Genomic DNA, 60,948 nt, shown 5'->3' on the forward strand with positions numbered 1-60,948 from the left:
AAGACACTGTGGTTTTTATTGTATGTTTAATTTTTTTCCTCAGTAGAGCTCCGAGATAACTTTAATGAAAGCGTTTTTCAAATTAAGCACATTTTTTACTATTATTAGTAAATGACAAATCCTTTTTTAACATGAACTGAAGGAAAACAAAGAACAACTGTATCTGTGTTTCTAGGTAAGAACAGTCCATCCAGCCCTGCTGTAAGAGACCTACTGGATAGACACCAGGCCAGTCTGGGACGATCACAGAGTTTCTCTCATCAACAACCGTCACGCTCTCACATCATGAGGTTAGCAGGGAGGATACACACACACACACACAGTCATTATGTGTCCTCTGTACACTGATTTATTGTATCGCATGCATCTTTAAGCTCATACTGGTGTGTCTGTGTTTCAGGACTGGCAGTGCGATGGAAAGGCGAGCCATCACCCCCCCGGTGGGCTCTCCTGTAGGTCGGCCCCTCTACCTGCCCCCCCAGGAGAAAGCTGTGCTGTCATTGGACAAGATCGCTAAGAGGGAGTGCAAAGTCCTGGTGCTGGACCACATCAGCTAGGAGAGGGAGGGAGGGAGATGAGAGGTGAAGAGGGAAGGGAAGATACAAGATGTGGGGTGAGGGAGGATGGGGGGGAGAGAGGATAGGGTAGAGAGAGAATAAGAGCTAGATAAGATGAATGGAGGGAGAAGAATGTTGACAATGATAGATGAGCGAAAGATGCAGATAGAGAGAAATGAGTGTGAAGATGAGGGCCTAAGATCTAAACTGAGGATGAGGCAGAAGCCACAGTATTATCTAAATGTAACTGATTTGATCTCTAACACTCATGCTGCTACTGATGTGTGAACTATAGAAGTAGTTTATTCTATTTCTATGGTCAGAACAACAAACCTGTTGGAGTGTGACGAGAACCCATGTGAAACCATGTCGCCTTCTGTGAGGTCACAGTGGTTGGTTTGATGACATTAGAACAGACTCTTTTGGTCGAATGAAAAACAATATGAGAATATTTGTCATTTAGCCTTTCTTTATGGTCAGTTCTATCTGGGACCCTTGGGATGTCCCTACCCTAACCATAACCCCCACCCTTACCGTAAACATAACCCTTACCGAACTCTAATCTTAACTCTCGCCTTAACTGTTAAATTTAAACTTCAATGGGGTGACGTCAGAATTGTGATGTCCTAAGGATCCCGTTTAGACTTTTCCCTTGATTAATATCTTATTTAGATAGAACTATCCCTTTTAAGGAGAAATACTACTGTACAGTTCTCAAATACTGTATGTTATACTTTGCTAAATGCTGCCAGTTATGCAAGATATACAGAACATTATTGCACTGTACAAACTTCACTGTCCATGATGCCTTTTACAGTGTTCAGCTCTATTTATTATTCTGATCTCTTACTCTCTCCCCCCCTTTCTTGGCTCAGTGTCAGTATAGTAATATCAGCAATGCCATACTTTTAAGCTGCTGCTTGTGAAAGCATGTTTTGATTGTTTTTAAAGACTTTTGTTAATATTGACAGTTTAAAATGCTCAGGCACTTTAATTGAAGTCGCTTTACAGTGAATCAATGCTGCTCCCTGTTGTTGAAACTCTGTGGGATGCATCTCAATAGTCTTAGGGGGTGTGCACTCATCTCTTTTCCTCCATCTAAGTACACTGACATTAAGAAACTGGAAAGGTGGAAGCTAAGTCCTAGTCCGCCTCTCGCGCAGCAAAGATGGAGGAGAAAAGGACAGGATAATAGGAGAGGAGGCCACTATAGACTATTGAGATGCAGCTGGTATTCTTTTCTGCTATTGTTGATTCCTGGTTTACATGAGGAGAGAACTACCTGATCTCTGTATCGCTGCATCTCATCAAGAACATTAAATCCCATCAGCAGCACTACACTGTGTCATTTTAAACTGAGGTGAGTATGTAGTGCCTTCAAACTCAACTCTGGACCTCGAAGCCAGTTCCACTGCCTTTTTTCATCGTTCCCCTCTAATCAGAGACTGATTTTGACCTGCAACACCAGGTGTGTGCAATTAATTATCAGGTAGAACCAAAACAACAGGCTCCGGACCCATAAGGTAAGAGTTGAATACCCCTGGTGTAGTGTATAGGCCAGGGGTGTCAAACTCACACCTAGTGTCTACTGGTTTTTCTTTTTTCCTTTCAATTAAGCCCTAGACAACCAGCAGAGGGGAGTTCCTTACTAATTAGTGACCTTAATTCATCAATCAAGTATAAGTGAAAACCCGCGGCCCTCCGTGGAATGAGTTTGACACGTGGTATAGGCTATACAATAGTGCAGGGGTACTGAACTCTTACTCTACGAGGTCCAGAGCCTGCTGGTTTTCTGTTCTACCTAATTGCACACACCTGGTGTCCCAGTTGTAAATCAGTCCCTGATTTAAAGGGTAACAATTAAAAAACTGGCTTCGAGGTCAATAGTGTAATGAGAACTAGAGTGCAGTCTTAATGACTATGTAAAAAGACAACACCATCAAAGCAGTTACGTTTCAGTGTTTAAAAATATTTTTGTAATCATGATTATTATAAACTGAACAAACATTGTGGTTGATAAAGTAAAATCATTATGCTAGTGTGTGCATGTGGCTGGAAGTGTGTGTCTGTCGGTCTGGAAGTGTGTGTGTCTGTCTACGTGAGTGTGTAATCACAGCAGCTCAGATGGCCACACTGTTCTCGATGCGGTCGGGGGACATGTAGTCGTAGGGCAGCTCCAGCTTCTTGTTCCTGTCTGTGATCTCATCAGAAATGGCCCTGAGCTCGGCCTGCACCTTCTCCACCAGCCTGCGGGGAGCGCCACTGCTGAACACAGGCTCACGATACTGACACAGAGGCACCTAGGAGATGGAAGAAGAGATGGAGGTAAAAGACAAGATTTTAGTGGATAAGAGACTAGATGTGTGGATTGTACATAGTCGGCATCAGGCTGGAACATTAGTCATCAGAAACTGTGTGTGTCTTACGTAGTCTGCTGTGGGCTGGGACAGTAGGAACAGAGTGATGAGGAGGTTGCAGGTGGAGTTGATGTCTGGGAAGATGGAGAGAATCTCATCTTCGGTCAACATGACTTTGGACTGGGGAGGGGGGAGTGTCATGGAGGCTGGGCAGTTAGGCATCCACAGGTCAATATCTACCTGGAGGGAACAAGCTCACTACCTTCATAGCTCACTACTTTTCACCAGAGCCCATATGTGTCTCAACTAAGTGAAGATTTGGCCATAAGTACTGTATTGATTGATACAGTTTATTGGTTAATCATGTTGATGGATTGATTACCTAAGTGAAGTTGACGGCTGAGCAGCTGTATATCACCATGGTAACAAACTGACAAGAGTTCTGGTTTGGTTTGGAATTACTGTGGGCAACCTGAAGGAACTGAGAGGGCTAAAAAGGTATTCAGTCATATACTGAACAAAATTATAAACACAACAGGTAAAGTGTTGGTCCCATGTTCCATGAGCTGAAATAAAAGATCTGAGAAATTTTCCAAAATCCACAGAATGCTAATTTCTCTTAAATTGTGTGCACAAATTGGTTTACATCCCTGTTAGTGAGCATTTCTCGTTTGCCAAGATAATATCCATCCACCTGACAGGTGTGGCACATCAAGAAGATGATTAAACAGCATGGTCATTACAAAGGTGCACCTTGTGCTGGGAACAATAAAAGGCCACTCTAAAATGTGTAGTTTTGCCATACAACACAATTCCACAGGATCTCCACATTTGGCTTCTTTATCTGCAGGGTCGTCTGAGACCAGTCACCCGAACAGCTGATGAAACTGTGGGTTTGGACAACCAAATAGTTTCCGACAGTTTGTGCAAAAATTGTCTCAGGGAAGCTCATCTGTGTGCTTGTTGTCCTCAGGAGGGTCATGACCTGACTGCAGTTCGGTGTGGTAACCAACTTCAGTGGGCAAATGCTCACCTTCAATGGAGAATTGTGCTCTTCACGGATGAGTCCTGGTTTCAACTGTACTGTGCAGATAGCATGTATGGCGTCATGCGGGCGAGTGGTTTGGTAATATCAATGTTGTGAACAGCGTGCCCCACAGTTGCGGTGGGGTTATGGTACGGGCAGGCATAAACTACGGACAACAAACACAATTGCATTTTATTGATGGCAATTTGAATGCCCAGAGATACCATGAGGAGATCCTGAGGCCCTTTGTAGTGTCAGTCATCATCTGCCATCACCTCATGTTTCAGCATGATAATGCAAAAATATGTACACAATTCCTGGGAGATGAAAATGTCCCAGTTATTCCATGGCCTGCATACTCAGACATATCACCCATTGAGCATGTTTGAGAAGCTCTGTATAGACGTGTACAGCAGCGTGTTCCAGTTCCCGCCAATATTAAGCAACTTCACACAGACATTGAAGTGAAGTGGAGTGGAGTGAAACACCCTCTCATCACTCATAATTATGTAGGGAGATTTGAACAACACCCCAGAGTGTATAGCGGTGAAGTTTCCTGTTAAGCTATGAATATCAGCTACGTCCAACTTTATCTGCCTATTTGGAATGAGAATCAATGTGTTTACACAGCGGGAAATGCAGAAGTCTTTTTCTTTTTCGCTATGATCAGCTCATCAAAAATGTATGGATACAAACTTGAAGCCTCTGATCACGACAATTTAGCCCACGGTTGAAACTCCTGAACAGCAGTTGTGAGTAGCCTGATTGTCCTGTTTTTAGGATAAGGTGTTTGTTAACATGTCAGCCCGTTTTTGAATTTGATTGGGCGCCATTTAGGTTAGGCTATTTGATCTGAGAAACTTGCACGATGTAAAATGTGTAATTTTATCTCCAGCCTGTGGGCTACAGAAAAGGCTACATTGTCTTTCTACCATAGGCTAGATCTGCTACATGATTAGTTAGATAATTTTGGAGCGCCGTAGCAATGAGTTTTTCCAACAGCACCCTGGAGAGGCGCGCTGGGAATTGGCAATATTTTGCGCCCCTGCCTTTGACAAAGTGGGCACTGCTTCTCACAGGGTGGCTTCAGCACTCACATAAAAAGCCCATATGCCACTGGTTGAGAGAAATTGTTAGTGTTTTAGGGCAGAATTAGTCTGTGAGGTTTTATGTGTTGTTGGAGGTGAGTCTTGGTCAGCCGCCCGCATCAATCTGCCTAATGGGTGGGGCCAGACGTGGATACAATATAGCTTAAAAAATTATATCCCAATATTTAACTATACATTTTATTCCCCATCACTACAATATAACGTTGCGGATAAAGTTTGGAAGGACAAATAGAGATTTTGTTGTAAAAAATATATTCTCCTTTAACAAAACAATTTTACGACATATCAATATCAAAATCATTTCCATATGAACACATTTTTTATAATTCATTCTAATTAAAATTAACTTCCCCCCCAACTTCCCTCATTGAGTCAGAACAAAGTTTTGGCCAACTCAAAATGTCAAAATTTCATGCGACAAGGCTTGGAACTAGTTACTATTTTTTTTTTTTTTACAGTGTATATTGGAGATATAAAACTGTGCCAATTATCATTCACAGTGCTGCCACTACTACATTGCAAATCATGAATCCAAATACAGCACAGTGGATGACAAACTCCATAACAACAACAAAGGAAAGAGGAGAATTGAAACCAGGTCTACCACGGCCAGACAGAGATACTGACCACTATACGAACACGGATTGGCCCCTCGCAATGAAATAACTAAAAATGATTGTGACACCATTCAGTCAGAGGCAGAACCAATGGGAATTACAATTTATAATAGAAAGTCTGACACCACTTATCTCCCCACCTGAATTCGGAAGAGTTCTTCTAAGAGTTCTTATTCCATACATTTTATATATGTATTTTTTTAAACTTCAATGTAAGTACACTAAAGACGGTAAATACACTGCTCCAAAAAATAAAGGGAACACTAAAATAACACATCCTAGATCTGAATGAATGAAGTATTCTTATTAAATACTTTTTTCTTTACATAGTTGATTGTGCTGACAACAAAATCACACACAAATTATCAATGGAAATCAAATTTATCAACCCATGGAGGTCTGGATCAAAATTAAAGTGGAAAACCACACTACAGGCTGATCCAACTTTTATGTAATGTCCTTAAAACAAGTCAAAATGAGGCTCGGTAGTGTGTGTGGCCTCCACGTGCCTGTATGACCTCCCTACAACGCCTGGGCATGCTCCTGATGAGGTGGCGGATGGTCTCCTGAGGGATCTCCTCCCAGACCTGGACTAAAGCATCCGCCAACTCCTGGACAGTCTGTGGTGCAATGTGGCGTTGGTGGATGGAGTGAGACATGATGTCCCAGATGTGCTCAATTGGATTCAGGTCCATAGCATCTATGCCTTCCTCTTGCAGGAACTGCTGACACACTCCAGCCACATGAGGTCTAGCATTGTCTTGCATTAGGAGGAACCCAGGGCCAACTGCACCAGCATATGGTCTCACAAGGTGTCTGAGGATCTCATCTCGGTACCTAATGGCAGTCAGGCTACCTCTGGCAAGCACATGGAGGGCTGTGTGGCCCCCCAAAGAAATGCCACCCCACACCATGACTGACCCACCGCCAAACCGGTCATGCTGGAGGATGTTGCAGGCAGCAGAACGTTCCCCACGGCGTCTCCAGACTCTGTCACATCTGTCACGTGCTCAGTGTGAACCTGCTTTCATCTGTGAAGAGCACAGGGTGCCAGTGGCGAATTTGCCAATCTTGGTGTTCTCTGGCAAATGCCAAACGTCCTGCACGGTGTTGGGCTGTAAGCACAACCCCCACCTGTGGACGTCGGGCCCTCATTACCACCCTCATAGAGTCTGTTTCTGACTTGTTGTTGTTGTTGTTGTTGTTGTTGTTGTTGTTGTTGTTGTTGTTGTAAAAAAAAAAAACAATAAATCTAATCCTGTAGTTGCAGGGAATTTATTCCAGCACTAGATGGCGATGCTCAATATCATAATTTTAATTAAAGGAATGAAATTACATTTTTTTTTAAAGAAGACATTTCATTGTGACGAAGTACTAAGAAGAAAAGGTAATTGGTTGAAAGTGATAAGGGTCTGGCAAACTGCATAAGGGGACAACTTGTGGGTAATATGAAAAAACATAACCTCCCCGTCGGGGAATTGAACCCCGGTCTCCCGCGTGACAGGCGGGGATACTGACCACTATACTAACGAGGAGTTACCTGTCTGCCATTAGATCAGTTGACTTTTTAAATTTGCATAACGAAAAAGGCGTTTAGTATGTAAATTATTTATAGTTGTCATTTTCCAAATAAAACCACTATATATGGGGAAAGTAATGACACAGGAATGTGATATAAAAATGCTGGTCCGTGAGGCGACAAAACACGTAAATGTACAACGATGGCGCATAAGACAGTGTGTGATGATAATGTTCACCAGTTTCCGTAGTGTAGTGGTTATCACGTTCGCCTCACACGCGAAAGGTCCCCGGTTCGAAACCGGGCGGAAACAATTTTGTTGACCAGTCGAATTATATCTATTACATTTTCAACAAAATCATTAGTGAAGTGACCAGCTAGAAATGGCAGCTTTCACCGATGCGACCAATTAAAAATGTAACTCGCAATGTCAAAGGGTCACAAAATGCGACTAGATGCTCACGTGAGGGTAGTGATATCTCTCAATATTGGCCACCATAAATGTTATATTTCTGTGATATATATATATATATATATATATATATATATATATATATATATATATATATATATATATATATATATAAAACTATAATTGACAAGTATGAGTGGTTTAGGTTCATTTCCCCATCCTTTGTGGGCCCAGTCAAGCAGCAGAAGGGCGCATTTTCCGATGTACTTTTAGCTGATGTTTACCCTGCAAGCTACTGGCAGAAAATTGTACAGCTGACTAAACATAGTAATAAGTAGACCTAATGTACTTTTTTTTCTCTAACCCAACGTAGGCCTACCTAACAAAGTTAGAAAACATTATCCTTTTTTCAACATTGTTTGTAATAGTGTTTAATCGCAGTGACAGACATGATAGGATACATTGATTGATGAACCATGTCAAATTGTCTAGCTAATAACAGATCACATCACATATATGTACTGAGCGATGGTCCCGTCAGCCAATACAGAAACACGGAGAACATGTACCAACTCAGCACTCTGCGGGCGGGATATTTCCAGATTCAAACAAATCACCTGGAACTTTTCTAAAAAGTCCAGAAGGGGGCACCAAATGGCGTGGGTGGGGCTGTGAAACGTTGTGCAGACTCCCAAGGAACTCTTCGAACTACTCAAGAAGAGTGGATCAAGTATTAAATTATTTTGGATTACTGATGTCACTAATTGCGGTGAAGCTGTGCCAAACAACTTCGCTGGAGTTAAAGGAACCATGAAACGTGTTTTATAAATACGTTTGATTGCTTTATTGATTGATTGAGGTAACCTCCACAGTGACAGGGAAAATAAAACACAGTGAAGTGTCTTGCTTGAAGTGACCAAGCAACCCCTGTTTCAGTGCTGTAGAAGTGAACTTCAATGAAGAACAACATAAGGAGAAAACCATCACTGATGAACAGCAAGATGAAGCTGCAGCCGTGGCCAAGTCAACCCTGAAAGTCTAGGCAGTTTTGTCATTGTCAGCTATGAAGACCGCCCCTTTGTAGGCCAGGTGCTGAAGGTGATTGGGAGGAAGTGCAAATCACTTGCATGGAGTGAGGAATGTTTTTGTCTGGCCCCCTGTGCCAGACATTACCTTCTACTATGAAGGAGATGTGAATTCAATGATCAGTGAGCCCGAGCCCTTCAGCTCAAGAGCATCTCGGCTGTCTGACACAGACTGGGCTACTTTCATGTCACACTAGTGAAACAACATCAAACACACTGTTTTAAGAATCCAAGGTTTATTATTTTCAACTTCAATGAGTTTGTGTTACAACTTTTTCTACAAAGTTACAATTTCTTTGTCTTTAATATTTGAATCTCATGAATTGTTTACACAATTAAACTTTTTAAATTCTCATTTTTAATCTTGCACTGTTCTGCACAAACTTAATCACATCTGTTTATGTTTTAATATTAGAAATATAAAAACTTTATTGTCCACGCAATGTGGAGATGAATGTTTTTAGAAGATATTGCACAAACATTTGACTTTTTCTTAAAATTGTAATGTAGAATAACACTTTTTTATGCATTTTATATTTTAATGTTCGAATATTAAATGTCTGTATTTCAGTATCTTTAATATTCATTTATTACAATGATTCTTAACACTATTTTTAACATTGTTTGAAGAATTCATCATAATGCACAATTTTAATCCTGTTTTTAGAAGTTCATTGTCATGTTCATGATGAAATGTTTCTGTGTGATACTCATTTGAGTCACTTTTGTGGTATTTCACGAAGCATTAAAGGCATTGTTGTTGTTGAATAAGAAACCATGTTAACCTGCAATGTGTGTGTGTTTGATTAAGAGGGAAATAGAGAGAGATCTGTCTAAAACATTACACCATAACAAAATACTCATGCGGTGTGACCGGCAATGATAATTTGGTACAACCAGTGTTATTAATGTTTAAAAAAACAATTCGAATATGTTATTGTTTTAAAAATGCAGAAAGAAGCTCAGTCTATAAGAGAAAACCATAACATTTTTCACACTTTTTCTCATTTATTTAACAAAAATTGTAGTTGACAGTCATTCAAAATGAGGGGTGGTCCAGTGAAAAGTGAAAAAACAAAGATGCAGTATAATTTGTATATATATTTTTATTTCATGGTGGCACTGAATTACTTTTTAGGAGGTCAATTTAACAATAGCATAAAAAATGTGTTTTGCGACAAGCTCTGAAAGTGCATAGGTAACACTCAAGGGTACATTAAAGTGTCTCAAATTAAACAGTTTTCCCTTTTCACATTTTTTTCACTTTTGAAAATCTTATACGTCATTAACCCAAATACATTATTGATGTTTATTGATCATGAAAAGCATGCAGTTACTTGCTGTATAACTCTGATAAATCTAAATGCAGTATATAAAGTCAGAAAATCTGCTGTCTTGGCCACTGCCTGTCACCTAGGGAGTACCCCAAGGCTCTATCCTAGGCCCCACCCTCTTTTCAATTTACATTAACAACATAGCTCAGGCAGTAGGAAGCTCTCTCATCCATTTATATGCAGGTGATACAGTCTTATACTCAGCTGGCCTCTCCCCAGATGTTGTGTTAAATGCTTTACAACAGAGCTTTCTTAGTGTCCAACAAACTTTCTCTACCCTTAACCTTGTTCTGAACACCTCCAAAACAAAGGTCATGTGGTTTGGTAAGAAGAATTCCCCTCTTCCCACAGGTGTTATTACTACCTCTACCTCTGAGGGTTTAGAGCTTGAGGTAGTCACCGCATACAAGTACTTGGGAGAAGAGCACTGTCCTTCTCCCAGAACATATCAAAGCTACAGGCTAAAGTTAAATCTAGACTTGGTTTCCTCTATTGTAATCACTCCTCTTTCACCCCAGCTGCCAAACTAACCCTGATTCAGATGACCATCCTACCCATGCTAGATTACGGAGACATAATTTATAGATCGGCAGGTAAGGGTGATCTCTAGCGGCTAGATGTTTTTTACCATTCGGCCATCAAATTTGCCACCAATGCTCCACTGTACTCTATAATCTTCTGTAAACTGGTCATCTCTGTATACCCATTGCGAGACCCACTGGTTGATGCTTATTTATAAAACCCTCTTAGGCCTCACTCCCCCCTATCTGAGATATCTACTGCAGCCCTCATTCTCCACATACAACACCCGTTCTGCCAGTCACATTCTATTAAAGGTCCCCAAAGCACACACATCCCTGGGTTGCTCCTCTTTTCAGTTCGCTGCAGCTAGACTGGAATGATCTGCAACAAACACTCAAACTGGACAGTTTTATCTCAATCTCTTCATTCAAAGACTCAGGCATGGACACTCTTACTGACAGTTGTGGCTGCTTTGTATGATGTATTGTTGTCTTTACCTTCTTGATCTTTGTGCTGTTGACTTTGCCCAATAGTGTTTGTACCATGTTTTTGTGCTGCTACCATGTTGTGTTGCTAACATGTTGTTATTATGTTGTGTTGTCATGTGTTGCTGCCTTGTCAAGTTGTTGTCTTAGGTCTCTCTTTATGTAGTGTTGTATGTCTCTCTTGTTGTGATGTGTGTTTTGTCCCTTATATATATTGTATTTATTTTTTTAATCCCAGGGCCCTTCCCGCAGGAGGCCTTTTGCCTTTTGGTAGGCAGTCATTGTAAATAATAATTTGTTCTTAACTGACTTGCATAGTTAAATAAATACAAAAAATAAAATAATAAAAACGTGGAAACAGCATGTGGACCGCAATGTGACGTTTTAATTGATAACCACCTAATGGTATGAAAAAGTGTTTCCGCCCGGTCTCGAACCGGGGACCTTTCACGTGTTAGGCGAACGTGATAACCACTACACTACGGAAACTGGTTTAAGTAGTGACAAATAATGATTGTGACCACAACCCCACTACCCTTAATAGCCAGGTGAGATACTAAACCCTATAGAAATAGAACATATTGTAAGTATGACCAAATCATTTTTTATAAATAAAATGGTTAAATGTACAATGATGACACATAAGACAGTGTGTGGCCATTAACCAGTTTCCGTAGTGTAGTGGTTATCACGTTCGCCTCACACGCGAAAAGTCCCCGGTTCGAAACCGGGCGGAAACAACTTTGTTGACCAGTCGAATTATAACTATTACATTTTCAACAAAATCATTAGTGAAGTGACCAGCTAGAAATGGCAGCTTTCACCGATGCGACCAATTAAAAATCTAACTCGCAATGTCAAAGGGTCACAAAATGCGACTAGATGCTCACGTGAGGGTAGTGATATCTCTCAATATTGGCCACCATAAATGTTATATATCTGTGATATATATATATATATATATATATATATATATATATATATATATATATATATATATAACTATAATTGACAAGTATGAGTGGTTTAGGTTCATTTCCCCATCCTTTGTGGGCCCAGTCAAGCAGCAGAAGGGCGCATTTTCCGATGTACTTTTAGCTGATGTTTACCCTGCAAGCTACTGGCAGAAAATTGTACAGCTGACTAAACATAGTAATAAGTAGACCTAATGTACTTTTTTTTCTCTAACCCAACGTAGGCCTACCTAACAAAGTTAGAAAACATTATCCTTTTTTCAACATTGTTTGTAATAGTGTTTAATCGCAGTGACAGACATGATAGGATACATTGATTGATGAACCATGTCAAATTGTCTAGCTAATAACAGATCACATCACATATATGTACTGAGCGATGGTCCCGTCAGCCAATACAGAAACAAGGAGAACATGTACCAAACTCAGCACTCTGCGGGCGGGATATTTCCAGATTCAAACAAATCACCTGGAACTTTTCTGAATAGTCCAGAAGGGGGCACCAAATGGCGTGGGTGGGGCTGTGAAACGTTGTGCAGACAAACACATTCAACGGGGGGAGGATGTGCAGACTCCCAAGGAACTCTTCGAACTACTCAAGAAGAGTGGATCAAGTATTAAATTATTTTGGATTACTGATGTCACTAATTTCGGTGAAGCTGTGCCAAACAACTTTGCTGGAGTTAAAGGAACCATGAAACGTGTTTTATAAATACGTTTGATTGCTTTATTGATTGATTGAGGTCACCTCCACAGTGACAGGGAAAATAAAACACAGTGAAGTGTCTTGCTTGAAGTGACCAAGCAACCCCTGTTTCAGTGCTGTAGAAGTGAACTTCAATGAAGAACAACATAAGGAGAAAACCATCACTGATGAACAGCAAGATGAAGCTGCAGCCGTGGCCAAGTCAACCCTGAAAGTCTAGGCAGTTTTGTCATTGTCAGCTATGAAGACCGCCCCTTTGTAGGCCAGGTGCTGAAGGTGATTGGGAGGAAGTGCAAATCACTTGCATGGAGTGAGGAATGTTTTTGTCTGGCCCCCTGTGCCAGACATTACCTTCTACTATGAAGGAGATGTGAATTCAATGATCAGTGAGCCCGAGCCCTTCAGCTCAAGAGCATCTCGGCTGTCTGACACAGACTGGGCTACTTTCATGTCACACTAGTGAAACAACATCAAACACACTGTTTTAAGAATCCAAGGTTTATTATTTTCAACTTCAATGAGTTTGTGTTACAACTTTTTCTACAAAGTTACAATTTCTTTGTCTTTAATATTTGAATCTCATGAATTGTTTACACAATTAAACTTTTTAAATTCTCATTTTTAATCTTGCACTGTTCTGCACAAACTTAATCACATCTGTTTATGTTTTAATATTAGAAATATAAAAACTTTATTGTCCACGCAATGTGGAGATGAATGTTTTTAGAAGATATTGCACAAACATTTGACTTTTTCTTAAAATTGTAATGTAGAATAACACTTTTTTATGCATTTTATATTTTAATGTTCGAATATTAAATGTCTGTATTTCAGTATCTTTAATATTCATTTATTACAATGATTCTTAACACTATTTTTAACATTGTTTGAAGAATTCATCATAATGCACAATTTTAATCCTGTTTTTAGAAGTTCATTGTCATGTTCATGATGAAATGTTTCTGTGTGATACTCATTTGAGTCACTTTTGTGGTATTTCACGAAGCATTAAAGGCATTGTTGTTGTTGAATAAGAAACCATGTTAACCTGCAATGTGTGTGTGTTTGATTAAGAGGGAAATAGAGAGAGATCTGTCTAAAACATTACACCATAACAAAATACTCATGCGGTGTGACCGGCAATGATAATTTGGTACAACCAGTGTTATTAATGTTTAAAAAAACAATTCGAATATGTTATTGTTTTAAAAATGCAGAAAGAAGCTCAGTCTATAAGAGAAAACCATAACATTTTTCACACTTTTTCTCATTTATTTAACAAAAATTGTAGTTGACAGTCATTCAAAATGAGGGGTGGTCCAGTGAAAAGTGAAAAAACAAAGATGCAGTATAATTTGTATATATATTTTTATTTCATGGTGGCACTGAATTACTTTTTAGGAGGTCAATTTAACAATAGCATAAAAAATGTGTTTTGCGACAAGCTCTGAAAGTGCATAGGTAACACTCAAGGGTACATTAAAGTGTCTCAAATTAAACAGTTTTCCCTTTTCACATTTTTTTCACTTTTGAAAATCTTATACGTCATTAACCCAAATACATTATTGATGTTTATTGATCATGAAAAGCATGCAGTTACTTGCTGTATAACTCTGATAAATCTAAATGCAGTATATAAAGTCAGAAAATCTGCTGTCTTGGCCACTGCCTGTCACCTAGGGAGTACCCCAAGGCTCTATCCTAGGCCCCACCCTCTTTTCAATTTACATTAACAACATAGCTCAGGCAGTAGGAAGCTCTCTCATCCATTTATATGCAGGTGATACAGTCTTATACTCAGCTGGCCTCTCCCCAGATGTTGTGTTAAATGCTTTACAACAGAGCTTTCTTAGTGTCCAACAAACTTTCTCTACCCTTAACCTTGTTCTGAACACCTCCAAAACAAAGGTCATGTGGTTTGGTAAGAAGAATTCCCTTCTTCCCACAGGTGTTATTACTACCTCTACCTCTGAGGGTTTAGAGCTTGAGGTAGTCACCGCATACAAGTACTTGGGAGAAGAGCACTGTCCTTCTCCCAGAACATATCAAAGCTACAGGCTAAAGTTAAATCTAGACTTGGTTTCCTCTATTGTAATCACTCCTCTTTCACCCCAGCTGCCAAACTAACCCTGATTCAGATGACCATCCTACCCATGCTAGATTACGGAGACATAATTTATAGATCGGCAGGTAAGGGTGATCTCTAGCGGCTAGATGTTTTTTACCATTCGGCCATCAAATTTGCCACCAATGCTCCACTGTACTCTATAATCTTCTGTAAACTGGTCATCTCTGTATACCCATTGCGAGACCCACTGGTTGATGCTTATTTATAAAACCCTCTTAGGCCTCACTCCCCCCTATCTGAGATATCTACTGCAGCCCTCATTCTCCACATACAACACCCGTTCTGCCAGTCACATTCTATTAAAGGTCCCCAAAGCACACACATCCCTGGGTTGCTCGTCTTTTCAGTTCGCTGCAGCTAGACTGGAATGATCTGCAACAAACACTCAAACTGGACAGTTTTATCTCAATCTCTTCATTCAAAGACTCAGGCATGGACACTCTTACTGACAGTTGTGGCTGCTTTGTATGATGTATTGTTGTCTTTACCTTCTTGACCTTTGTGCTGTTGACTTTGCCCAATAGTGTTTGTACCATGTTTTTGTGCTGCTACCATGTTGTGTTGCTAACATGTTGTTATTATGTTGTGTTGTCATGTGTTGCTGCCTTGTCAAGTTGTTGTCTTAGGTCTCTCTTTATGTAGTGTTGTATGTCTCTCTTGTTGTGATGTGTGTTTTGTCCCTTATATATATTGTATTTATTTTTTTAATCCCAGGGCCCTTCCCGCAGGAGGCCTTTTGCCTTTTGGTAGGCAGTCATTGTAAATAATAATTTGTTCTTAACTGACTTGCATAGTTAAATAAATACAAAAAATAAAATAATAAAAACGTGGAAACAGCATGTGGACCGCAATGTGACGTTTTAATTGATAACCACCTAATGGTATGAAAAAGTGTTTCCGCCCGGTCTCGAACCGGGGACCTTTCGCGTGTTAGGCGAACGTGATAACCACTACACTACGGAAACTGGTTTAAGTAGCGACAAATAATGATTGTGACCACAACCCCACTACCCTTAATAGCCAGGTGAGATACTAAACCCTATAGAAATAGAACATATTGTAAGTATGACCAAATCATTTTTTATAAATAAAATGGTTAAATGTACAATGATGACGCATAAGACAGTGTGTGGCCATGATAAAGTTCACCAGTTTCCGTAGTGTAGTGGTTATCACGTTCGCCTCACACGCGAAAGGTCCCCGGTTCGAAACCGGGCGGAAACAACTTTGTTGACCAGTCGAATTATAACTATTACATTTTCAACAAAATCATTAGTGAAGTGACCAGCTAGAAATGGCAGCTTTCACCGATGCGACCAATTAAAAATCTAACTCGCAATGTCAAAGGGTCACAAAATGCGACTAGATGCTCACGTGAGGGTAGTGATATCTCTCAATATTGGCCACCATAAATGTTATATATCTGTGATATATATATATATATATATATATATATATATATAACTATAATTGACAAGTATGAGTGGTTTAGGTTCATTTCCCCATCCTTTGTGGGCCCAGTCAAGCAGCAGAAGGGCGCATTTTCCGATGTACTTTTAGCTGATGTTTACCCTGCAAGCTACTGGCAGAAAATTGTACAGCTGACTAAACATAGTAATAAGTAGACCTAATGTACTTTTTTTTCTCTAACCCAACGTAGGCCTACCTAACAAAGTTAGAAAACATTATCCTTTTTTCAACATTGTTTGTAATAGTGTTTAATCGCAGTGACAGACATGATAGGATACATTGATTGATGAACCATGTCAAATTGTCTAGCTAATAACAGATCACATCACATATATGTACTGAGCGATGGTCCCGTCAGCCAATACAGAAACAAGGAGAACATGTACCAAACTCAGCACTCTGCGGGCGGGATATTTCCAGATTCAAACAAATCACCTGGAACTTTTCTGAATAGTCCAGAAGGGGGCACCAAATGGCGTGGGTGGGGCTGTGAAACGTTGTGCAGACAAACACATTCAACGGGGGGAGGATGTGCAGACTCCCAAGGAACTCTTCGAACTACTCAAGAAGAGTGGATCAAGTATTAAATTATTTTGGATTACTGATGTCACTAATTTCGGTGAAGCTGTGCCAAACAACTTCGCTGGAGTTAAAGGAACCATGAAACGTGTTTTATAAATACGTTTGATTGCTTTATTGATTGATTGAGGTCACCTCCACAGTGACAGGGAAAATAAAACACAGTGAAGTGTCTTGCTTGAAGTGACCAAGCAACCCCTGTTTCAGTGCTGTAGAAGTGAACTTCAATGAAGAACAACATAAGGAGAAAACCATCACTGATGAACAGCAAGATGAAGCTGCAGCCGTGGCCAAGTCAACCCTGAAAGTCTAGGCAGTTTTGTCATTGTCAGCTATGAAGACCGCCCCTTTGTAGGCCAGGTGCTGAAGGTGATTGGGAGGAAGTGCAAATCACTTGCATGGAGTGAGGAATGTTTTTGTCTGGCCCCCTGTGCCAGACATTACCTTCTACTATGAAGGAGATGTGAATTCAATGATCAGTGAGCCCGAGCCCTTCAGCTCAAGAGCATCTCGGCTGTCTGACACAGACTGGGCTACTTTCATGTCACACTAGTGAAACAACATCAAACACACTGTTTTAAGAATCCAAGGTTTATTATTTTCAACTTCAATGAGTTTGTGTTACAACTTTTTCTACAAAGTTATAATTTCTTTGTCTTTAATATTTGAATCTCATGAATTGTTTACACAATTAAACTTTTTAAATTCTCATTTTTAATCTTGCACTGTTCTGCACAAACTTAATCACATCTGTTTATGTTTTAATATTAGAAATATAAAAACTTTATTGTCCACGCAATGTGGAGATGAATGTTTTTAGAAGATATTGCACAAACATTTGACTTTTTCTTAAAATTGTAATGTAGAATAACACTTTTTTATGCATTTTATATTTTAATGTCCAAATATTAAATGTCTGTATTTCAGTATCTTTAATATTCATTTATTACAATGATTCTTAACACTATTTTTAACATTGTTTGAAGAATTCATCATAATGCACAATTTTAATCCTGTTTTTAGAAGTTCATTGTCATGTTCATGATGAAATGTTTCTGTGTGATACTCATTTGAGTCACTTTTGTGGTATTTCACGAAGCATTAAAGGCATTGTTGTTGTTGAATAAGAAACCATGTTAACCTGCAATGTGTGTGTGTTTGATTAAGAGGGAAATAGAGAGAGATCTGTCTAAAACATTACACCATAACAAAATACTCATGCGGTGTGACCGGCAATGATAATTTGGTACAACCAGTGTTATTAATGTTTAAAAAAACAATTTGAATATGTTATTGTTTTAAAAATGCAGAAAGAAGCTCAGTCTATAAGAGAAAACCATAACATTTTTCACACTTTTTCTCATTTATTTAACAAAAATTGTAGTTGACAGTCATTCAAAATGAGGGGTGGTCCAGTGAAAAGTGAAAAAACAAAGATGCAGTATAATTTGTATATATATTTTTATTTCATGGTGGCACTGAATTACTTTTTAGGAGGTCAATTTAACAATAGCATAAAAAATGTGTTTTGCGACAAGCTCTGAAAGTGCATAGGTAACACTCAAGGGTACATTAAAGTGTCTCAAATTAAACAGTTTTCCCTTTTCACATTTTTTTCACTTTTGAAAATCTTATACGTCATTAACCCAAATACATTATTGATGTTTATTGATCATGAAAAGCATGCAGTTACTTGCTGTATAACTCTGATAAAGCTAAATGCAGTCAGAAAATCTGCTGTCTTGGCCACTGCCTGTCACCTAGGGAGTACCCCAAGGCTCTATCCTAGGCCCCACCCTCTTTTCAATTTACATTAACAACATAGCTCAGGCAGTAGGAAGCTCTCTCATCCATTTATATGCAGGTGATACAGTCTTATACTCAGCTGGCCTCTCCCCAGATGTTGTGTTAAATGCTTTACAACAGAGCTTTCTTAGTGTCCAACAAACTTTCTCTACCCTTAACCTTGTTCTGAACACCTCCAAAACAAAGGTCATGTGGTTTGGTAAGAAGAATTCCCCTCTTCCCACAGGTGTTATTACTACCTCTACCTCTGAGGGTTTAGAGCTTGAGGTAGTCACCGCATACAAGTACTTGGGAGAAGAGCACTGTCCTTCTCCCAGAACATATCAAAGCTACAGGCTAAAGTTAAATCTAGACTTGGTTTCCTCTATTGTAATCACTCCTCTTTCACCCCAGCTGCCAAACTAACCCTGATTCAGATGACCATCCTACCCATGCTAGATTACGGAGACATAATTTATAGATCGGCAGGTAAGGGTGATCTCTAGCGGCTAGATGTTTTTTACCATTCGGCCATCAAATTTGCCACCAATGCTCCACTGTACTCTATAATCTTCTGTAAACTGGTCATCTCTGTATACCCATTGCGAGACCCACTGGTTGATGCTTATTTATAAAACCCTCTTAGGCCTCACTCCCCCCTATCTGAGATATCTACTGCAGCCCTCATTCTCCACATACAACACCCGTTCTGCCAGTCACATTCTATTAAAGGTCCCCAAAGCACACACATCCCTGGGTTGCTCCTCTTTTCAGTTCGCTGCAGCTAGACTGGAATGATCTGCAACAAACACTCAAACTGGACAGTTTTATCTCAATCTCTTCATTCAAAGACTCAGGCATGGACACTCTTACTGACAGTTGTGGCTGCTTTGTATGATGTATTGTTGTCTTTACCTTCTTGACCTTTGTGCTGTTGACTTTGCCCAATAGTGTTTGTACCATGTTTTTGTGCTGCTACCATGTTGTGTTGCTAACATGTTGTTATTATGTTGTGTTGTCATGTGTTGCTGCCTTGTCAAGTTGTTGTCTTAGGTCTCTCTTTATGTAGTGTTGTATGTCTCTCTTGTTGTGATGTGTGTTTTGTCCCTTATATATATTGTATTTATTTTTTTAATCCCAGGGCCCTTCCCGCAGGAGGCCTTTTGCCTTTTGGTAGGCAGTCATTGTAAATAATAATTTGTTCTTAACTGACTTGCATAGTTAAATAAATACAAAAAATAAAATAATAAAAACGTGGAAACAGCATGTGGACCGCAATGTGACGTTTTAATTGATAACCACCTAATGGTATGAAAAAGTGTTTCCGCCCGGTCTCGAACCGGGGACCTTTCGCGTGTTAGGCGAACGTGATAACCACTACACTACGGAAACTGGTTTAAGTAGCAACAAATAATGATTGTGACCAAAACCCACTACCCTTAATAGCCAGGTGAGATACTAAACCCTATAGAAATAGAACATATTGTAAGTATGACCAAATCATTTTTTATAAATAAAATGGTTAAATGTACAATGATGACGCATAAGACAGTGTGTGGCCATGATAAAGTTCACCAGTTTCCGTAGTGTAGTGGTTATCACGTTCGCCTCACACGCGAAAGGTCCCCGGTTCGAAACCGGGCGGAAACAACTTTGTTGACCAGTCGAATTATATCTATTACATTTTCAACAAAATCATTAGTGAAGTGACCAGCTAGAAATGGCAGCTTTCACCGATGCGACCAATTAGAAATGTAACTCGCAATGTCAAAGGGTCACAAAATGCGACTAGATGCTCACGTGAGGGTAGTGATATCTCTCAATATTGGCCACCATAAATGTTATATATCTGTGATATATATATATATATATATAACTATAATTGACAAGTATGAGTGGTTTAGGTTCATTTCCCCATCCTTTGTGGGCCCAGTCAAGCAGCAGAAGGGCGCATTTTCCGATGTACTTTTAGCTGATGTTTACCCTGCAAGCTACTGGCAGAAAATTGTACAGCTGACTAAACATAGTAATAAGTAGACCTAATGTACTTTTTGTTCTCTAACCCAACGTAGGCCTACCTAACAAAGTTAGAAAACATTATCCTTTTTTCAACATTGTTTGTAATAGTGTTTAATCGCAGTGACAGACATGATAGGATACATTGATTGATGAACCATGTCAAATTGTCTAGCTAATAACAGATCACATCACATATATGTACTGAGCGATGGTCCCGTCAGCCAATACAGAAACACGGAGAACATGTACCAAACTCAGCACTCTGCGGGCGGGATATTTCCAGATTCAAACAAATCACCTGGAACTTTTCTGAATAGTCCAGAAGGGGGCACCAAATGGCGTGGGTGGGGCTGTGAAACGTTGTGCAGACAAACACATTCAACGGGGGGAGGATGTGCAGACTCCCAAGGAACTCTTCGAACTACTCAAGAAGAGTGGATCAAGTATTAAATTCTTTTGGATTACTGATGTCACTAATTGCGGTGAAGCTGTGCCAAACAACTTCGCTGGAGTTAAAGGAACCATGAAACGTGTTTTATAAATATAAAATAAAACACAGTGAAGTGTCTTGCTTGAAGTGACCAAGCAACCCCTGTTTCAGTGCTGTAGAAGTGAACTTCAATGAAGAACAACATAAGGAGAAAACCATCACTGATGAACAGCAAGATGAAGCTGCAGCCGTGGCCAAGTCAACCCTGAAAGTCTAGGCAGTTTTGTCATTGTCAGCTATGAAGACCGCCCCTTTGTAGGCCAGGTGCTGAAGGTGATTGGGAGAAAGTGCAAATCACTTGCATGCAGGAGCATGGAGTGAGGAATGTTTTTGTCTGGCCCCCTGTGCCAGACATTACCTTCTACTATGAAGGAGATGTGAATTCAATGATCAGTGAGCCCGAGCCCTTCAGCTCAAGAGCATCTCGGCTGTCTGACACAGACTGGGCTACTTTCATGTCACACTAGTGAAACAACATCAAACACACTGTTTTAAGAATCCAAGGTTTATTATTTTCAACTTCAATGAGTTTGTGTTACAACTTTTTCTACAAAGTTATAATTTCTTTGTCTTTAATATTTGAATCTCATGAATTGTTTACACAATTAAACTTTTTAAATTCTCATTTTTAATCTTGCACTGTTCTGCACAAACTTAATCACATCTGTTTATGTTTTAATATTAGAAATATAAAAACTTTATTGTCCACGCAATGTGGAGATGAATGTTTTTAGAAGATATTGCACAAACATTTGACTTTTTCTTAAAATTGTAATGTAGAATAACACTTTTTTATGCATTTTATATTTTAATGTTCAAATATTAAATGTCTGTATTTCAGTATCTTTAATATTCATTTATTACAATGATTCTTAACACTATTTTTAACATTGTTTGAAGAATTCATCATAATGCACAATTTTAATCCTGTTTTTAGAAGTTCATTGTCATGTTCATGATGAAATGTTTCTGTGTGATACTCATTTGAGTCACTTTTGTGGTATTTCACGAAGCATTAAAGGCATTGTTGTTGTTGAATAAGAAACCATGTTAACCTGCAATGTGTGTGTGTTTGATTAAGAGGGAAATAGAGAGAGATCTGTCTAAAACATTACACCATAACAAAATACTCATGCGGTGTGACCGGCAATGATAATTTGGTACAACCAGTGTTATTAATGTTTAAAAAAACAATTTGAATATGTTATTGTTTTAAAAATGCAGAAAGAAGCTCAGTCTATAAGAGAAAACCATAACATTTTTCACACTTTTTCTCATTTATTTAACAAAAATTGTAGTTGACAGTCATTCAAAATGAGGGGTGGTCCAGTGAAAAGTGAAAAAACAAAGATGCAGTATAATTTGTATATATATTTTTATTTCATGGTGGCACTGAATTACTTTTTAGGAGGTCAATTTAACAATAGCATAAAAAATGTGTTTTGCGACAAGCTCTGAAAGTGCATAGGTAACACTCAAGGGTACATTAAAGTGTCTCAAATTAAACAGTTTTCCCTTTTCACATTTTTTTCACTTTTGAAAATCTTATACGTCATTAACCCAAATACATTATTGATGTTTATTGATCATGAAAAGCATGCAGTTACTTGCTGTATAACTCTGATAAAGCTAAATGCAGTCAGAAAATCTGCTGTCTTGGCCACTGCCTGTCACCTAGGGAGTACCCCAAGGCTCTATCCTAGGCCCCACCCTCTTTTCAATTTACATTAACAACATAGCTCAGGCAGTAGGAAGCTCTCTCATCCATTTATATGCAGGTGATACAGTCTTATACTCAGCTGGCCTCTCCCCAGATGTTGTGTTAAATGCTTTACAACAGAGCTTTCTTAGTGTCCAACAAACTTTCTCTACCCTTAACCTTGTTCTGAACACCTCCAAAACAAAGGTCATGTGGTTTGGTAAGAAGAATTCCCCTCTTCCCACAGGTGTTATTACTACCTCTACCTCTGAGGGTTTAGAGCTTGAGGTAGTCACCGCATACAAGTACTTGGGAGAAGAGCACTGTCCTTCTCCCAGAACATATCAAAGCTACAGGCTAAAGTTAAATCTAGACTTGGTTTCCTCTATTGTAATCACTCCTCTTTCACCCCAGCTGCCAAACTAACCCTGATTCAGATGACCATCCTACCCATGCTAGATTACGGAGACATAATTTATAGATCGGCAGGTAAGGGTGATCTCTAGCGGCTAGATGTTTTTTACCATTCGGCCATCAAATTTGCCACCAATGCTCCACTGTACTCTATAATCTTCTGTAAACTGGTCATCTCTGTATACCCATTGCGAGACCCACTGGTTGATGCTTATTTATAAAACCCTCTTAGGCCTCACTCCCCCCTATCTGAGATATCTACTGCAGCCCTCATTCTCCACATACAACACCCGTTCTGCCAGTCACATTCTATTAAAGGTCCCCAAAGCACACACATCCCTGGGTTGCTCCTCTTTTCAGTTCGCTGCAGCTAGACTGGAATGATCTGCAACAAACACTCAAACTGGACAGTTTTATCTCAATCTCTTCATTCAAAGACTCAGGCATGGACACTCTTACTGACAGTTGTGGCTGCTTTGTATGATGTATTGTTGTCTTTACCTTCTTGACCTTTGTGCTGTTGACTTTGCCCAATAGTGTTTGTACCATGTTTTTGTGCTGCTACCATGTTGTGTTGCTAACATGTTGTTATTATGTTGTGTTGTCATGTGTTGCTGCCTTGTCAAGTTGTTGTCTTAGGTCTCTCTTTATGTAGTGTTGTATGTCTCTCTTGTTGTGATGTGTGTTTTGTCCCTTATATATATTGTATTTATTTTTTTAATCCCAGGGCCCTTCCCGCAGGAGGCCTTTTGCCTTTTGGTAGGCAGTCATTGTAAATAATAATTTGTTCTTAACTGACTTGCATAGTTAAATAAATACAAAAAATAAAATAATAAAAACGTGGAAACAGCATGTGGACCGCAATGTGACGTTTTAATTGATAACCACCTAATGGTATGAAAAAGTGTTTCCGCCCGGTCTCGAACCGGGGACCTTTCGCGTGTTAGGCGAACGTGATAACCACTACACTACGGAAACTGGTTTAAGTAGCAACAAATAATGATTGTGACCAAAACCCACTACCCTTAATAGCCAGGTGAGATACTAAACCCTATAGAAATAGAACATATTGTAAGTATGACCAAATAATTTTTTATAAATAAAATGGTTAAATGTACAATGATGACGCATAAGACAGTGTGTGGCCATGATAAAGTTCACCAGTTTCCGTAGTGTAGTGGTTATCACGTTCGCCTCACACGCGAAAGGTCCCCGGTTCGAAACCGGGCGGAAACAACTTTGTTGACCAGTCGAATTATATCTATTACATTTTCAACAAAATCATTAGTGAAGTGACCAGCTAGAAATGGCAGCTTTCACCGATGCGACCAATTAAAAATGTAACTCGCAATGTCAAAGGGTCACAAAATGCGACTAGATGCTCACGTGAGGGTAGTGATATCTCTCAATATTGGCCACCATAAATGTTATATATCTGTGATATATATATATATATATATATAACTATAATTGACAAGTATGAGTGGTTTAGGTTCATTTCCCCATCCTTTGTGGGCCCAGTCAAGCAGCAGAAGGGCGCATTTTCCGATGTACTTTTAGCTGATGTTTACCCTGCAAGCTACTGGCAGAAAATTGTACAGCTGACTAAACATAGTAATAAGTAGACCTAATGTACTTTTTGTTCTCTAACCCAACGTAGGCCTACCTAACAAAGTTAGAAAACATTATCCTTTTTTCAACATTGTTTGTAATAGTGTTTAATCGCAGTGACAGACATGATAGGATACATTGATTGATGAACCATGTCAAATTGTCTAGCTAATAACAGATCACATCACATATATGTACTGAGCGATGGTCCCGTCAGCCAATACAGAAACACGGAGAACATGTACCAAACTCAGCACTCTGCGGGCGGGATATTTCCAGATTCAAACAAATCACCTGGAACTTTTCTGAAAAGTCCAGAAGGGGGCACCAAATGGCGTGGGTGGGGCTGTGAAACGTTGTGCAGACAAACACATTCAACGGGGGGAGGATGTGCAGACTCCCAAGGAACTCTTCGAACTACTCAAGAAGAGTGGATCAAGTATTAAATTCTTTTGGATTACTGATGTCACTAATTGCGGTGAAGCTGTGCCAAACAACTTCGCTGGAGTTAAAGGAACCATGAAACGTGTTTTATAAATATAAAATAAAACACAGTGAAGTGTCTTGCTTGAAGTGACCAAGCAACCCCTGTTTCAGTGCTGTAGAAGTGAACTTCAATGAAGAACAACATAAGGAGAAAACCATCACTGATGAACAGCAAGATGAAGCTGCAGCCGTGGCCAAGTCAACCCTGAAAGTCTAGGCAGTTTTGTCATTGTCAGCTATGAAGACCGCCCCTTTGTAGGCCAGGTGCTGAAGGTGATTGGGAGAAAGTGCAAATCACTTGCATGCAGGAGCATGGAGTGAGGAATGTTTTTGTCTGGCCCCCTGTGCCAGACATTACCTTCTACTATGAAGGAGATGTGAATTCAATGATCAGTGAGCCCGAGCCCTTCAGCTCAAGAGCATCTCGGCTGTCTGACACAGACTGGGCTACTTTCATGTCACACTAGTGAAACAACATCAAACACACTGTTTTAAGAATCCAAGGTTTATTATTTTCAACTTCAATGAGTTTGTGTTACAACTTTTTCTACAAAGTTATAATTTCTTTGTCTTTAATATTTGAATCTCATGAATTGTTTACACAATTAAACTTTTTAAATTCTCATTTTTAATCTTGCACTGTTCTGCACAAACTTAATCACATCTGTTTATGTTTTAATATTAGAAATATAAAAACTTTATTGTCCACGCAATGTGGAGATGAATGTTTTTAGAAGATATTGCACAAACATTTGACTTTTTCTTAAAATTGTAATGTAGAATAACACTTTTTTATGCATTTTATATTTTAATGTTCAAATATTAAATGTCTGTATTTCAGTATCTTTAATATTCATTTATTACAATGATTCTTAACACTATTTTTAACATTGTTTGAAGAATTCATCATAATGCACAATTTTAATCCTGTTTTTAGAAGTTCATTGTCATGTTCATGATGAAATGTTTCTGTGTGATACTCATTTGAGTCACTTTTGTGGTATTTCACGAAGCATTAAAGGCATTGTTGTTGTTGAATAAGAAACCATGTTAACCTGCAATGTGTGTGTGTTTGATTAAGAGGGAAATAGAGAGAGATCTGTCTAAAACATTACACCATAACAAAATACTCATGCGGTGTGACCGGCAATGATAATTTGGTACAACCAGTGTTATTAATGTTTAAAAAAACAATTTGAATATGTTATTGTTTTAAAAATGCAGAAAGAAGCTCAGTCTATAAGAGAAAACCATAACATTTTTCACACTTTTTCTCATTTATTTAACAAAAATTGTAGTTGACAGTCATTCAAAATGAGGGGTGGTCCAGTGAAAAGTGAAAAAACAAAGATGCAGTATAATTTGTATATATATTTTTATTTCATGGTGGCACTGAATTACTTTTTAGGAGGTCAATTTAACAATAGCATAAAAAATGTGTTTTGCGACAAGCTCTGAAAGTGCATAGGTAACACTCAAGGGTACATTAAAGTGTCTCAAATTAAACAGTTTTCCCTTTTCACATTTTTTTCACTTTTGAAAATCTTATACGTCATTAACCCAAATACATTATTGATGTTTATTGATCATGAAAAGCATGCAGTTACTTGCTGTATAACTCTGATAAAGCTAAATGCAGTATATAAAGTCAGAAAATCTGCTGTCTTGGCCACTGCCTGTCACCTAGGGAGTACCCCAAGGCTCTATCCTAGGCCCCACCCTCTTTTCAATTTACATTAACAACATAGCTCAGGCAGTAGGAAGCTCTCTCATCCATTTATATGCAGGTGATACAGTCTTATACTCAGCTGGCCTCTCCCCAGATGTTGTGTTAAATGCTTTACAACAGAGCTTTCTTAGTGTCCAACAAACTTTCTCTACCCTTAACCTTGTTCTGAACACCTCCAAAACAAAGGTCATGTGGTTTGGTAAGAAGAATTCCCCTCTTCCCACAGGTGTTATTACTACCTCTACCTCTGAGGGTTTAGAGCTTGAGGTAGTCACCGCATACAAGTACTTGGGAGAAGAGCACTGTCCTTCTCCCAGAACATATCAAAGCTACAGGCTAAAGTTAAATCTAGACTTGGTTTCCTCTATTGTAATCACTCCTCTTTCACCCCAGCTGCCAAACTAACCCTGATTCAGATGACCATCCTACCCATGCTAGATTACGGAGACATAATTTATAGATCGGCAGGTAAGGGTGATCTCTAGCGGCTAGATGTTTTTTACCATTCGGCCATCAAATTTGCCACCAATGCTCCACTGTACTCTATAATCTTCTGTAAACTGGTCATCTCTGTATACCCATTGCGAGACCCACTGGTTGATGCTTATTTATAAAACCCTCTTAGGCCTCACTCCCCCCTATCTGAGATATCTACTGCAGCCCTCATTCTCCACATACAACACCCGTTCTGCCAGTCACATTCTATTAAAGGTCCCCAAAGCACACACATCCCTGGGTTGCTCCTCTTTTCAGTTCGCTGCAGCTAGACTGGAATGATCTGCAACAAACACTCAAACTGGACAGTTTTATCTCAATCTCTTCATTCAAAGACTCAGGCATGGACACTCTTACTGACAGTTGTGGCTGCTTTGTATGATGTATTGTTGTCTTTACCTTCTTGACCTTTGTGCTGTTGACTTTGCCCAATAGTGTTTGTACCATGTTTTTGTGCTGCTACCATGTTGTGTTGCTAACATGTTGTTATTATGTTGTGTTGTCATGTGTTGCTGCCTTGTCAAGTTGTTGTCTTAGGTCTCTCTTTATGTAGTGTTGTATGTCTCTCTTGTTGTGATGTGTGTTTTGTCCCTTATATATATTGTATTTATTTTTTTAATCCCAGGGCCCTTCCCGCAGGAGGCCTTTTGCCTTTTGGTAGGCAGTCATTGTAAATAATAATTTGTTCTTAACTGACTTGCATAGTTAAATAAATACAAAAAATAAAATAATAAAAACGTGGAAACAGCATGTGGACCGCAATGTGACGTTTTAATTGATAACCACCTAATGGTATGAAAAAGTGTTTCCGCCCGGTCTCGAACCGGGGACCTTTCGCGTGTTAGGCGAACGTGATAACCACTACACTACGGAAACTGGTTTAAGTAGCAACAAATAATGATTGTGACCAAAACCCACTACCCTTAATAGCCAGGTGAGATACTAAACCCTATAGAAATAGAACATATTGTAAGTATGACCAAATCATTTTTTATAAATAAAATGGTTAAATGTACAATGATGACGCATAAGACAGTGTGTGGCCATGATAAAGTTCACCAGTTTCCGTAGTGTAGTGGTTATCACGTTCGCCTCACACGCGAAAGGTCCCCAGTTCGAAACCGGGCGGAAACAACTTTGTTGACCAGTCGAATTATATCTATTACATTTTCAACAAAATCATTAGTGAAGTGACCAGCTAGAAATGGCAGCTTTCACCGATGCGACCAATTAGAAATGTAACTCGCAATGTCAAAGGGTCACAAAATGCGACTAGATGCTCACGTGAGGGTAGTGATATCTCTCAATATTGGCCACCATAAATGTTATATATCTGTGATATATATATATATATATATAACTATAATTGACAAGTATGAGTGGTTTAGGTTCATTTCCCCATCCTTTGTGGGCCCAGTCAAGCAGCAGAAGGGCGCATTTTCCGATGTACTTTTAGCTGATGTTTACCCTGCAAGCTACTGGCAGAAAATTGTACAGCTGACTAAACATAGTAATAAGTAGACCTAATGTACTTTTTGTTCTCTAACCCAACGTAGGCCTACCTAACAAAGTTAGAAAACATTATCCTTTTTTCAACATTGTTTGTAATAGTGTTTAATCGCAGTGACAGACATGATAGGATACATTGATTGATGAACCATGTCAAATTGTCTAGCTAATAACAGATCACATCACATATATGTACTGAGCGATGGTCCCGTCAGCCAATACAGAAACACGGAGAACATGTACCAAACTCAGCACTCTGCGGGCGGGATATTTCCAGATTCAAACAAATCACCTGGAACTTTTCTGAATAGTCCAGAAGGGGGCACCAAATGGCGTGGGTGGGGCTGTGAAACGTTGTGCAGACAAACACATTCAACGGGGGGAGGATGTGCAGACTCCCAAGGAACTCTTCGAACTACTCAAGAAGAGTGGATCAAGTATTAAATTCTTTTGGATTACTGATGTCACTAATTGCGGTGAAGCTGTGCCAAACAACTTCGCTGGAGTTAAAGGAACCATGAAACGTGTTTTATAAATATAAAATAAAACACAGTGAAGTGTCTTGCTTGAAGTGACCAAGCAACCCCTGTTTCAGTGCTGTAGAAGTGAACTTCAATGAAGAACAACATAAGGAGAAAACCATCACTGATGAACAGCAAGATGAAGCTGCAGCCGTGGCCAAGTCAACCCTGAAAGTCTAGGCAGTTTTGTCATTGTCAGCTATGAAGACCGCCCCTTTGTAGGCCAGGTGCTGAAGGTGATTGGGAGAAAGTGCAAATCACTTGCATGCAGGAGCATGGAGTGAGGAATGTTTTTGTCTGGCCCCCTGTGCCAGACATTACCTTCTACTATGAAGGAGATGTGAATTCAATGATCAGTGAGCCCGAGCCCTTCAGCTCAAGAGCATCTCGGCTGTCTGACACAGACTGGGCTACTTTCATGTCACACTAGTGAAACAACATCAAACACACTGTTTTAAGAATCCAAGGTTTATTATTTTCAACTTCAATGAGTTTGTGTTACAACTTTTTCTACAAAGTTATAATTTCTTTGTCTTTAATATTTGAATCTCATGAATTGTTTACACAATTAAACTTTTTAAATTCTCATTTTTAATCTTGCACTGTTCTGCACAAACTTAATCACATCTGTTTATGTTTTAATATTAGAAATATAAAAACTTTATTGTCCACGCAATGTGGAGATGAATGTTTTTAGAAGATATTGCACAAACATTTGACTTTTTCTTAAAATTGTAATGTAGAATAACACTTTTTTATGCATTTTATATTTTAATGTTCAAATATTAAATGTCTGTATTTCAGTATCTTTAATATTAATTTATTACAATGATTCTTAACACTATTTTTAACATTGTTTGAAGAATTCATCATAATGCACAATTTTAATCCTGTTTTTAGAAGTTCATTGTCATGTTCATGATGAAATGTTTCTGTGTGATACTCATTTGAGTCACTTTTGTGGTATTTCACGAAGCATTAAAGGCATTGTTGTTGTTGAATAAGAAACCATGTTAACCTGCAATGTGTGTGTGTTTGATTAAGAGGGAAATAGAGAGAGATCTGTCTAAAACATTACACCATAACAAAATACTCATGCGGTGTGACCGGCAATGATAATTTGGTACAACCAGTGTTATTAATGTTTAAAAAAACAATTTGAATATGTTATTGTTTTAAAAATGCAGAAAGAAGCTCAGTCTATAAGAGAAAACCATAACATTTTTCACACTTTTTCTCATTTATTTAACAAAAATTGTAGTTGACAGTCATTCAAAATGAGGGGTGGTCCAGTGAAAAGTGAAAAAACAAAGATGCAGTATAATTTGTATATATATTTTTATTTCATGGTGGCACTGAATTACTTTTTAGGAGGTCAATTTAACAATAGCATAAAAAATGTGTTTTGCGACAAGCTCTGAAAGTGCATAGGTAACACTCAAGGGTACATTAAAGTGTCTCAAATTAAACAGTTTTCCCTTTTCACATTTTTTTCACTTTTGAAAATCTTATACGTCATTAACCCAAATACATTATTGATGTTTATTGATCATGAAAAGCATGCAGTTACTTGCTGTATAACTCTGATAAAGCTAAATGCAGTCAGAAAATCTGCTGTCTTGGCCACTGCCTGTCACCTAGGGAGTACCCCAAGGCTCTATCCTAGGCCCCACCCTCTTTTCAATTTACATTAACAACATAGCTCAGGCAGTAGGAAGCTCTCTCATCCATTTATATGCAGGTGATACAGTCTTATACTCAGCTGGCCTCTCCCCAGATGTTGTGTTAAATGCTTTACAACAGAGCTTTCTTAGTGTCCAACAAACTTTCTCTACCCTTAACCTTGTTCTGAACACCTCCAAAACAAAGGTCATGTGGTTTGGTAAGAAGAATTCCCCTCTTCCCACAGGTGTTATTACTACCTCTACCTCTGAGGGTTTAGAGCTTGAGGTAGTCACCGCATACAAGTACTTGGGAGAAGAGCACTGTCCTTCTCCCAGAACATATCAAAGCTACAGGCTAAAGTTAAATCTAGACTTGGTTTCCTCTATTGTAATCACTCCTCTTTCACCCCAGCTGCCAAACTAACCCTGATTCAGATGACCATCCTACCCATGCTAGATTACGGAGACATAATTTATAGATCGGCAGGTAAGGGTGATCTCTAGCGGCTAGATGTTTTTTACCATTCGGCCATCAAATTTGCCACCAATGCTCCACTGTACTCTATAATCTTCTGTAAACTGGTCATCTCTGTATACCCATTGCGAGACCCACTGGTTGATGCTTATTTATAAAACCCTCTTAGGCCTCACTCCCCCCTATCTGAGATATCTACTGCAGCCCTCATTCTCCACATACAACACCCGTTCTGCCAGTCACATTCTATTAAAGGTCCCCAAAGCACACACATCCCTGGGTTGCTCCTCTTTTCAGTTCGCTGCAGCTAGACTGGAATGATCTGCAACAAACACTCAAACTGGACAGTTTTATCTCAATCTCTTCATTCAAAGACTCAGGCATGGACACTCTTATTGACAGTTGTGGCTGCTTTGTATGATGTATTGTTGTCTTTACCTTCTTGACCTTTGTGCTGTTGACTTTGCCCAATAGTGTTTGTACCATGTTTTTGTGCTGCTACCATGTTGTGTTGCTAACATGTTGTTATTATGTTGTGTTGTCATGTGTTGCTGCCTTGTCAAGTTGTTGTCTTAGGTCTCTCTTTATGTAGTGTTGTATGTCTCTCTTGTTGTGATGTGTGTTTTGTCCCTTATATATATTGTATTTATTTTTTTAATCCCAGGGCCCTTCCCGCAGGAGGCCTTTTGCCTTTTGGTAGGCAGTCATTGTAAATAATAATTTGTCCTTAACTGACTTGCATAGTTAAATAAATACAAAAAATAAAATAATAAAAACGTGGAAACAGCATGTGGACCGCAATGTGACGTTTTAATTGATAACCACCTAATGGTATGAAAAAGTGTTTCCGCCCGGTCTCGAACCGGGGACCTTTCGCGTGTTAGGCGAACGTGATAACCACTACACTACGGAAACTGATTTTAGTAGCGACAAATAATGATTGTGACCACAACCCCACTACCCTTAATAGCCAGGTGAGATACTAAACCCTATAGAAATAGAACATATTGTAAGTATGACCAACACATTTTTTTATAAATAAAATGGTTAAACGCTAGTAAGGAAGGGCAAATGTCTGGCCTCTCCGTCGGGGAATTGAACACCAGTGTGACAGGCATGGATACAGACAAGGTTGAGTGGACTGGCATTAAATCGGCCAGTTCCGAAGCCTTTCAGGTTACTTTGATATTGAGGTGTAACCTACAAACAAAACCACAACTGAATATGATTACAATTTTGGCTACTATTGCAGGTTCGGTGTCCTTCAACAACTTTGATGACGTTCATCTGGGTCATATACGCTGGGAACAGAACAAGTCGAAACTGGGAGGGACAACCTGAAGATTGCCCAATAAGAAACACATGCAAAACATTTTAAAATGTTTTATGTTATGTACCCTGAACATGACCATGATATGCCTAATGATTTTTCTGAAAGACCCCGAGACACTCGCCACTACACTTGGCCACAGCATTGCCTACTTAACTCACTCAATAGGTACGAAAATATTTATACTAACAAGCGATTATACAATGGGTCCGTGACTACGCGGATCATTTAGACAATCCTCACAATTGTTTATAAGCAGTGCTCTTCTGACGAAGGGATTGTGTTATCATGTGAGCTACACAGCTAGCTAGATGAACTAGACTTTTTCTGGGCAAGATGGCGAACCGTCAGTACAGCTCTGTTTGTTTAGTACCAAAATGTAAAAATAAAGTTTTAATTTGTTACATTTTACATAACTTTTCCTTATTCACCTGGGAAGTGTGAAAAAACATTTTTACTTTCTGAAAACAGTCAAATCGCGAATGATATCCATGGAAGGGCAAAAGTCTGGTTTCAGTCAGGGAATTGAACCCCAGTGTGACAGGCATGGATACAGACTGACCACGATACTAAGGTTGAGGGGACTGGCATTGCATGGGTTATTCGTGTTGTGTGTTGGTTGTGGAACTTTGGTGTCCTAGGAATGTATTTATCTGTGTCTTTCTTTTTTATATGTCCAGGGCCGAATGTATGCACAGGCTTACCAGGGCTGAAACCCCTGGACCCAGGCCTGTGGGGAGCCCCAATACTAAGCAAATGTAACAAATGTTTTAACAAAAAGGAAATATATACTGTATATATTATATGTAGTATATATTCTTTTTTTTTTTTTTTACTGCAACTGCCAACCACAGGAGGACTCAGGAGCCCACTCTCAATGAGTTTTATTTAGCCTGCTGCTGTCTAATGCAGCTCTGCTAATCATCAGATGGGGTAGGAGAGGAGATAGGGGGCCCACATGGGTAACTGGGGGGCTCTGCCTTGATTAATACATGTTTGTAAAATAAACTGCATAATAAATAAATGTAAATAAATGTGACTTGTCAATTGTGTGAGTTAGGGGCTGGGCAAAACTTCAGTCTTGTGAACAAGGTCTTCACATTTTTCATAGAGATCAGCGATTCATAGAGTACCCTTGGAAGGTTTTAAATGAAGTGTGAAGAATGACATCTTTGAGGGGCTCATTATCTGCATATTGTGTGTGTTTGTCCAGGTGATGGTGAGGGTGTGGAAGAGAGAGGCGGTGGTTCAGGAACATGGCTACCGTACCATCCTACAGCAGTAAGTCCCCCCCCCCCCCCCCACCTCAACACTTTCAAAGCACAGGGTACACACACCCACACTTGTCAACACCACATCATTGCCAAAGCCTTGCTACACTCTCTTTGGCCATATTAGACATGGATTTGAATCAGTTATCTATGTTTATTAACTTAAAGCATCTCAGACTTAACTCAGCACCCCCCCCCCCCCCCTCCTCATCAGTGAGCACCGCTCTGACAGTGCTACCACCCGAAATGTTTTTTTAACTGTGCAAGTCTGTTAAGAACAAATTCTTATTTACAATGAGGGCCTACCCCAGCCAAACCCTAACCCGGACGTTGCTGGGCCAATTGTGCGCCGCCCTATGGGACTCCCAATCACGGCCAGTTGTGATGCAGCCTGGAATCGATCCAGGGTCTGTAGTGATGCCTCTAGCAGTGAGATGCAGGGCCCTAGACTGCTGCACCATCATGGAGACCCTGTTTGCTGTAAGCAGATGACTGTCTTTGGGAAGCACCTCACCGTGCTCAAAGGTATGAGGGCCAGATGGCCACTACTGACAACTCATTTGAGAGCCAATACTAGTTCCACTGACACAATAATTGTATTAGATAGATGGATTAGATTAATGTTACTTAAACTGCTGCCTCTTGACCTTATTTCTCTTCTCTCTCGCCTTCTCTTCCTTTTCCCATTTCAACTCTTTTCTTTCCCCCCCTCTTCTCTCTCCACGTTTCCAGTATTAAATGAGTGTTCTCTGGAGGAGGTGACTGTGAAGGATGTGAGGATTCTGCCAAACATCGACTCCTCCTACCTGCCCATGATGGGGCTGTATACGGAAGTTTACATATACCTTAGCCAAATTCATTTAAACTCAGTTTTTCACAATTCCTGACATTTAATCAGAGTAAACATTCTCTGTTTTAGGTCAGTTAGCATCACCACTTTATTTTAAGAATGTGAAATGTCAGAATAATAGTAGAGAGTGATTTATTTCAGCTTTCATTTCTTTCATCACATTCCCACTAGGTCAGAAGTTTACATACACTCAATTAGTATTTGGTATTATTGCCTTTAAATTGTTTAACTTGGGTCAAACGTTTCAGGTAGCCTTCCACAAGCTTCCCACAATAAGTTGGGTGAATTTTGGCCAATTCCTCCTGACAGAGCTGGTGTAACTGAGTCAGGTTTGTAGGCCTCCTTTCTCACACACGCTTTTTCAGTTCTGCCCACAAATTTTCTATAGGATTGAGGTCAGGGCTTTGTGATGGCCACTCCAATACCTTGACTTTGTTGTCCTTTAGCCAATTTGCCACAACTTTGGAAGTATGCTTGGGGTCCTTGTCCATTTGGAAGACCCATTTGCGACCAAGCTTTACCTTCCTGACTGATGTCTTGAGATGTTGCTTCAATATATCCACATAATTTTCTTTCCTCATGATGCCATCTATTTTGTGAAGTGCACCAGGCCCTCCTGCAGCAAAGCACCCCCACAACATGATGCTGCCATCCCCGTGCTTCACGGTTGGGATGGTGGTCTTCGGCTTGCAAGCCTCCCCATTTTTCCTCCAAACATAACAATGGTCATTATGGCCAAACAGTTATATTTTTGTTTCATCAGACCAGAAGACATTTCTCCAAAAAGTACGATCTTTGTCCCCATGTGCAGTTGCAAACCATAGTCTGGCTTTTTTATAGTGGTTTTGGAGCAGTGGCTTCTTCCTTGCTGAGCGGCCTTTCAGGTTATGTCGATATCGGACTGCTTTTTCCTGTGGATATAGATACTTTTGTACCTGGTTCCTCCAGCATCTTCACAACATCCTTTGCTGTTCTTCTGGGATTGATTTGCACTTTTCGCACCAAAGTACCTTCATCTCTAGGAGACAGAACGCGTCTCCTTCCTGAGCGGTATGATGGCTGCGTGGTCCTATGGTGTTTATACTTGCGTACTATTGTTTGTACAGATGAACGTGGTACCTTCAGGCTTTTGGAAATTGCTGCCAAGGATGAACCAGACTTGTGGAGGTCTACAAAAATGTATTTTAGGTCTTTGCTGACTTTTGATTTTCCCATGATGTCAAGAAAGAGGCACTGAGTTTGAAGGTAGGCCTTGAAATACATTTACAGGTACACCTACAATGACACAAATTATGTCAATTAGCCTATCAGAAGCTTCTAAAGTCATGACATAATTTTCTGGAATTTTCCAAGCTGTTTAAAGGCACAGTCAACTTAGTGTATGTAAACTTCTGACCCACTGGAATTGTGATACTGTGAATTATAAGTGAAATAACCTGTCTGTAAAAAATTGCAATGATTACTTGTGTCATGCACAAACTAGATGTTCTAACCGACTTGCCAAAACTATAGTTTGTTATAAAGAAATGTGTGGAGTGGTTGAAAAACTAGTTTTAATGACTCCAACCTAACTGTATGTAAACTTCCAACTTCAACTGTATGTGTGTAACTGTTTTATTTGTGCATTGTGTTGACTGGACAATGTTAGTACCCTACATTAGAAGTTGGTGTCCAGTCATAAGGCACGAGTACCTCACAATCCTTTTGACTGTGATCCTGCTTAGTTGACATGCCGGTAAGTGAAGTCAAACAGCTGATTGAAATGTCATGTGAGCAAATGTTGCAGACAATACATTCAAGGGTCACTATGTAGAAGTTGGTTTCCTGACTCAAAATAAATACCCTGCTGTCTCCCTCTGAGCATTAATGGTGACAGGCAGCCCTTTCTTATTTCTGGGAAGAACAGTTTTCAAACCCCTTTCCATTTTCTCTACCCTCCTGCCCATCCCTTTCCACTTCTTCACCTCCCCCCTCCTCCAGGTCGTGGGCAGAGTGAGGATGCAGTGTTAGGGGCTGTAGTGTGTCACTCCCCCTCTGTAACCTGGGCCACTGTCGGAAAGGTTGAACTCTCTCCTTCACTGTCACCTTCCAGATATTCAAGGTAGGAGGACTCTATGAAATACGGTACACACAGGATGGGGAAACGCTGTGTGTGCGCGCGAGTGTATTTGGGTGTGTCTGGTGATACATTTTTTGTAATAATAATCATTATTATTGTCATCCTTTCGCTCTCTTTATAGCTGGGTAAACATATGAAGCTGCAGTTTACAGCAGAGAGAATAGGAGATAGATAAGGTGAATGGAGGGAGAGGAGTTTTGACAATTGGAGAGGAGAAAAAGAGGGCGAAAGATGCAGATAGAGAGAAATGAGTGTGAAGATGAGGGCCTAAGATCTAAACTGAGGATGAGGCAGAAGCCACAGTATTATCTAAATGTAACTGATTTGATCTCTAACACTCATGTTGCTACTGATGTGTGAACTATAGAAGTAGTTTATTCTATTTATATGGTCAGAACAACAAACCTGTTGGAGTGTGAAGAGAACCCATGTGAAACCATGTGGCCTTCTGTGAGGTGATTATTCTACAATGTAGAAAATAGTACAAATAAAGAACCCTAGAATGAGTAGGTGTTTCTAAACTTTTGACTGGTACTGTATGTATGTTTATATATGTATATGTATATATATTACCGTTCAAAAGTTTGGGGTCACTTAAATGTCCTTGCTTTTGAAAGAAAAGCACATTATTTTGGGGTCACAAGTCCTCAACTGGCAGCTTCATTAAATAGTACCCGCAAAACACCAGTCTCAACACCAACAGTGAAGAGGCAACTCCAGGATGCTGGCCTTCTTGGCAGAGTTGCAAAGAAAAAGCCATATCTCAGACTGGTCAATAAAACAAGATTAAAATGGGCAAAAGAACACAGACACTGGACAGAGGAACACTGCCTAGAAGGCCAGCATCACGGAGTCGCCTCTTCCCTGTTGATATTGAGATGGGTGTTCTGCAGGTACTATTTAATGAAGCTGCCAGTTGAGGACTTGTGAGGCGTCTATTTCTCAAACTAGACACTATACACATATACACACACACATATACATATACAGTGGGGCAAAAAAAGTATTTAGTCAGCCACCAATTGTGCAAGTTCTCCCACTTAAAAAGATGAGAGGCCTGTAATTTTCATCATAGGTACACTTCAACTATGACAGACAAAATGAGATTTTTTTTCCCAGAAAATCACATTGTAGGATTTTTATGAATTTATTTGCCAATTATGGTGGAAAACAAGTATTTGGTCACCTACAAACAAGCAATATTTCTAGATCTCATAGACCTGTAACTTCTTCTTTAAGAGGCTCCTTTGTCCTCCACTCGTTACCTGTATTAATGGCACCTGTTTGAACTTGTTATCAGTATAAAAGACACCTGTCCACAACCTCAAACAGTCACACTCCAAACTCCACTATGGCCAAGACCAAAGAGCTGTCAAAGGACACCAGAAACTAAATTGTAGACCTGCACCAGGCTGGGAAGACTGAATCTGCAATAGGTAAGCAGCTTGGTTTGAAGAAATCAACTGTGGGAGCAATTATTAGGAAATGGAAGACATACAAGACCACTGATAATCTCCCTCGATCTGGGGCTCCATGCAAGATCTCACCCCGTGGGGTCAAAATGATCACAAGAACGGTGAGCAAAAATCCCAGAACCACACGGGGTGACCTAGTGAATGACCTGCAGAGAGCTGGGACCAAAGTAACAAAGCCTACCATCAGTAACACACTACGCCGCCAGCGACTCAAATCCTGCAGTGCCAGACGTGTCCCCCTGCGTAAGCCAGTACATGTCCAGGCCCGTCTGAAGTTTGCTAGAGAGCATTTGGATGATCCAGAAGAAGATTGGGAGAATGTCATATGGGAGAATGTCATATGGTCAGATGAAACCAAAATAGAAGTTTTGGTAAAAACTAAACTCGTCGTGTTTGGAGGACAAAGAATGCTGAGTTGCATCCAAAGAACACCATACCTACTGTGAAGCATGGGGGTGGAAACATCATGCTTTTGGGCTGTTTTTCTGCAAAGGGACCAGGACGACTGATCCGTGTAAAGGAAAGAATGAATGGGGCCATGTATCGTGAGATCTTCCATCAGCAAGGGCATTGAAGATGAAACGTGGCTGGGTCTTTCAGCATGACAATGATTCCAAACACACCGCCCGGGCAACGAAGGAGTGGCTTCGTAAGAAGCATTTCAATGTCCTGGAGTGGCCTAGCCAATCTCCAGATCTCAACCCCATAGAAAATCTTTGGAGGGAGTTGAAAGTCCGTGTTACCCAGCAACAGCCCCAAAACATCACTGCTCTAGAGGAGATCTGCATGGAGGAATGGGCCAAAATAACAGCAACAGTGTGTGAAAACCATGTGAAGACTTACAGAAAACGTTTGACCTCTGTCATTGCCAACAAAGGGTATATAACAAAGTATTGAGATAATCTTTTGTTATTGACCAAATACTTATTTTCCACCATAATTTGCAAATAAATTCATAAAAAAATCCTACAATGTGATTTATTATTTTTTTTTCTCATTTTGTTTGTCATAGTTGAAGTGTACCTATGATAAATTACAGGCCTCTCATCTTTTTAAGTGGGAGAACTTGCACAATTGGTGGCTGACTAAATACTTTTTTGCCCCACTGTGTGTGTGTGTTTTGTACTGTGTACAAAACATTAGGAACACCGGCTCTTTTCATGACAGACTGACCAGGTTAATCCAGGTGAAAACTCATCTTTTATTGATATCACTTGTTAAATTCACTTCAATCAGTGTAGATGAAGGGGATGAGACATGTTAAAGAAATCATTTTAAACAAGACAGGTGGAAGCTGTCCTAGTCAACCTCTTGCTCAGCAAGGATGGAGGAGAAAAGGACAGGATAATAGGAGAGGAGGCCACTATATACTATTGAGATGCAGCCGGTATTATTGCCAGCTGTTGTCGATTCCTGGTTTATATTAGGAGAGGAGTGTGAACTACCTGATCGCTGTGTTTAGCTGCTTTTCATCAAAACCATTAAACCCCTGCAGCACTAACACCTTCAAAGCGTGATTCATAGAAACTGCGTGATTCAAAGCGTGATTCATAGAAACGGAAGAAACATTGTGGTTAATATAGTTAAATCATTATAGAGCAGGTTTTAACACTTTTTTTTAACCTTAAGCTGTCGTTTATGTTTGTGCATGTGGCTGGAAGTGTCTGTGTGTGCGCACACCTTGGGGTCTGTGTGTCTACTTGTCTGTGTGTGCATGCATGTGTGGATTGGTTGGTACTTCTATCCTTGTGGGGACCTAAAATCACGAGGATAAAGGCTATTTTAAGTTGAGGGTTAGGGAAAATAGGACTTCGAATGGAAATTAATTTTAGGTCCCTACGAGGATAGAACATAACGTGTGTGCATGCGTGTCTGTGTGGGTGTATTCACAGCAGCTCAGATGGCCACACTGTTCTCGATGCGGTCGGGGGACATGTAGTCATAGGGCAGCTCCAACTTCTTGTTCCTGTCTGTGATCTCACCAGAAATGGCCCTGAGCTCGGCCTGCACCTTCTCCACCAGCCTGCGGGGAGCGCCACTGCTGAACACAGGCTCACGATACTGACACAGAGGCACCTAGGAGATGGAAGAAGAGATGGAGGTAAAATACAAGATTTTAGCGGATAAGAGACACAAGATTATGCAATCGCAACAAATAATCTGCTCTCAAATTAGTTGTCAGTACTTCAAATGCAAAAGTCCACAGACCCACTTCAAAATACTTTGAGCCATCTACGACTCAGTTTATTTTGTCCAATGTGTCTGGGCCTACGCATTGCCACATTCATACCCTGTATCTAGTTTTGTCCCATGGAAAAAATATTGTGGATCTAAAATGTTTTTCCTCTCTATCCAGCACTATCGGACCACCATTTTATTACTTTTACAATCGCAACAAATAATCTGCTCAGACCCCAACCAAGTATTATCAAAAGCCATGCTATAAATTCTTGGACAACCCAAAGATTCCTAGATGCCCTTCCAGACTCCCTCCAACTACCCAAGGACGTTGGAGTGCATAAATCAGTAAACCATTTAACTGAGGACCCAAATGTAACCTTGTGTAATACCCTAGATGCAATCACACTTATAAAAACCAAAAACATTTGTCAAAGAAATGAGCTCCTTGGCAAATACCAGAGCCTGGAAGCAAGCTTCCAGAATATTGGAACTGAAAAGGTGCTCCACCAAACAAACTGGAAGTCTTCCAACTAGCTTGGAAAGACATTACCGTGCAGTATCTAAGAGCCCTCACTGCTGCTCGATCAGCCTACTTTTCAACCGATTTGAGGAGAATAAAAATACAACATGTGTTTTGATTCTGTCGCAAAGCTAACTAAAAAGGAGCATTCCCCAAGGGAGTATGGCCTTCATTTCAGCCATGTTGATGAATTCATGAACTTTGACGAAAAGATCATGGTCATTAGAAAGCAAATTAGGGACTCCTTGAATCTGCATAATTTAGTTGGCCTGAGTCTTCACAGAACTGCCAGAACCTAGGATCAATGGAGACACTCAAGTTCTTTGACACATTCACACAAGTAGTCATCGCCTCTAAACTGTCCAGCTGCCTACTGAACCCTAATTCCAACTAAACTACTGAAAGAGCTACTTCCTGTGCTTGGCCCTCCTATGTTTGTCACACCCTGACCTTAGAGATCCTTTAAATGTTCTATTTGGTAGGTTAGGGTGTGACTAGGGTGGGAAATCTATGTTTATATTTCTTTGTTTGCCGAGTATGGTTCCCATTCAGAGGTAGCTGTCTATCGTTGTCTCTGATTGGGGACCATACGTAGGCAGCCCTTTTTCCCGCTTTCTGTTGTGGGATCTTGTCTTTGGTTGTTGCATGTGTTTGCACTCCTAACTTTACGTTCGTTGAGTTGTTTATTGTTTTTTGTGGAACATTTTATAATTAAAGGAAATGCACGCCTACCACGCTGCACCTTGGTCTTCATTTTTACGACGGACGTTACAGAAGATCCCACCACCAACGGACCAAGCAGCGTGGTCAGGAGGACTCTACCTGGGAGGAAATCCTGGAGGGAGCAGGACCCTGGACAAGGGCCGGGGAGTATCGGCGTCCGAAGGAGGAGATAAAGGTAGCGAGAGCGGAACGGCGACGATACGAGGAGTTAGCTCAACGAAGCAAGCACGAGAGGCAGCCCCCCAAACATTTTTTTGGGGGAAACACGGGGAGATTGGCGGCGTCGGGGTTCAGACCTGAGCCAACTTCATGTGCTTACCGTGGGGAGCGAGTGACAGGACAAGCACCGTGTTATCCGGTTCTGCGCACCATGCCTTCTGTGCACATCCACAGTCCGGTGCGCTCTGTGCAAGCTCCCCGCAGTTGCCGTGCTAGAGTGGGCATTCAGCCAGGACGGATTGTGCCAGCTCAGCGCTCCTGGCCTCCGGTGCGTCTCTTTGGCCCAGGATATCCTGCGCCAGCTCTACGCACTGTATCTCCAGTTCGCCAGCACAACCCAGTGCGGCCTGTGCCAGCGCTACAGGGGGGATTCAACCAGGACGCGTTGTGCCAGCTCTACGCTCCAGACCTCCAGTGCACCTCCACGGCCCAGCATATCCTGCGCCGGCTCTACGCACTATGCCTCCAGTGCGCCTTCATAGCCCAGTGCATCCCGTGCCAGCTCTCCACACTCACCGAGCTAAAGTGGGTATCCAGCCAGGAAGCGTTGTTGCAGCTCCACGCACCAGGCTTCCATTATGTCTCCTCAGTCCGGTGAGACCTGTTTCGGCTCCACGTACGAATCCTCCAGTGATGATCCATGGCACGAAGCCTCCAGTGATGATCCATGGCACGAAGCCTCCAGTGATGATCCATGGCACAAAGCCTCCAGTGAAGATCCATGGCCCGGAGCCTCCAGTGACGATCCATGGCCCGGAGCCGCCAGCGACGGTCCCCGGTCCGGAGCCTCCAGCGACGGTCCCCGGTCCGGAGCCTCCAGCGACGGTCCCCGGTCCGGAGCCTCCAGCGACGGTCCCCGGTCCGGAGCCTCCAGCGGGGGTCCCCGGTCCGGAGCCTCCAGCGGGGGTCCGCGGTCCGGAGCCTCCAGCGGGGGTCCGCGGTCCGGAGCCTCCAGCGACGAGCTGCAGTCCAGAGCCTCCAGTGGGGGTTCACAGTATGGAGCCTTCGGCTTAAACTAATTACACACAATTATACGTTTGTCTTTATTGAACACAGTGTAAACATTCACAGTGCAGGGTGGAAAAAGTATGTGAACCTTTAGATTTAATAACTGGTTGACCCTCCTTTTGGCAGCAATAACCTCAACCAAACATTTTCTGTAGTTGCTGATCAGACCTGCACAATGGTCAGGAGGAGTTTTGGACCATTCCTCTTTAAAAAACTGTTTCAGTTCAGCAATATTCTTGGGATGTCTGGTGTGAACTGCTCTCGAGGTCATGCCACAGCATCTCAATCGGGTTGAGGTCAGGACTCTGACTGGGCCACTCCAGAAGGCGCATTTTCTTCTGTTGAAGCCATTCTGTTGATAATTTACTTCTGTGTTTTGGGTCGTTGTCCTGTTGCATCACCCAACTTCTGAGCTTCAATTGTCGGACCGATAGCCTAACACTCCCCTGCAAAATGTCTTGATAAACTTGGGAATTCATTTTTCTGTTGATGATAGCAACCTGAGGTAGCAAAGCAACCCCGAACCACGATGCTCACTCCACCATACTTTACAGTTGGGATGGGCTTTTTTTCCTCCACACATAGTGTTATGTGTTCCGTTCCAAAACAACCCAACTGTAGTTTCATCTGTCCACAGAATATTTTGCCCATAGCGTTGTGGAACATCCAGGTGCACTTTTGCAAATTTCAGACATGCAGCAATGTTTTTTTTGGACAGCAGTGGACAGCACCATCTTCCGTGGTGTCCTCCCATGAACATCATTCTTGTTTAGTGTTTTACGTATCGTAGACTCTGATTTCTTCAGTCTTCAGCTGACACTCTAGGATTCTTCTTAACCTCATTGAGCATTCTGTGTTGTGCTCTTGCAGTCATCTTTGCAGGACGGCCACTCCTAGTGAGTGTAGCAACAGTGCTGAACTTTCTCCGTTTAGACAAGAAGACAAATGTATTACCATGGACTGATGAACATCAAGGCTTTTAGAGATATTTTTGTAACCCTTTCCAGCTTTATGCAAGTCAACAATTCTTAATCTTAGGTCTTCTGAGATCTCTCTTGTTCAAGGCATGGGTCACATCAGGCAATGCTTCTTGTGAATAGCAAACTCAAATTTTGTGAGTTTTTTTATAGGGCAAGGCAGCTATAACCAACATCTCCAATCTCGTTTCATTGATTGGACTCCAGGTTAGCTGACTCCAATTAGCTTTTGGAGAAGTCATTAGCCTAGGGGTTCCATACATTTTTACAACCTACACTGTGAATGTTTAAATTCTGTATTCAATATAGACAAGAAAAATACAATTTGCGTGTTATTCGTTTAAGCAGACTGTTTGTCTACTGTTCTGACTTAGATGAAGATCAGATAAAAATTCGATGACCAATTTATGCAGAAATCCAGGTAATTCCAAAGGGTTCACATACTTTTTCTTGCCACTGTATCCCATTCCTCTCAAAATGTTTTCAAAAAGCTGTTGTGCAGCACCATATGCCTTCCTGAAGACAAATAATGTATACGAAACACTCCTGTCTGGTTTTAGACCCCATCATAGTACTGAAACTGCACTCGTGAAGGTGGTAAATTACCTTTTAATGGCGTCAGACCAAGGCTCTGCATCTGTCCTCGTGCTCCGAGACCTTATACCCGCTTTTGACACCAACGATCACCACGTTCTTTTGAAGATATTGTAAACCCTAATCTGAAACGTTTTTCTAAGCAAACAGCTGGAGGCAGGGCTTTCTCCTACAGAGCTCAATTTTTATGGAATGGTGTGCCTATCCATGTGAGAGACGCAGACTCTGTCTCAACCTTTTAAGTCTTTACTGAAGACTCATCTCTTCAGTAGGTCCTAGGATTGAGTGTAGTCTGGCCATGGGGTTCGAAGGTGAACGGAATGACACTGGAATGATGAACCGCCTTGTTGTCTCTGCCTGGCCGGGTCCCCTCTCACCACTGGGATTCTCTGCTTCTGACTCGATTACGGAGGCTGAGTCACTGGCTTACTAGTGCTCTTCCATGTCGTCCCTTTGAGGGGTGTGTCATGTCGTGCCAGGCTTTTTTCCACTATACTCGACTTGGGTGGGTTGAGTCACTGATGCAATCTTCCTGTCCCGTCTTGCCTACCCTCAGGCACGTGTGGTGGAGAAGATCTTCGTGGGCTATACTCAGCCTTGTCTCATGGTAGTAAGTTTGTGGTCTGTTTATCTCTAGGTGTGTGTGGGGGCAGGGGTTATATCCTACCCAAAGTGCACCCTCTACCCTCTGGTATTATTATTTCACCCTGCTGGCAATCTATGAACATTTGAACATCTTGAATAACCATCTGGCCTTAATGGCCACCCCCTCAGAGCCTGGTTCCTCTCTAGTTTTTTTTTCTAGGTTCCTGCCTTTCTAGGGAGTTGTACTTGGGGTTTTAGGCTGGGTTTCTGTATAAGCACTTTGTGACATCTGCTGATGTAAAAGGGTGTTATAAATAAATGAAATTGATGAAGATGTGTGTACATACAGCGCCTTCGGAAACTATTCAGACCATTTTACTTTTTCTACATTTTATTACGTTACAGCCTTATTCTGAAATGTACTAAATCATTATTTTTCTTCATCAATCTACACACAATAGCCCATCATGACTTTTTCATGAAACTTTTGCTAATTTATTAAATATAAAAAACAGATACCTTATTTAAGTATTCAGTATAAGTATTCAGACCCTTTTGCTATGAGACTCGAAATTGAGCTCAGGACAATCCTGTTTCCATTGATCATCCTTGAAATGTTTCTACAACTTGATTGGAGTCCACTGCTCGTAAATTCAATTGATTGGACATGATTTGGAAAGGCACACACCTGTCTATATAAGGGTTCCTCAGTTGACGATGCATGTCAGATTAAAAACCAAGCCATGACGTCGAAGGAATTGTCTGTAGAGCTCCGAGACAGGTTTGTGTCGAGGCACAGATCTATACCAAAACATTTTTGCAGCATTGAAGGTCCCCAAGAACACAGTGGCCTCCATTATTCTTAAATTAAAGAAGTTTGGAACCACCAATAATCTTCTTAGAGCTGGCTGCCTGGCCAAACTGAGCAATATGGGGAGATAGGCCTTGGTCTGGGAGGTGACCAAGAACCCGATGATCACTCAGAGAGCTACAGAGTTCCTCTGTGGAGATGGGAGAACCTTCCAGAAGGACAACCATTTCTGCAGCACTCCACCAATCAGGCCTTTTATGGTAGAGTGGCCAGATGGAAGCCACTATTCAGTAAAAGGCACATGACAGCCCGTTTGGAGTTTGCCAAAAGGCACCTAAAAACTTTCAGACCATGGGAACCAAGATACAGAGCGATCCTTGATGAAAACCTGCTCCAGAACGTTCAGGACCTCTGACTTCCAACAGGACAATGACCCTAAGCACACAGCCAAGACAACGCAGGAGTGGCTTCAGGAGAAGTCTCTGAATGTCATTGAGTGGCCCAGCCAGAACCCGGACTTGGACCCGATCGAACATTGCCGGAGAGACCTGAAAATAGCTGTGCAGCGACTCATCCAACCTGACAGAACTTGAGAGGATCTGCAGAGAAAAATGGGAAAAACTCCCCAAATACAGGTGTGCCAAGCTTGTCGCATCATACCCAAGAAGACTTGAGGCTTAAATCGCTGCCAAAGGTGCTTCAACAAAGTACTGAATAATGGGTCTGAATACTTATGTAAATATGATGTTTTTAAAAAAATGTTATACATTTGCAAAAATGTCTTAAAAAGTTTTTGTTTTGTCATTATGTGGTATTGTGTGTCTTACGTAGTCTGCAGCGGGCTGGGACAGTAGGAACAGAGTGATGAGGAGGTTGCAGGTGGAGTTGACGTCCGGGAGGATGGAGAGAATCTCGTCTTCCGTCAACATGCCTTTGGTCTGGGGAGGGGGGTGCGTCATGGAGGCTGGGCAGTTGGGCATCCACAGGTCAAAATCCACCTGGAGGGAACAAGAACGGGAATCGGTAACACGTTGTCACAAATTATACCATATTTCCTTTAGAGCACACTACTTTTGACCAGAGCCCATATGTGTCTTAAGTGAAGATTTGGACCTACGTACTGTATTGATTGATGGGTACAGTTAATTGGTTAATCATGTTGATGGGTTAATTACCTGAGAGAAGTTGACAGCAGCGTGCAGCGCAGAGCAGCAGTATATAACCATGGTAACAAACTGAGAGAGTTCTGGTTTGGTTTGGAATGACTGTGGGCAACCTGAGGGAACCAGGAGGGGGAACAGTGTAGTCAGTTGGTGTATAGTGAGATCATTTCAGTTGACAATCAAAAAATGCACAGCCATAGACTGAGAAACCACTTCTCATGTAGGCAGTCGGCGTTTCAATTAATCCCAAAGATGTTTGATGGGGTTGAGGTCAGGGCTCTGTGCCAGTCAAGTTATTCCACATCGATCTTGACAAACTATTTCTGTATGGACCCTGTTTTGTGCACAGGGGAATTGTCATGTTGAAACAGGAAAAGGCCTTCCCCAAACTGTTGCCACAAAGTTGGTAGCTCAGCATCGTCTTGAATGTTATTGTGTACTGTAGCGTTAAGATTTCCCTTCACTGGAACTAAAGGGCCTAGGCCGAACCATGAAAAACAGCCCCAGACCATTTTTCCTCCTTCACCAAACTTTACAGTTGGCACTATGGTAGCGTTCTCCTGGCATTCGCCAAACCCAGACTCGTCAATCAAATTGCCAGATGGTGAAGCGTGATTCATCATTCCACAGAACGCGTTTCCACTGCTCCAGAGTCCAATGGTGGTGAGCGTTTACACCACTCCAGCCGACGCTTGGCATTTCGCATTGTGATCTTAGGCTTGTGTGTGGCTGCCAATCCCATATCATGAAGTTCCTGACGAACAGTTCTTGTGCTGATGTTGCTTACAGAGGCAGTTTGGAACTCGGTAGTGAGTGTTGCAACCAAGGACAGACTTTTACGTGCTATACGCTTCAGCACTCGGCCGTCCTGTTCTGTGAGCTTATGTGGCTTACCACTGTGGCTGAGCCGTTGTTGCGCCTGGATGTTTCCACTTCACAACAACAGCACTTACAGTTGACTGGGGCAGCTCTAACAGGGCAGATATGTGACTAACTGGCTTGTTGGAAAGGTTGCATCCTATGACGGTGCAATGTTGAAAGTTACTGAGCTTTTCAGTAAGGCCAGTCTACTGCCAATGTTTGCATATGGAGATTGCATGGTTGTGTGCTCAATTTTATACACTTGTCAGCAAGGAGTGTAGCTGAAATAGCCAAATCCCCTAATTTGAAGGGGTGTCCACATACTTACGTGTGTGTGTGTGTGTGTATATATGTGTGTATATAGATGTATGTATATGTGTGTAATTTATTGAACAGAAAGTTTCACATAGGGTGTTATTGGTAGAACACACACACCGACCTGAGTGAGGGAGCTGTAGGAAGCCATGTGTGTAGATCTCAGTGATCCAGCTCTGCAGTTCAGAGTCCTGCTCCACATCCTGGTCTCCAAGGTAATACACATCCACCCAGCCACTCACAAATCTGCCACATGGTCACACAAAACACAACAGTAATGATGGTGCTTGTAAAAAAGGAAGTGTGTTGTATGTGTGTGTACCTGTGCAGTGTGCCAGATTCTGAGAATTGATATCACAGCTGTATGACTGTATTTCTGTGTGGGTCTGCATGTGAGTGCCGGTGTGTGTACCTGTGCAGTGCGTTCAACACTCGCAGTGCATCGTGTGCATAATAGCTGTGTGTACGTGCCTGCTTGAATATGTGTACCTGTGCAGTGCGGTCCACACTCGCAGTGCATCGTGTGCATAATAGCTGTGTGTACGTGCCTGCTTGAATATGTGTACCTGTGCAGTGCGGTCCACACTCGCAGTGCGTCATGTGCATAGTAGCAGTGTTTGAGTGTGTGTATCCCTCTGTCTGCCAGGTCGTCAGGGACACACAGGGAGCGGTAACGCAGACGCTCTGTGGCTCGAGACAACAGTACAGGCAACGCCTCCAGACCACAGCCTACGGCCTGACACACAACAGGAACATGCAATTTTGTGGTTAGAAACTAGCAAACATTTACAGGCATATGCACAAAGAAAATATGTGTACTAAAACATTGCAACTCACACAAACATTTCAAGACACACGATCATACCTTGTCAAACACTCCGTTGGCAGCCAGTAGAGAGGCCCTGGCTTGGATGTTGATCTGTAGTGTGGTTTTTATGTGAGGCATCAACAACTGCAACAATCATATTAATAATAACAACAAGTCAGATTCTAGCTCATGACAGCTCTATAAAATGCAATTCCAACTGCAAGGTACTAGAGAAACAGATGTGAGCTCACGAGACTTCCGGATGGTTCAGGAGGTTAACTTAAACTTTCACCTATGCAGCCTGGTCTATACGTAACAAGTAAACGTAAATCCGGGACACTCAAATTAGTATGATATGTTACGTTTGGTTTATGTAGGATTGAAGGTTATTTAAGGCAAAACAAAAGGAGGTTGTTTGTTCGGGGTGGGCGTATAACACAAAAGTTGCATGTTTAAGTCTCATCATTTTTGTTAGGTAACTACTTAGTGTGTCAACTAACCCTTCCCCTAACCTTAACCCAGGTAATGTTAGCCACCTAGCTAATGTTAGCGTTAGACACCCTGCTACCTAGCTAACTTTAGCCACAACTAATTGGAATTCATAATCAGTAGAGGCTGGTGGGAGGAGCTATAGGAGGACGGACTCATTGTAATGGCTGAAATGGAACGGAGTCAAACGTGGTTTCCATATGTTTTTCGTTCCATTAATTCCATTCCAGCCATTACAATGAGCCTGTCCTCCTATAACTCCACCCACCAGCCTCCACTGTTCGTAACATATCATACCTATTGCAAATTTGTAACATATTGTTGGAATTGCGATTTGTAACATATCATACTAAATGGAGCGAGACATATTTACGTTTACTATGTTACATCTAAACATCCAGGTTGCATCACGATTCACAGATCTAATGAGTGGTGGTGTATTTATTAGAACTTTACCTACTATATTTACTATTTACCTGTTTATTACATACTATTTACCTGGTGTAGAGGGTGTACTTCTGGCAGCTGCCTGAGGGTGGCAGTGCAACACACCTCTCCCAGCAGGTGGGTTCTGAGGAAGTGAGAGGAAAGCTGGTGGCACTGGAAGTCTGAGCAGCGCACCCAGGTCTTAGCCAACAGCCAATCAGGGCCAGGGTCAGAGGGCAGGAACACTGGGTTCTGAGGACCAGGGGCCTGCTGCAGCTGTGGGTATAATTAGTGGTACAATAGTTTCAGAATTATACATTTTTGTAGTAGCAAAAACAGTAGTAGTAGCAGTACTAGTAGAATCAAACTAGTAATAGCATTCCCCTCTGGGTTAATAAAGTGGCTGTCTACCTGTCAGTATGTACATTACCCGTCAAAAGTTTAGACACAACTACTCATTCCAGAGTTCTTCTTTATTTTTACTATTTTCTACGTTGCATAATAATAGTGAAGACAAAAAAACTATGAAATAACACATGGAATCATGTAGTAACCAAAAAAGTGTTAAACAAATCAAAATATATTTTACGTTTTAGATTCTTCAAAGTAGCCACCCTTTTCCTTGATGACACCTTTGCACACTCTTGGCATTTTCTCAACCAGTTTCATGAAGCAGTCACCTGGAATGCGATATCTTAACCGCCATCGATAACAATACTGTACAGCTGTATTCATTGACCTGGCTAAGGCTTTCGACTCTGTCAATCACCACATCCTCATTGGCAGACTCGATAGCCTTGGTTTCTCAAATGATTGTCTCTCCTGGTTCACCAAGGACTTCTCTTATAGAGTTCAGTGTGTCAAATTGAAGGGCCTGTTGTCCGGGCCTCTGGCAGTCTCTATGGGGGTGCCACAGGGTTCAATTCTTGGACCGACTCTCTTCTCTGTATGTGCTGCTGGTGAGTCTCTGATCCACCTATACGCAGATGACACCATTCTGTATACTTCTGGCCCTTCTTTGGACACTGTGTTAACAACCCTCCAGACGGGCTTCAATGCCATACAACTCTCCTTCCGTGGCCTCCAATTGCTCTTAAATACAAGTAAAACTAAATGCATGGTCTTCAACCGATCGCAGCCTGCACCTGCCCGCCCGTCCAATATCACTACTCTGGACGGTTCTGACTTAGAACGTGTGGACAACTACAAATACCTAGGTGTCTGGTTAGACTGTAAACTCTCCTTCCAGACACATCAAACATCTCCAATCCAAAGTTAAATCTAGGATTGGCTTCCTAGTTCGCAACAAAGCATCCTTCACTCATGCTGCCAAACATACCCCTGTAAAACTGACCATCCTACCGATCCTCGACTTCGGCGATGTCATTTACAAAATAGCCTCCAATACCCTACTCAATAAATTGGATGCAGTCTATTACAGTGCCATCCATTTTGTCACCAAAGCCCCATATACTACCTCCCACTGCGACCTGTACACTCTCGTTGGCTGGCCCTCGCTTCATACTCGTCGCCAAACCCACTGGCTCCAGGTCATCCACAAGACCCTGCTAGGTAAAGTCCCCCCTTATCTCAACTCGCTGGTCACCATAGCAGCACCCACCTGTAGCACGCGCTCCAGCAGGTATATCTCACTGGTCACCCCCAAAACCAATTCTTCCTTTGGCCGCCTCTCCTTACAGTTCTCTGCTGCCAATGACTGGAACGAACTACAAAATAACTATGAAATCTCCTTCACTAGCTTTAAGGACCAGCTGTCAGAGCAGCTCACAGATTACTGCACCTGTACATAGCCCATCTATAATTTAGCCCAAACAACTACCTCTCCCCCTACTGTATTTATTTATTTTGCTCCTTTGCACCCCATTATTTATCTCTACTTTGCACATTCTTCCACTGCAAATCTACCATTCCAGTGTTTTACTTGCTATATTGTATTTACTTCGCCACCATGGCCTTTTTTTGCCTTTACCTCCCTTATCTCACTTCATTTGCTCACATCGTATATAGACTTATTTTACTACTGTATGTTTTACTCCATGTGTAACTGCTGTATGTGTCGAACTGCTTCGCTTTATCTTGGCACGGTCGCAATTGTAAATGAGAACTTGTTCTCAACTTGCCTACCTGGTTAAATAAAGGTGAAATAAATTAATTTCAGTTGACAGGTGTGCCTTGTTAGAAGTTAATTTGTGGAATTTCTTTCCTTCTTAATGCGTTTGAGCCAATCAGTTGTGTTGTGACAAGGTAGGGCTGGTATACAGAAGACAGCCCTATTTGGTAAAAGACCAAGTCCATATTATGGCAAGAACAGTTCAAATAAGCAAAGAGAAACAACAGTCCATCCTTACATTGAGACATGAAGGTCAGTCAATCCCGAAAATTTCAAGAAAGTTTCTTCAAGTGCTGTCGCAAAAGCCATCAAGTGCTATGATGAATGGATGATCTCCGCATGTTCCCAACATGAAGCGTGGGGGTGCTTTGCTGGTGACACTCAGTGATTTATTTAGAATTCAAGGGACACTTAACCAGCATGGCTACCACAGCATTCTGCATGGATAAGCCATCCCATCTGATTTGCGCTTCGTGAGACCTTCATTTGTTTTTCAACAGGACAATGACCCAACACCTCCAGGCTGTGTAAGGGCTATTTGACCAAGAAAGAGAGTGATAGAGTGCTGCATCAGATGACCTGGTGTCCACAATCACCCTACCTCAACCCAATTGAGATGGTTTGGGAAGAGTTGGACCACAGAGTGAAGGAAAAGCATCCAACAAGTGCTCAGCATATGTGGGAACTCCTTCAAGGCGGTTGGAAAAGCATTCCAGGTGAAGCTGGTTGAGAGAATGCCAAGAGTGTGCTAAGGTGTCATCAGGCAAAGGGTAGCTACTTTGAAGAATCTAAAATACAAAAAATATTTTGATTTGTTTACTACATGATTCCATATGTGTTATATCATAGTTTTGTTGTCTTCACTATTATTCTACAATGTAGAAAATAGTAAAAATAAAGAAAAACTCTGGAATTAGTACGTCTGTCCAAACCTTTGACTGGTACTGTATGTATGTATGTATGTATGTATGCATGTATGCATGCATGTATGCATGCCAGCCAGCCAAAGATGACCGGACTCACTTGGATGGCGATGGGTTTGAGCTCCCCTTCCTGGTTGAGGTGCAGAAGGACTAGCGGGGCGGCGAGAAACTGCTGCTTCCCATTGATCACGTTGGCCGGGACACCTTCCAACATCTCGTAGTCCAGCAGGAAAATAGACCCTCTCTGCCGTGAACGCACAAAGGTGAAGTTTGAAGTTTCACACAGTGCAAATCCAACACACACCTGTGTGGTCCAGTGGTTGCTGCCGCTGACCCCGATACACGTATGCCAGAGTCAGCATGTGTTCAAATACTGCCCTTTGACTGTCGCGTTCCATCTTTCCAGAGCTTTGCAATCTCTTCAATAAAAGCTAAAAAACAAAACACTCACCGGCAGACAGGCACACACACACACACCTCTAGCTCCTGTTCCAGTGAGGATCCGTCAGGCAGGAAGGGGCAGAGAATGTCAGAGTTGATTGACAGGTTGGGAGGGAGGAGGCGTGTCTGTCGCACCATGAGAGGGTTACAGCCGTTCAAACACTGGTAGCCAAAGAACCAGTCCTCAGCCCAATGGGCCTGCACATACTCTTCAAGGGAGGGAGAGAAAAGAGAAGGATATCAAGGGTTGGGGGGTTAAAGAGAGAGAAAGGACAGGCAGTGAGAATTGGCGTGCGTGTGTGTGTGTATGACATACTAGCGACAGTATTCTGGCTCCCATTGTGGCTGAACATGGTCTCCAGCTCAGTAAAGCTACTCCAGGATTCAGCTCTCTCAGCAAAACCCCTTAGATACTGCAGATTGATGCCTGGGCTGAGAGGATGAATACAATGTGAAGGGGAAGACCAAATGTTTAGGTGAGGACAAACAGAATGTGGAAGGCAAATAGAATGTGGAGGGCAGACAGAATGTGGTGGGCAAACAAAACATGGAGAGCAAAGGGCTGACCTTTGGCGTGTGTAGCTGAGGTTGGGTCCCAGTTCCTTCAGACTGGTCATGTCCACACAGTGAGGGACACCCTCAGCAAACGTACGCCACCTACAGGGCAGACCACCACATGACATCAAACTATTGGTACTAAAGGCAAACTCACTTGATTCGTGTAAGAGCAGCTTTGTGTGAATGAGCCTTAATGTTCTACCTTCACACCTCCTCCTCCTCCATAATGCTAACACTGATTTTAGACACTAACACTAAACCAAGTGAGCACCGACTGACGCAGAACTTCCATGGGTTTTGAAAAGTGGGGCGGCAGGTAGCCTAGTGCTTAGATCGTTGGGCCAGGTTGCTGGATCGAATCCCTGAGCTGACAAGGTAAAAATCTGTTGTCCTGCCCCTGAACAAGGCAGTTAACCTACTGTTCCCCAATAGGCCATCATTGTAAATAAGAATTTACTTAATTGACTTGCCTAGTTAAATAAAAATGTTACAAATGTGGTTGATTTCAATGTTCACAGACGCTGATTTCTTGTCCAGTCCCCCCCAGCTTTGATTTGCCCCAAAAATAAACGTCTATGATTGGTTCAGATTTAGTCTGGTCCGGACCGGCCTTGATTTGGCCTAACTTGGTTCAGATGTGGTCTGGTCCAGACCAGCCTTGATTTGGCCCAAGCATAGACTTATCCCACCGAGCACATCACACGTAATTTCAACATGGAAATGTGGGTAATATTTGATTCACACACTCAAATAGGACTACCAGAAGTTATGCACAACCAAATTCCAATGGAAAACTATGTCTGATCTTGTAACGGTTTTCTGTATGAGAAGGAGAGTCGGACCAAAATGCAGCGTGTAGATTGCGATCCATGTTTTAATGAACAAACGTAAAACACGAATCAATACAAACACTACAAAATAAAGAACGTGACGAACGTAACGAAAACCTAAACAGCCCTATCTGGTGAAAACACATAGACAGGAACAATCACCCACAAACACACAGTGAAACCCAGGCTACCTAAATATGGTTCCCAATCAGAGACAATGACGAACACCTGCCTCTGATTGAGAACCATATCAGGCCGAACATAGAACTAGACAAACTAGACATGTAACATAGAATGCCCACTCAGATCACACCCTGACCAACCACAACATAGAAATATACAAAGTAAACTATGGTCAGGGTGTGACAGATCTTTAGTTGAGTTGTCATCTGAATGTGTTATCATTGCGCTTTCAACCATTTAAAAGCACAACATACAATGTCAGATATTTTGTATTTATACAACAACTTCATTTGTTATCACTTGCAGTGAATTATTATATTAAACGTGCATGGTACAAGTGATCAATGCTGTTCGAGATTCTGTGTAGATTATTATAGCACTTGTGAATATTTCCACAGACCTGCGACCCTTGCACGCTATGGTGAACATGCACACTTTCTACAATTACATAAGAAAACATTTATAGTTAAAGTAACCTCAATGTACAGTGCATTCAGAATGTATTCAGACCTCCTAACTTTTTACATTACAGCCTTATTCTAAAATTGATTAAATCATTCCCCCCTGATCATTATTTATTTAAATAAAAAATACAATTGTACCCCTTTTTCTTGGTATCCAATTGTCGTGGTGCACGATGAGACAAGGATATCCCTACCGGCCAAGCCCTCCCTAACCCGGACGACGCTAGGCCAATTGTGCGTCGCCCCACGGACCTCCCGGTCGCGGCCGGTTGCGACAGAGCCTGGGCGCGAACCCAGGGTCTCTGGTGGCACAGCTGGCTCCCCCTGCTCATTCTACACAGAATACCCCATAATGACCAAGCGTAAACAGGTTTAGATTTTTAGCAAATTTATAAAAAATACAAAACAGAAATACCTTATTTACATAAGTATTCAGACCCTTTGCTATGACACTTGAAATTGAGCTCAGGTGCATCCGGTTTCCATTGATCATACTTGAGATGTTTCTACAATTTGATTAGAGTCCACCTTAGCTAAATTCAATTGATTGGACATCATTTGAAAAGGCACACACCTGTTTAGATAAGGTCCTACAGTTGACAGTGCAAAAACCAAGCCATAAGGTCGAAGGAATTGTCCGTAGAGGGCGAGACAGGATTGTGTCAGGGAGGTGACCAAGAACCAGATGGTCAATCTGACAGAGCTCCAGAGGTCCTCTGTGGAGATGGGAGAACCTTCCAAAAGGACAACCATCTGTGCAGCACTCTACCAATCAGGGCTTTATGAGTGGCAAGACGGAAGCCACTCCTCAGTAAAAGGCATATGACAGCCCGCTTGTAGTTTGCCAAAAGGCACCTCAATGACTTTCAGACCATGAGAAACATGATTCTCTGGTCTGATGAAACCAAGATTGAACTCTTTGGCCTGCCAAGCTTGTGCGTCATACGCAAGAAGACTCGAGGCTGTAATATCTGTCAAAGGTGTTTCAACAAAGTACTGAGTAAAGGGTCTGAATACTTTTCATTTTTAACAAATTTGGCAAAGATCAGCATGAACATTAAAATCTGATGCAATCTGAGCCTGATGAGCCATAAATTAAATAATTAAATTACGGATGGCCTCTTATCCGCTCGTCGTTCCCTTATGCCATAGTTTGTACATCTCAATTGTCGATAGAAACCACATTTGTTTAAGCAAGTCAGCCATAATGAACTGTTTCGCTGCCAGACAAGGCTCTGCTGAAAGCCAGGTGTAGCGGTGGTAATGATTCACTTCATGATGCATTGTTTCGTGGTGTGTTGGGTAGTGGCTTTGCTGGCATGCATCTAAAACAAATGTGGGGACTTTGCCCCACCAAGATTTACATGCTAAAATTGACATTGATTACGGACATCGTTCAAACCATGAACCATGAAAATGCAGAAGAAGACATGTGATTCTGGTGAAGCGCATGTGGCTAGAAAATATGATTAGAACTTTGAAATATAATAGGGCCTATTGTATAATTAGTAAGCTGACAGTGCATTCGGAAAGTATTCAGACCCCTTGACTCTTTCCACATTTTGCTATGTTACAGCCTTGTTCTAAAATGTATTAAATAGTTTTTCCCTCATCAATCTACACACAGTATCTCATAATGACAAAGCAAAAACTGTTTTTTAGGAATTTTTGCAAAAACAGAAATATCTAATTTACATAATTATTCAGAGCCTTTAGTCAGTATTTTGTTGAAGCACCTTTGGCAGCGATTAAAGCCTCGAGTCTTCTTGGGTATGACACTAAAAGCTTGGCACACCTGTATTTGGGGAGTTTCTCTATTTCTTCTCTGGAGATCCTCTCAAGCTCTGTCAGGTTGGATGGGGAATGTCGCTGCACAGCTATTTTCAGGTCTCTCCAGAGAAAAAGTTACCATAATGAGATGATAGGTCTACATGCATTGGGAACTGCGCTCCATACTGAGATGGGCTGTCTGTCCCAATCTTGAGTCCCGATTCATCATGCAGAAACCATAGAGAAGACAGATTTGGACATGGCAAATATCTATTTAATCAATTTTGAATTCAGGCTGTAACACAACAAAATGTTGAATAAGTCAAGGGGTATGAATACTTTCTAAAGGCACTGTAAGTGACAGATGGGATCGATCTCCATTTTGCTGTTTTAATTGGAAATATAACTTTTGAATGTGTCAATGTTTTCTTTATTGACGTAGGTGTAAGATAAATGATGTACGGTTTAAATTTGTCCATAGAAACAACTACCCAAAGAATCATTTTCAATGTGGTGACTTCAACGTCTGTAAAATACGTATTTTCAACATCCGTAAAATATGTTTTATCAACGTCCATATGATGTCCAAAAATATGTATTTTCAACGTCTTTTCAAATCCTTTTGCTCCCTGGGAAGTGCCTGGTGGTAGAGTTAGGAGATGTGTTGACAGTGAGCGAAGGAGATGTGTGGGAGAGAAAAGATGATACGAGGAGTGTTGTGTATAGTAAGAGGACATTTGTTGTGGTTTAGTTGCAATACCTTATGTGCTGCTGTTTAGTGTGCAGATCTTTGAGTCTGTGGTCCTTCAGTGTTTGCACAGTCTCTGAGTTCAACAGACACACTGAGAGAGAGAGAGGATATATGATATGATTAAAATATGAAGTCTACACCACTTCCTCTTTCCATGGTAACGCTATATATAGTATGTAGTTCTCACAAATTGCCTGGTTCATCAGTGTGACGGAAAGAGCTCTTACTCACACTTCCTGTAATATGGGGTATGACCATGTGATATATTTTTTGAAATGTTAATTAATAAAACACTCTCACTGTCTCCATTCCGTAGCTCCACGTCACCATCTACAGACCGGAGCCACCTGCAACAAGGGAAGTGCTCTGCCCCTTGGTGCTGTAGCCCCGCCCCTTCCTCCTGTCTGTCACACAGCCTCCGGACCTCCACCCCCCTGCAGTGCCAGTCCAGGTCCGGGAAACCCGTCCGAGCCTCCAACCGTAGCCGGACCAGAACTACTCGACCCAGTGCCACCTGTGACCACACTCTGACCACACAGGCCTGGAACAGGGATAATGGGGGAAAAAACTTTAGGTAAAGTGCTTTGAAATTGGGTGAAATGCTATCTAAAATCAAATAATGTTTTATTAGACAACACAAACTGCCGGTTAATATACTGACAGAGAGGGGGGGGGGGGGGGGGGGGGGAAGAGGAGGAAGAGCGAAAGGGCAAGGGGGAGTAAGAGAAAGATAGAGAGGGGAGGAAGGGAGACAGAGAGAACTCACGGATCCAGGTAGGAGGTGGTGCTGGTTGGCCCCAGCGTTCACTGAGATGGGTGGGGTTTCGCTACCCTCTGAGCCAATCAGAGTGAGCCGTAGGATGCTGTATGTTCCAGAGGTGGGGGCTGGTAAGGTATGGACGATCACCTGAAATTCCTCCATGGCACTGGCCATGACACACACACAAAACCACGTATTTGCATGCACTGAGGAGAGTGGCATTCTTCTGTGTTCGATATTTGAATTGGAAATCATCAGGCCATTGCTGCATCTTGGTCATAACTTGTCAACCATGCTGACTTGACATATCACTACCGTACAATACACAATGTGCAGTACAAAAAAATGTCTAAATGCACATTCAATTCAATGATAGGCTTTGATCACGTTTATACCATAATAACAGTCCTGGTTATGAATAAGCCTATTTTACAGTTTTACAATTCATCATGTGTGGTTATGGTAAATAAATATGTAAAGGTGCACTATGCAGAAATTTCCCAATTTCAGTTTGTGACAAAATAAGAAATGTATAGTGTAGAAAGTCATTGTACCATCTAAATAGCTGTAACATCTTTTCAATGACCTCAAATATTGTATTTTCAACTTTTGAAGCTGAAAGTAAAAGATGCAAAAATGAAACTTAAGAACGGGAACCGATTTTAAGGCTTCTTAGACTTCCTTTCAATGAGAATGACATTTATAACTCAGATTTCTATGTGAATTTGTTCTGTTCACCCAAAAAATTACATATTGCATCTTTAATTTAACCTATGTATACTTCATGACTCAATCAACAGTGCAAAGTTGTCTAATAACCCAGTGTTAAGTTTTATTCTCTAAGGGAAACTGAATAATAAGAGAGACACTTACCTTCTGTTTTCCTATGAAGAAGACAAACACAGCATACTGCAACTGCCTGTGTGTTCCTTTTCAAAAGACACTTGTTGGTCTCAGACTAGACGTAACATAGGAAACGAAAATCCGGGACATTCAAATTAGTATGATACTGAATGTTACGTTTGGTATTGGTATGGTTACATAAGACAGACGGTTAGTGGAGGAAAAAAGAAAAGGACTGTAGTTGGTCGGGGTGGATGGGTGGTCATATAACGCGAATGTCTAGCGACACAAAGGTTGCGTGTTTGAATCTCATCGCGGACAACGTTTAGCTAATTAGAAACTTTTAAACTACTTACTACTTCATAGCTACTTTGCAACTACTTAGCATATTAACTAACCATTCCCTTAACCCTAAACTTAACCCTTTTAGCTAACCCTTCCCCTAAACCTTCAACCTAACTCCTAATCATAACCCTAACCCCTAGCCTAGCTAATGTTATCCAAATTGGAATTTGTAACACATCATACATTTTGCAAATTCATAACATATTGTAAGTTTTCCAAATTTGTAACATATTGTACGTTTCGCAAATTTGTAACATGTTATATGTTTTAAACGTTTTTTATAAATCATATCAATTGTAATTCTTAACATATCATACGAATTGGATAATGGACATCCACAAATGAATACATACCATACGAAACGTAACATGCTAAATGGAGGGTCTCTGGGTTAAGTACAAAATAATACAAAATGCTCTGAGACCAGGTTGCTTGCATTCATCCAA

At 41.2% G+C, this 60,948-nt stretch overlaps 2 protein-coding genes, 1 long non-coding RNA gene and 12 other non-coding genes across 17 annotated transcripts in view; 8 read left to right on the plus strand and 7 right to left on the minus strand.

Moving 5' to 3' along the window:
* Positions 1–3,490, plus strand: part of LOC110494959 (microtubule-associated protein 11) — a 9,356-nt gene extending 5,866 nt beyond the window's left edge. For both annotated transcript variants that reach the window (XM_036954591.1, XM_021570305.2), the window contains exons 11-12: positions 176–290; positions 401–3,490. In XM_036954591.1, coding sequence (XP_036810486.1) covers positions 176–290; positions 401–557 — 272 coding nt within the window. In that variant the 3' untranslated portion in view covers positions 558–3,490. The remainder of the gene's footprint in view (positions 1–175; positions 291–400) is intronic.
* Positions 3,491–7,426: 3,936 nt separating this feature from the next.
* trnav-cac lies at positions 7,427–7,499 on the plus strand. The gene has a single exon. It is a non-coding gene; the product is annotated as a tRNA-Val (tRNA).
* Positions 7,500–11,440: 3,941 nt separating this feature from the next.
* Positions 11,441–11,513, minus strand: trnav-aac. Its single transcript has one exon. It is a non-coding gene; the product is annotated as a tRNA-Val (tRNA).
* Positions 11,514–11,691: 178 nt separating this feature from the next.
* On the plus strand, positions 11,692–11,764 carry trnav-cac. The gene has a single exon. It is a non-coding gene; the product is annotated as a tRNA-Val (tRNA).
* A 3,960-nt stretch (positions 11,765–15,724) lies between these two features.
* trnav-aac lies at positions 15,725–15,797 on the minus strand. The gene has a single exon. It is a non-coding gene; the product is annotated as a tRNA-Val (tRNA).
* A 186-nt stretch (positions 15,798–15,983) lies between these two features.
* On the plus strand, positions 15,984–16,056 carry trnav-cac. Its single transcript has one exon. It is a non-coding gene; the product is annotated as a tRNA-Val (tRNA).
* Positions 16,057–19,985: 3,929 nt separating this feature from the next.
* trnav-aac lies at positions 19,986–20,058 on the minus strand. The gene has a single exon. It is a non-coding gene; the product is annotated as a tRNA-Val (tRNA).
* A 185-nt stretch (positions 20,059–20,243) lies between these two features.
* Positions 20,244–20,316, plus strand: trnav-cac. Its single transcript has one exon. It is a non-coding gene; the product is annotated as a tRNA-Val (tRNA).
* A 3,877-nt stretch (positions 20,317–24,193) lies between these two features.
* On the minus strand, positions 24,194–24,266 carry trnav-aac. The gene has a single exon. It is a non-coding gene; the product is annotated as a tRNA-Val (tRNA).
* Positions 24,267–24,451: 185 nt separating this feature from the next.
* On the plus strand, positions 24,452–24,524 carry trnav-cac. Its single transcript has one exon. It is a non-coding gene; the product is annotated as a tRNA-Val (tRNA).
* A 3,888-nt stretch (positions 24,525–28,412) lies between these two features.
* trnav-aac lies at positions 28,413–28,485 on the minus strand. Its single transcript has one exon. It is a non-coding gene; the product is annotated as a tRNA-Val (tRNA).
* A 185-nt stretch (positions 28,486–28,670) lies between these two features.
* On the plus strand, positions 28,671–28,743 carry trnav-cac. Its single transcript has one exon. It is a non-coding gene; the product is annotated as a tRNA-Val (tRNA).
* A 3,877-nt stretch (positions 28,744–32,620) lies between these two features.
* On the minus strand, positions 32,621–32,693 carry trnav-aac. Its single transcript has one exon. It is a non-coding gene; the product is annotated as a tRNA-Val (tRNA).
* Positions 32,694–33,219: 526 nt separating this feature from the next.
* Positions 33,220–34,920, plus strand: LOC118941469. Its single transcript, XR_005037697.1, has 3 exons — positions 33,220–33,276; positions 34,322–34,389; positions 34,691–34,920. It is a non-coding gene; the product is annotated as an uncharacterized LOC118941469 (long non-coding RNA).
* Positions 34,921–40,004: 5,084 nt separating this feature from the next.
* On the minus strand, positions 40,005–60,262 carry zgc:152891 (uncharacterized protein LOC767741 homolog). 2 transcript variants are annotated; one of them, XR_005037698.1, is made up of 16 exons: positions 60,188–60,262; positions 59,321–59,480; positions 58,855–59,095; positions 58,564–58,645; positions 54,566–54,655; positions 54,315–54,430; positions 54,035–54,207; positions 53,658–53,801; positions 50,576–50,779; positions 49,646–49,732; positions 49,347–49,516; positions 48,905–49,026; positions 47,617–47,717; positions 47,269–47,439; positions 40,449–40,899; positions 40,005–40,418 (listed from the first exon to the last, which is right to left on the minus strand). XR_005037698.1 is itself a non-coding variant. In XM_021570292.2 (15 exons), the coding sequence occupies exons 2-15, from the start codon at positions 59,474–59,476 to the stop codon at positions 40,720–40,722; spliced, it is 2,037 nt and encodes a 678-aa protein (XP_021425967.2). In that variant the 5' UTR covers positions 59,477–59,480; positions 60,188–60,262; the 3' UTR covers positions 40,005–40,719. The 2 variants fall into 2 exon arrangements, 1 of the variants encoding a protein (XP_021425967.2); XM_021570292.2 differs by having other exon boundaries at positions 40,005–40,899.
* Between the last annotated feature and the right edge of the window lie 686 nt (positions 60,263–60,948).

This window comes from Oncorhynchus mykiss, chromosome 2 (assembly GCF_013265735.2).
Source record: "Oncorhynchus mykiss isolate Arlee chromosome 2, USDA_OmykA_1.1, whole genome shotgun sequence".
Taxonomy (NCBI): Eukaryota; Metazoa; Chordata; class Actinopteri; order Salmoniformes; family Salmonidae; genus Oncorhynchus; species Oncorhynchus mykiss.

Bases quoted from the DNA above. Each gene is read 5' to 3' on its own strand.
- zgc:152891 (XM_021570292.2), bottom strand. From the start codon at position 59,476: ATGGAGGAATTTCAGGTGATCGTCCATACCTTACCAGCCCCCACCTCT. The intron at 54,656-58,563 runs GTATTGCAACTA...TCTGCCCTGTAG, and splicing joins ACTAAACAGCAGCACATAAG to GTGGCGTACGTTTGCTGAGG. The intron at 49,027-49,346 runs GTACACATATTC...ACCATGTGGCAG, and splicing joins GTGTGGACCGCACTGCACAG to ATTTGTGAGTGGCTGGGTGG.